The sequence below is a fragment of the Pyrus communis genome, chromosome 7, assembly GCF_963583255.1.
Source record: "Pyrus communis chromosome 7, drPyrComm1.1, whole genome shotgun sequence".
Classification (NCBI taxonomy): Eukaryota; Viridiplantae; Streptophyta; class Magnoliopsida; order Rosales; family Rosaceae; genus Pyrus; species Pyrus communis.
In genome coordinates, this window is record NC_084809.1 from 9,037,022 (window position 1) to 9,097,969 (window position 60,948).

At 38.3% G+C, this 60,948-nt stretch overlaps 7 protein-coding genes across 9 annotated transcripts; 5 read left to right on the forward strand and 2 right to left on the reverse strand.

Moving 5' to 3' along the window:
- Window positions 1-7,410: 7,410 nt before the first annotated feature.
- Window positions 7,411-8,951, forward strand: LOC137740834 (transcription factor PAR1-like). Its single transcript, XM_068480639.1, has one exon. The coding sequence runs from the start codon at window positions 8,225-8,227 to the stop codon at window positions 8,657-8,659; it is 435 nt and encodes a 144-aa protein (XP_068336740.1). The 5' UTR covers window positions 7,411-8,224; the 3' UTR covers window positions 8,660-8,951.
- Window positions 8,952-14,118: 5,167 nt separating this feature from the next.
- Window positions 14,119-15,683, forward strand: LOC137739514 (peroxisomal and mitochondrial division factor 2-like). Its single transcript, XM_068479108.1, has 2 exons — window positions 14,119-14,276; window positions 14,470-15,683. The coding sequence occupies exon 2, from the start codon at window positions 14,478-14,480 to the stop codon at window positions 15,429-15,431; it is 954 nt and encodes a 317-aa protein (XP_068335209.1). The 5' UTR covers window positions 14,119-14,276; window positions 14,470-14,477; the 3' UTR covers window positions 15,432-15,683.
- Window positions 15,684-17,704: 2,021 nt separating this feature from the next.
- On the reverse strand, window positions 17,705-20,485 carry LOC137739481 (probable GPI-anchored adhesin-like protein PGA55). 3 transcript variants are annotated; one of them, XM_068479059.1, is made up of 4 exons: window positions 20,328-20,485; window positions 19,085-19,989; window positions 18,892-18,993; window positions 17,705-18,075 (listed from the first exon to the last, which is right to left on the reverse strand). In XM_068479059.1, exons 1-3 carry the CDS (start codon window positions 20,437-20,439, stop codon window positions 18,898-18,900), a joined length of 1,113 nt encoding a protein of 370 aa, XP_068335160.1. In that variant the 5' UTR covers window positions 20,440-20,485; the 3' UTR covers window positions 17,705-18,075; window positions 18,892-18,897. The 3 variants fall into 3 exon arrangements, with proteins under 3 accessions (XP_068335160.1, XP_068335159.1, XP_068335161.1); XM_068479058.1 differs by having other exon boundaries at window positions 18,892-18,996; XM_068479060.1 differs by having other exon boundaries at window positions 18,892-18,996; window positions 20,296-20,452.
- A 4,545-nt stretch (window positions 20,486-25,030) lies between these two features.
- LOC137739893 (uncharacterized) lies at window positions 25,031-26,789 on the forward strand. The gene has a single exon (XM_068479631.1). The coding sequence runs from the start codon at window positions 25,142-25,144 to the stop codon at window positions 26,567-26,569; it is 1,428 nt and encodes a 475-aa protein (XP_068335732.1). The 5' UTR covers window positions 25,031-25,141; the 3' UTR covers window positions 26,570-26,789.
- Window positions 26,790-34,939: 8,150 nt separating this feature from the next.
- Window positions 34,940-36,734, reverse strand: LOC137740017 (xyloglucan endotransglucosylase protein 7-like). The gene is made up of 3 exons (XM_068479803.1): window positions 36,190-36,734; window positions 35,871-36,064; window positions 34,940-35,589 (listed from the first exon to the last, which is right to left on the reverse strand). Exons 1-3 carry the CDS (start codon window positions 36,466-36,468, stop codon window positions 35,184-35,186), a joined length of 879 nt encoding a protein of 292 aa, XP_068335904.1. The 5' UTR covers window positions 36,469-36,734; the 3' UTR covers window positions 34,940-35,183.
- Window positions 36,735-43,746: 7,012 nt separating this feature from the next.
- On the forward strand, window positions 43,747-49,254 carry LOC137740019 (xyloglucan endotransglucosylase protein 7-like). Its single transcript, XM_068479804.1, has 3 exons — window positions 43,747-44,028; window positions 48,527-48,720; window positions 48,846-49,254. The coding sequence occupies exons 1-3, from the start codon at window positions 43,747-43,749 to the stop codon at window positions 49,252-49,254; spliced, it is 885 nt and encodes a 294-aa protein (XP_068335905.1).
- Window positions 49,255-52,585: 3,331 nt separating this feature from the next.
- Window positions 52,586-60,443, forward strand: LOC137740510 (xyloglucan endotransglucosylase protein 7-like). The gene is made up of 4 exons (XM_068480363.1): window positions 52,586-52,843; window positions 59,365-59,520; window positions 59,710-59,903; window positions 60,001-60,443. Exons 1-4 carry the CDS (start codon window positions 52,586-52,588, stop codon window positions 60,407-60,409), a joined length of 1,017 nt encoding a protein of 338 aa, XP_068336464.1. The 3' UTR covers window positions 60,410-60,443.
- Window positions 60,444-60,948: the final 505 nt, after the last annotated feature.

A 60,948-nucleotide genomic window follows, 5' to 3' on the forward strand; every position in this document is an offset into this window, starting at 1 on the left:
TTGGACAAGTTTGGAGCAAAGAAAGGTGTGACGCGGCTTGTGCAGTGCTTTAGTAAGAACATCAGCTGGCTGATCGACGGATGGCACAAAAAATACACGATGACTCCCAACAGTAACCTTTTCACGGACGAAGTGGTAGTCAAGTTCAATGTGACGAGTGCGAGCATGGAAGACAGGGTTGGCAGCCATGTAGGTGGCGCTGAGATTGTCGCAGTAAAGGTGAACAGGAAACTGTATAGAGACACCTAGCTCATAGAGAAGATAGGATAACCAAGTTGTTTCTGCACAAGAGTGAGAGAGGGACCTGTATTCGGACTCGGCACTGGATCTAGCAATAGTGGGCTGTTTCTTTGAGCACCATGAGACAAGGTTCGAACCCAAGTAAATTAAGTAACCACTTGTTGAGCGGCGTGTATCAGGGCACCCCGCCCAGTCGGCATCGGAATAAGCACAAAGGCGAGCAGTTCGTAATTGAGGTGTAAAGATAAGACCATGATCGAGGGTCCCTTTGACGTATCGAAGAATACGCTTGGCGGCAACAAGATGAGGAGCACGAGGGGCACTCATAAACTGAGAAACTGTATTCACCGTATAAGTAATGTCAGGACGTGTCAAGGTAAGATATTGAAGGCAGCCAACAAGCTCACGAAACTCCGTGGGAGAAGAGAGGAGAGGACCATCAGTATTGGACAAAACAACCTTTGTAGCGATGGGTGTATTGACGGGCTTGCAATGTTCAAGATTGTGCTTTTGTAACAAATCATGAGCATATTTTAATTGACTGATGTGTAGGGAATCACCATGAGTAAGAACCTGCAATCCCAAAAAATATTGAAGTGGACCAAGATCTTTGATGTCGAAACCACTGCCCAATGCATCAATAAAACTTTGTAGCAAAACAGTATCACTACCAGTGAGAACAATGTCATCAACATATAAGAGCAAAAATATGGTGTGAGGACCAAACCGATAAATGAAGAGGGATGGATCAGCAACACTTTGTGTGAAACCGGCAGTGAGGAGGAAGGAGCTAATGCGATGGAACCATGCTCGGGGCGCTTGTTTGAGACCGTAGAGAGATTTGTATAACTTGCATACATAATGGAGACGATCAGGGTCAACGAAACCGAGAGGTTGAGTCATGTAAACATCTTCTTGGAGGTGCCCGTGAAGGAATGCGTTTTTGACATCGAGTTGGCGTAGTGACCAACCACGAGAAATGGCAACACTGAGAACCGTTCGAATGGTGGTAGGTTTTACGACGGGGCTAAAGGTCTCCCCATAATCAACTCCGGGCTGTTGATGAAAACCCTTGGCGACTAAACGAGCTTTATAACGCTCAATAGATCCATCAGGCTTTCGTTTTATCCGGAACACCCACTTAGAACCAACCGTGTTATGATGAGGTGAAGGAGGAACGAGAGACCATGTATTATTTTTAAGGAGAGCATTGATCTATTCGGACATTGCAGAGCGCCAAGCATGACTCTTGGAGGCTTGAGAAAAGCAGGTGGGCTCAAGATCAGAGAGTGTTATGAGAAGGGCTTTGGGCAGGGGATAGCGGACGGTGCCATCGGTGGAATGCTTGGGCTTGGTGATGCCAAGTCGGAGACGTGTGACCATGGGATGCATAGGTGGAGCAATGGTGACAGGTGGTTCGTGGTCCATAGGACTAGCATTGGAAGACACCATAGGATCTGCATGAGTTGCATACGGTGAGACAATGGGCTGTGCAGTCGGTGGTGGTGCAGTCGGTGCAGGCGGTGCTGTCTGTGCAGACGGTGCAGTCGGTGCAGTTGTGGCATCATCACATGATGCTTGCGGTGGAAGAGGTGTTGTCGGTGAAGGCTGTGAAGCTGCAATAGAGATAGCAGCTGGGGCCCGCGAGGTGGGGGGTGAGCTCGGCAGATCACTGGAGGGAGAAGTAATCTGCGGAGGAGGGGGAGACAATGGTAAATGAGGGCTCGGCAGCGGGGGCTGCGGAGGTGCGATAGGTTGAATGTCCAACAAAACGGTGGGAGAGTCATGAGTGACCTGTAATTTAGTAAAAGGAAAATAATCTTCTTGAAAAATTACATGACGGGAGATATAGACACGACCGGTGGAAGGGTGGAGACACCTATAACCTTTATGACTCGGACTGTAACCGATGAAGACACATTCTAAAGAGCGAGGAGAAAGTTTGTGGGATGTATAAGGACTGAGGTTAGGAAAGCATGAACAACCGAAGACACGGAGATGAGAATAAGAGGGAGATCGATGGAAGAGTTTGGCATATGGGGATTCCCAATTTAGGAGGGGTGTAGGAAGAAGATTAATGAGATGAACCGCGGTGAGAGCCGCTTCAGTCCAATAGGAAAGTGGTAAATGAGCAGTATGAAGAAGGGTGCGAATCATGTCTGCAATATGGCGATGTTTGCGTTCGGCGACGCCATTTTGTTGAGGGGTGTGAGGACATGAGAACCGTTGTTGGATACCCAAGGTGTTACAAAAATTGGCAAAAGCATTGTTCACATATTCGGTACCATTGTCACTTTGTAAGATTTTAATACTAGAGTTGAAGAGATTCTGTGCCATGGCAACAAATGTTTGAAAGTGTGTAAAGACTTCCGATTTACGGCGCATGGGATAAATCCAAGAGTAACGCGAAAAATCATCCGTAAAAAGAACATAATACCGAAAGCCACTAAGAGAGGGCACAGGAGACATCCAAACATCGGAGTGAATGAGGTGAAAAGAAAATGAGACTGAAATATTACGATTCGAAAACGGTAATTGAGTGGATTTGCTTATAGCACAATCCGTACAGAATGTCTTATTAAATTTTATTTCTTTTCCTAACAAAGGTCCGAGGTGGGAAAGAACAGAAGACGACGAGTGACCGAGACGACGATGCCAAGTAGAGGAGTGAAGAGTGGTAAGAGCATGAGGAGCAAGGGGTTGACGGGTGGAGGAAAGTTGAAGAGGATACAAGCCATCTTCACAAGGGCCCTGAAATAAGAGTGCACCGGTGAGCAAATCATAAATTTGATAGAAATCTGGAGCAAAAAGGAAAAAGACACGATTATCTTTAGTGAACTTAGCAACAGAAAGTAAATTTTTGCGAATGGCGGGAATGCGAAAAACATCACGAAGAGTGAATGTAGAAGAGCCTAAAGAAAAAGGGAGAGTACCGGTGTGGGTAACATGCATGTAATCTCAATTACCCATAAATACATTTTGATTACCATTGGAGGGATACGGGTTGTGAAGGGATGTGCTAGGACCCGTCATGTGATGAGTGGCGCCGGTATCAGGATACCAAACGGGATCGGCCGTAGCCGCGGCTTGAGCCATATGTGCACCAGCGAAAGGAGGGAACTGAGCAGGGCCGGTGTACCGGTGCGGGCAGTGAGCCTGGTTGTGTTGATTGGTGTTGCAATTGGGACACCAAGTGGGAGGAGGACCTAACAGTCCATTAGTGGAAGCAGACCAAGGAGGGGGGCGAGGAAGCCATAGGTGCTGACCTTGCGCCGGGGTAAGAGAGGAGCCATAATTATTGTTGTACCGGCGGTGAGAAAACCGGTTGTTACGGTAGTTACCACGGCCAGTATGGTTTCGATGGAAACCCTTGGGATTATGGGGTTTATGTCCCGGGGAAAGTTGAGGTGGGGCTGGGTTTTGAGAAGCCGATGGTGGAAGGTGGTTATTAAAGAGAGCATGGGAGGATGGAGATGATGCGTTGAAGTTGGGGTCTTGGGCTTCAAATGCGAGGATGCGAGAGCGAAGTTCAGTGAAGGTTGGAAGGGAAGAACCTTGAAGAATGGTGGTTCGAAGCATGAGATATTCTGGACCAAGGCCGCGAAGAGTGAGGGTGACTAAGTACTCAGGATCCACAGGTTTGTTTATGGCAGCCAAGGAGTCAGCAATGTGTTTGACTTGGAGCAAGTATTCATTAAGAGATTTGGTTCCTTTTGTGAGGTCGAGGAGTTGAAACTGAAGTGATGCGGAGCTAGCAATGGAGGTTTGGGAAAAATGATGATGAAGACATTCCCAGATAGCCTGGGCTGTCTCGCAACCAATGGTAAGTGAAATAATGGGCTTGGTCAGCGTAGTAGTGATGTAACTCACCACAAGTTGGTCTTGTTGAATCCATGGGAGCAAAGCCGGATTAGGGACAGTAGCAGCAGGAGCATCGGTGGGGGAAGGAGGGGTGGGGGGCATGGTAAGAATGGTAGCTGAAGGTTTTGGGTGAGAGCCATCAACAAACTTGTAGAGTCCTTGGCCAATAAGGAATGGTTTCATCTGGCGAAGCCATTCAGGATAATTGTCTTCATCTAATTTCAGGAAGCTAGCAATACTAGGGCCGGAGGTAGCCATGGGAGAAGAGGCAGAGATCGGCTAGGGTTTTTCGAGAAGAAGAAGGCAGGGATCGGCTAGGGTTTTTCGAGAAGAATGAGCCTAGACCTAGGTGATACCATGTAGAAAATGATTTTCCCTTGTTTATTCATTCACTGAATTACAAGATATATAGAACCTATTTGATACAATAATTAATTACAATTGAAATCACCAAGTCAACCCTATACAATCATTCTAAATATAACTCAATCAAGAGGATTGAGGAGAGATATGTGGAGATGATGGAATCTTGCTAACACATACGAAGAATATATTGTACTTTTTACACACAAATGAAATCAAGGAAATTCATTTCCACATGGTATCAGCTTTTTTAGATCTTAGAGTTTTAGTTTTCTTACCTGTGATGTGTCATTCTTCTTCTTCTTCTTTTGTCTATTTTCAGTTTTTCATGGTCTCTTCCTCCTTGTCCTCCATTCCGAATCCCAACATTACAAACTTCATTAAATTATCCTATTCTAACTATCTCATATGGCTCCGTCAAATTATCTTTTTTCTTTATGAAGATTAGAAGAAATTAGATGTTATATCTCGATCCAAGCCCCCACCACATCCCGGGCTCGACTCCACCGTTTCTAGGAACTCACACGAGAATTTCCCAGTAGGTCACCCATCCTGGGAATGCTCTCGTCCCTACTCGCTTAACTTCGGAGTTCCTACGGAATGAGAAGCCAGTGAGTTTCCAAAAGGCCTCGTGCTAGGTAAAGGATGATAATATGCATATAAGGCTTACAGGATCCACTCTCTTGGGTGATGTGGGATGTTACAATCCACCCACTTTAGGGGCCTAACGTCCTCGTCGACACATATCCGGCCAAGGATCGACTTTGATACCAAATTATCACATCTCGACCCAGGCCTTCATTACATCCTAGGCTCGACTCCACCGTAGCACGATATTATCCGCTTTGGGCCCCGACCACGCCCTTACGGTTTTGTTTTTGGGAACTCACACGAGAACTTCCCAGTGGGTCACCCATCCCGGAAATGCTCTTGCCCCTACTCACTTAACTTCGGAGTTCCTAAGGAACCCGAAGCCAATGAGCTCCCAAAAGGCCTCGTGCTAGGTAAAGATGAGAATATACATATAAAACTTACAGGATCCACTCCCCTGGGCGATGTGGGGTGTTACATTAGACATATAAGTAACTTCTTCTTTCTAATTTTACCATTTTTTGAGATGATTAATATGATAAACATTATGTTAAATAATATTTGATGTTCATAATTTTCTAGTCATTGAACCTAGTCATTTTATATATTTTTCTAACCATTGTACCCAGTTGTTGACCCTAAAAACTACCAATTCTACGTGGCGCGGGGGCCGAGCAACTAATAAGCTAACTACATCATTCGGTTGTGTGCGGGGCATGCTAACTCGTCGACCGAGTTCGGCCGGGGAGTAAAGTATATTGATGTCGCGTTGGGCGCACTGCTGACTTCTTAATCTTGCGACTACAACCGCGGAAGGAACATGCCTCGACCTTTGGGTTCTAGAGCCTGAAGACAAGGCTGATAGTTTCTTCGAAGTTCACGAATCGTCTGCGCCGGGTTCGGTCTCGGTAATTATATTTGTGAGAGTATAAGTACGCCGAACTGGTACCAGACTGTATGGACAAAAATACTTGAAAGAAATAAATGTCTTGATTGTAAATGTGGTTAGGCTATCGGAATGCCTAACTCTAAAATGTACTTGCGAATATTTGATCATAAAATAACACTCGGCTTTCAATGTGCCGAGCCTAGTAACCTGTAACACCTCACTTCGCCTAAAAGGCTGATGAGATGACCTTTACCAACAAAGACTCAGAAATCCTTGTTGATCGAGACTTGGATAAATAACCAGTCGGTCCCAAAGCAGTGTTATTTATCCAAACTGAAGATGCTCATTGGTCAGCTGATTCTACGGCTCCAATGATGTTTATCCAAACTAAAGATGTTGTCGGTTGCCTTCACAGTGTTGTTTATCCAAACTAAAGATGTGTTGGCAAGAAGAAAATGGGAGAGGAAAAAATCTCAGGGTTGTTGAAAAGTTTTGCACAGGGCAATTCTTGTGTTGATTTAAAGGGGCTTTGAATGATGCACTCCCTTCTTTATTTATAGCAGCAAACCCCTTCATAGTCAACCTAGAAATGTACTCGGATTAGAACTCCTTAACCCAATCTAATAAGGTTTCGGCCAATCCTAACCCTTATAGAACCTTGAACCAAGCTCATTAACGAACCAGATTCATCCCCTAATTCTAAGCATCTTCAGCTTTAAGATTCTTTGTTGCACTAGGGTTCGACTACCTCACTGATCTAAACCAATCCTTCTAGCAACATAATTCGTCCGACTTTAACTGGACAACCCATGACAAGATTCTAGATGAATGTTATTGGGCCGAGAACAACTCTAAGCTTTGCCCAAAATATTATTTTGGGCCCAAACACTAGCCCATTGTATATTCCTTTGTAGTTTCCAATGAGTCTTTATCCATACAAAGAATATATTGTACTCTTTACACACAAATAAAATAAAGGAAATTCATTTCTACATGGTATCAACTTTCTTGGATCCTAGAGTTTCGGTTTTCTTACCTATGATTGTGTCATTCTTCTTCTTCTTCTTTTGTTTATGTTCTGTTTGTCATGGCCTCTTCCTCCTTGTCCTCCATTCCGAATCCCAGCTACAAACTTCATTAAATTATCTTATTATAACTATCTCATATGGCTCTGTCAAATTATCTCTCTTCTTCATAAAGATTAGAAGAAATTAGAAATTTCAGTAACTTCTTCTTTCTAATTTTACCATTTTTTTTTAGAGGATTAAAATGGATAAACATTATGTTAAATAATATTAAATGTTCATAAGTTTCTAGTCATTGAACCTAGCCATTGTATATATTCCTTTTCTAACCATTGTACCTAGCCCATTGTATATTTCTTTGTAGTTTCCAATGAGTCTCTATCCATACGAAGAATATATTGTATTCTTTACACACGAATGACATCAAGGAAATTCATTTCTACATGGTATTAACTTTTTTAGATTCTAGGGTTTCGGTTTTCTTACCTGTTTGTCATGGCCTCTTTCTCCTCGTCCTCTATTCCAAATCCCACCTTCACAAACTTCATCAAACTATCTCATTCTAACTATCTCATATGGCTCCGTCAAATTACCTCTTTTCTTCATGGACATGGTTTGTGGTCTCATATTGATGGTCCGTCTTCCCCACCATCCATCCCCACACCCGATGCCAACCCCACAACCTTCAAGTAAGTCACAATTTATTCATTTCTTCCTTCAGCATATCTTGAAGATAGTAATCTATTTCAATCCAATCCATTGTATCAAACATTACTTAAAAGTCAAAAAAAGAGTTAAAAATCTTGACTCTAGTACCATGAACTTATATAAATTAGCAATTGGATTTACATAGCATTTGTCTTGATACCTTAATAACCAATCCAACGCGCTCGTTAGAGTCGTGAAGAGTGAAGCACAAGACTCCAAAGTCCAAAACAAGAGCTAGGGCTTGGGAAGCCAAAAACTCTGTGGGCCTAAAGCTTCGTTGGCTTTGACATTTCTAGCAGCTCAACAATAATTTAACGCCGACTCCTCCTTCACAAGGTCATCAGTTAAACACACACACCTCTCTCTCTCTCTCTCTCTCACAAAGTCATCAGTTAAACACAACAATAATTTAACGCCAACTCCTCCTTCACAAGGTCATCAGTTAATCACACACCCCCCTCTCTCTCTCTCTCTCTCTCTCACAAAGTCATCAGTTAAACACACACCCCTCTCTCTCTCTAAAACTCTTCTCTGTGTTTCTTCATCAATGGAGGAAGCTCAAACTCAAACCCTAACACAAACCCAGCTACCCAAATCCACATTCAAGAGGAAACACAGAAAAAACCAGCTAAAACCCCGCATGGGAAATGGGGTGCATGAATCTTTATCCAGCAAAAACTTCCTGCAGAGAGCTGCGGAGTCGACTCACGGAAGAAGCAGAAAACAGAGCATGAAGAGTGATATGGTCAACGATGTAAAGACTGCAAGTCGCGAGGAGGAGGACGGTGAGAAGGAGGAGGTGGAGAGGAAGATTGAGGCATTGCAGAGGATTGTTCCCGGCGGTGAGTCGCGCGGGGTGGACGAGCTTTTTGAAGAGACTGCTGGGTACATAATGGCGTTGCAGGGTCAGCTCAAAGCCATGAAAGAACTTGCCAGCTTTGTTGAAGGTTTGGAGAAGGAGAAGAGGAAGTTTGGTGGTTGATTTGATTAATTAGTTTTTAATTAATTAAATTATGGGATCTCTTGCTGATTGGGAGTTTGGAAGGTTATTAATCTGGTTCCATGACAGACCAATGAAATCCTTTTTTTCTCCTTAAAATTTTCGGTTTTATTTGCTGGGTTACTTGGGTAACTTCTTTTTTTTCTACTTTTTCTTTTTTACCTTTTCTTTCTTCTTTATAATGTTAATTTTTTGATATTTTTGTAATGGATAGGAAAAGATCAAGGTTCTCTAGTACTAAAGAAATGATATATAATGCCCTTTTCAACATGAATGTCGGAATTATCGAGCGCTAACCGGTTGGTAATGCAACATGACTCGATCATAATTTGCAGGAATTTCATGAGTGCTGCAACTGCAGAGATGTGAGTGTATTTGGGAGGGCAAGGAGTTTGTGATTAGATAATGATATAATTTTGCATCTGGTAGGCTGCATGTCCCTTGGTGTCTCATGTTTACTTGGTCTATTTTGTTTTATTTGGTTTGTTTGTTTACTGAGAAAACTAGTGGCAATTAGTGTCCTAAATACAGTAATTAGAAGATGGTTAGCATGTGGTTAGTGAGCTACTCCAAATGACTAAACTTTAATGCTACATATGGGTTTTGGCATCTCCTCGTATACATATATGAAACATTAATAAAATGAGGTCCAATTGGTGTCTTGGCTTTAATTAATTTGAACTAATGTTAATCAATTATTGTAACTAGCCTCCTTAGATTATATATCAAGTGCAACACTCAGGACAATGAGTTTAGTTTTGAATAGTTATAGATTATGAGAAGTAATCTCTTTCATGTGTGTATTACCATATGAGTTATAGGAGAAAGTGAGAAAGTGAATATCCTGGAATAAATACATAATTAATTATGAAATGTCATGTATCTTGAAGCGAAAAGAATCAAATTAAAGAACAACTATCGACAAGAGTGAACTAATAATGAGATTGTAAGCCTCATTCGAAAAGAGCCAAATTAGAGAGGAATCAAACAAGAAGAGACAATTTATAATGAGATCGTTACCTTAGTTGAAAAGAGCCAAATTAGAGAGGCGTAAACCTAAATTGTAGAGAGCCAAATTATAATGAAGATCATCAAAAACCTATGCTTGAATAGTATTTCTTGAGGTGACATACAATCATGTTTATATCTATATTATTAGATACTAAGTCACCATGCAATACTTTAATATGCGTGCGAGTACAACATTATCAAGTTAGTGATTTGGATTAATTTTGATATTTTTCGGTGAGAAGATCATGCTTGTCACCCACGATGTCGACTAATCTGATTCTTCTTTGAATTAGTTTTGATATTTTTCGGTGATTATTTAGTGATTTGGATTAATTTTGTATTAATACAACTTGATGATGTCATTACTTGTGACTTTGTGCACCTTTCAAGTTTCAAACGTTGATTTTGAACCTGACAAGTCTAATTAGACATGTTGTCAAACTATGTAAGTGGATTTGCCACTTTTTTCACATTCGATTACGGGCAACTTATGATCAAAATTAAACAGTTAGTTCTCATGAGTTTTTTAGTATGTGATCGATATTTCATTGTTACGTCGTTGATATTTAATTTTTAGAAAATTTCATTTTAATCCTTGGCAAAGAAGATTTTTAAGTTAAAATTATGAGTAAGATCAAAATCTAATTTTAGTCCATTTATACATTAATAATCTGATTTATTAATTATATTTTTATTTTTTTAATTATTTCTCTTTTTCTTCATAATTTTTAATGTATTAATTTTATTTCATTTTCATTTTATTTATTGTAATATATTTTGTTTAGATAAATTAATTTTTGTTATACAATATATTTCAATGTACTTTGTCTTCTTCATTTAGGTATATTAAATTCATTATAATACATTTCAGTGCATACATTTAGGTACACACATATCAGTGCATACATTTTGATACAAATATTTAGGTACATTAATTCATTATAATACATTTCAGTCCTAACATTTCGGTGCATACATTTCGGCACACACATTTATGTATAGTAATTTAATATAATACATTTCGGTGCATATATTTCAGTACTAACATTTAAATACATTAGTTCAATATAATATATTTCGGTACACATATTTAGGTAGATTAATTGAGTCTTTCAAGTTGAAGAATGTTAAATAAAATTAATAAATTAAAAAAACTCTTTTTTGTTCAAAAATAAATTAAAATTTGTATATTAATAAATTAAAATTTTTAATGGGAGACATTAAATCAAATGCACGTTAATTATTGTGAATTAATGACACATCAAGGGATTATAATCAATATGTAATCTAACACCACGTTTATTTTAAATTTCAATCTTCTTAAATGATTAAAGTTTAAAAAAAAAAAAACCCTTTAATTTTAATTAGTTTAACAATTAAAAATTTGATATTATCATTTTAGTTAATTATACTTTTTGTGTATAACTTGGAAAAATTTTAAATTTTTCCGTACAACACCACAAAAATCATTTATGAGTATTATGAACGCATTTTTAAACTATTTTAAAAGTATTATAAAAGAAAGTGAGATAATCGCGCATCGTTTGAAATACGAGTCAAATCTTGGAGACATATATACAGATACATTGGACGTAGATCTAACACATCATCTACATATGGTGGCCATGGTTTTCCAATTTCATGTTGCGCCAAACAAGCAAAAGCAAGTTGAGACTTTGAGACGCAAAACTTTATGGGTGCAGTTGGAAAACCACCATCCAGTTGCAAGGGGTGCACGCATGTATACATGCAGGGTTATGGATCGTTCGTTTGCTTGCACTAAGAGTGATGAATTAAGAAAGATAAGAAGAAACAAAGGAAAAGTGGTGGTGGAGGTGTTTGTCTTACAAGATATAAGGAAAAAAGAAAGAGCTCTCTCTCTCTCTCTCTCTCTCTCTCTCTCTCTCTCTCTCTCTCTCTCTCTCTCTGCAAATTGCAGGTGGTCCTCTCGTGGAACATTCATGGTTTATTAAACAACCTGCATGCGAAAGGAACAGCCCGCCCAGACATATATGTTGGACTTTGGACAACCTGTAACGATCTCTGTCTGTATCGCTGTAAATTTAACTTGTTTGTTGCCATTATTTTTCTTTAGGTTTACGGCAAACCAAATAAATACTGCAGGCTTTGCCCATTCTCTTGTGTTTGTCTTCTGCCTCCCCTCTTCTCCATGCTTTCTTTGATTCCAAAGCTTGCCAAAGCTTGCCAACCAACACAAGATTGGGCTTGGTTTTGGTGGTTGTGTTTCAACATGAATTACAATGGGCCTCTACGAAATGTGAGCCTTATTTAGATTGTAATGAATAGAGTTGTTTTACACGGAAAATGATTTTCATACCCAATTCTCTCATCCCACACACATTTCTTTATTTTCTAGCCGTTAGATTGAACAATGTGCGTTTATGAAATGTTAGCTCACGTTTATATTTTTCTATTAGAGCATGTCCACCAGTTTAGAGCTGTTCACTAGCTCTCTCACTTCCCCACCCACGTGGCTCGTTGTGAACCTTTGATTTCAATTTTTTTTATTTAATTCAACAACTAAGATTAATCAAACTCTAAACATTTAAAAAATCATAAAAAAATACAAAAAAAAAAAAAAAAAAAACACTTACAAAGTTCGCACTTTAAAAATCTTACCAAGTTCAATAGACTTGCAAATTAAACATTTACAATTACCCAAAAATCTATGGCAATAATGATATGTGGGGATAAGACGAAGAAACCATAAAAAAATATATGTTAGTGAATGGTAATCATTTTTGCTCTTGCCCTTGCCCTTCCTCCTTCCAAACTAGTGGACTTGCACAAAGCAATTACTGTTGAGAGTGAAAATTAAGGGCAATTTTATAGCCTTTGCCCTCGAATTGCCATTGTCCTCCACCGCTCCACCAGCCCTCCACCAACTGGTGGAGATGCTCTTAGTAGAAACATTGGTAGGTAGGGGATTGCCTTAATGGTTAGGTATTTCTCTTACATCTCGAATTCTACCATTCCCCCTCTGACTAGCTTGTTGTGCACCTCTACCAAGAAAAAACACATTCCCACAACCACTGTCGACCCATTGCATTGTTAATATTTATGTATACAAGTCACTTAATACTACGTTTTAGTAATAAAATATTTAGGCCAAATTTTTTTTGTGGTCCCTGTGGTGACACACCACTTTCAATGTCACCCTTATTGTGAAAAATAAAAACTGTTAATTAAACTCCCTTGGTGAGCCTTGTTAGCAATTGAGGTCCAAATCCAAACTTATATTAGTCTTTTGTTAAATAAACTCACGTGACTATCACATGGATCGGTCAAATACATCATTACAATCCAAATTACATCCTATTCCATGGACATCTAGTATGACTTAGGTATACGCTTGTTCTTTCTAGATGAGTTATGACATACACTTGTTTCTCTTGTGAGTTAAAAAGTTGGCATTTGATTCTAGTGCACAAAGCAAATTGAAACAAGTGAAAATGAGAGATAATTTACAAGAATAACTTAAAGAATTAAAGATAACGGGTGAGCGACATTGCAGTTTATGCATTCAGACGAGTGAAAGGCATTGCAAAATTAAAGAATTAAAGACAATGGGTGAAAGGCAGTGCAAAAAATTCAATTTTTGCATTTGCCCTCTGCATATGAACTTCAAGAGTGTAAGAAACTTAAATAATTAAAATTCAAAAAAGATCAAGAAAAAAATTGAAAGGTTGTGTACTGGGCAATTACGGCGTGCATCAAACCACACTATCAATTAAAGACAAAATTAAAGGCATATATGCATTCAAACTGGTACAAATTGATACAAGAATGAAAAGTCAAGTAAGATTAAGATTCTAACTGATGGTCAAAGACGTGTTGGCATTGAAAATAAAAACAATGGTTTATTAGAAGTATCATTATTTCAAAGCGAAATTAAATCGCACTTAAGAAATTATACACGACCTCACTTTCACCTCTTCTCCTAGCCATTGACATGGTTTTACATGTTTAGTTTCACTCTTTACATTCAAGTTTTTTTCTGTGAAATCTCATTTCCGTTAAACCCTAACTCATACTAGATGTCCATAGAATAGGATGTAATTTGAATTGAAATGACGAATTTGACCCTTCATATGATAGTCATGTGACTTTATTTAACGGAAGACTAACAAAATTTTGAATTTAGACCTTAATTACTAATAAGGCTCATCACGAAAGTTTAATTAAAAGTTTTTTTCACTACAAGAGTTGCATTAAAAATACCGTATTAACACAAGAATTACGAAAAAAAATTGGCCAAATATTTAATATACGTTGCAACTTGCAAGTTAGAAAGTGGAAATTGTGAAGCATCATATTTTGTCCCCACGCCTTTTAACACGTGCACCGAACCATCGACGACTCTCAGCCGTCCGTTTCGTCATCAGAGATAATTAGATTCGATGCCTAATTAGTTCTACAGAAAAAGAAGTAACGGAAAGTTGTCAGCAGCAGAAGAAGAAACCCTAAAACTCTATCGCCCCCTGTTTAATTGGAACATTCTCATCCCACGCAGACGCGCACGCACGCAGATCACTCTACCGCCATTGCTGATTGCTTTCGGTGTTGGGTTTGTTCTCTCTCTCTCTCTTACTGTCACTCTCGCTTTCGTTTTCTGGAATATCAAAAACTGCAAGAAAATTGGTTGGAGAAACTTGGTTGTGATTTTCTCGGTAGCCAAACAGGTATTCTGAAATTTTGTAGTTACGATTTCCAGATTGTGATTGGTTTTTGTTGTTTGTTTGTTTGTTTGTGTGTTTTAGGGTTAGAAATGGCAGAGAAGACGGTTGAAATCGTGGACGATCAGGCTGAGAATTTCTTCGATGCCGATCAGGCGGCGGAGTTGGGCCGCAAGGTCGAGGGTTTGGAGCAGGAGAAGCTCGAGCTCCAGCGCGAGAACAAGGAGACGAAAGAGAAAATTCAGGAACTGATGGCGGAGATCGAGAAATTAAAGAGCAGCGAGAAGGAGACGAAGGAGAGGCTCAGGGAGATGGAATTGGAGATTGAACGGACCGAGGAGGGGAAAGATGTGCTGGAATCGGTTGCGAATAGAGCGATGGAGCTTGAGACTGAGGTAGCGAGGCTCCAACACGATCTGATCTCCGCCATGGCAGAAGGGGAGGATGCAAATAACGAAGTGGCGGAGCTGAAGCGTGTGTTGGGCGAGAAGGGGGAGAAAATTGATAGCTTGGAGAAGGAGCTTGAGAGCCTGAAGAAGGCGAAGGCTGATAGCGAGAAGAGGGTTAGGGAATTGGAGAGGAAGATTGGGGTTTTGGAAGTGAAGGAGACTGAGGAGAAGAGCAAGAAAATTAGGGTTGAGGAGGAGATGAGAGAGAGACTTGATGAGAAAGAGAGTGAGCTTAGCTTGTTCAAGAAGAAAGTGGAGGATTTGGAGTCGGTGATTGTGAAGAACAATGCTGAATTGGGGAAGAGAGTGAGTGAGAAGCTCAATGTCGAGGCGGCGTTGAGGGAATCAGAGGATAAGTGCAGAGGCATGGAAATGAAGATGGGAAAATTGCAGAAGGATGTGCTGGATGCTGAAAAGGTTATTAATGGATTGAAGGAGAGGACTGTTGGGGAAATTAATGGGACTGTGAATGAAGTGAAGGAGATTTCTAGAGAGACAGAGTTGAAAGGATTGAGCTTGCCAGTTGTGGCAGGGTCCACTGGAGTCGTTGCCGCAGCAGCTGCTGTTGTCTATATGTTGTATGTAAGGCAGAGGTGATTGGACCGCAATGCGGCATAGAGGAAAAAATCTGGGCAGGCTTAAAGCTAGAGGTTAGGGTTTATTTGGTTAAGAGCATATGTCGCAGTTTTGTTAGAATTATGAATGCTTTTTTGTTGGCTTTTGGTTTTTTGCGAGCCTATCTTGTTAACTCTATCAGTTTGTGATGCTGTTTCGTTTAGCTTTTGCTTGCTTGGTTGGAAAAAAAAAAAAAAAAAACTCCATATATATATAGTTTCGAAGGATTTATCATACTTTGGCTATAACTATTCTGTATTCGTACCCTGTGTTCTCCAAGCCATATTTAATTGCTGGAATAAACAAATACTGCATGACGGTTTTTTGCTAATTATTTGATGGTTTGTAAGCACATTGTTAATCTGATATCTCGAACACGTAGGACTTTCACTGAATATGTTCAATTTCCTTGTTGGTGCTTTCCTTAAAGTTCCATTTAGTAGTTTTTGATGAAAAGCTGTCGTTTGATTAGAGTTGAACTAGTCATAAACCTGGTAGGTTGGGTTTGGTATGGTAACATGTTGCTCCCCCTTTATTCCCCCTCCCGGGGGGGGGTTGGGTTTGGTATGGTAAAAGGTTGCTCCCCCTTTTTTCCCCCTCCCGCCGGGGGGGGGGGGGGGTGGGGGTGGGGTTGTGCTAGGGCTTCTGAATTCTACTATTATTGTTTGCATTCAATTTTGGTTAATTGTAGTATACTCTCTTTCGAGGATCAGTAAATAGGCGAACATTCACGAAATCTTGTTTGTTCATGCTCATATTTATGCAAATTCGAACCCTTTTTCTGAGAAGTTGATCTTCTGTGTAGGTATAGACTCAAGCTGAGCAGTAATTCTTTGATTTTAATCGCTTATCAAGTCGTATCCATTTTAGTGCCTCATATTGTTTTGTTCCTGGACTTGCTTTTGCTATCAAATCGTTGATTCTTGTGTTCTAATAATCTACGAAAATTCTAGACTTCTAGCTGGAGTTTTTGATGGCCATCGGGATTTTGGATACGGTGCATCTGAAACAGCTCTCGATCTTACAGTTTTGATCTGGTCCTTTGTGAGATTGGCTTCACCGTGTGATTTGGGGCTAAAACTTACATGAAACCGGGCGCATAACCGCCCTCTGATCCAAGTTTCTCTCTTCCTTGAGTCCTTCAGACCTTCTTACTAACCAACTCATAAACTTGTGCAGAAAGCAAGTAGAACTGTTTTATCCTTTGCTTTGAGCACTCAATATTGCCTCTCGTTCTAACGGTTTTTTTAAGGCTTATTTTTTTAATGACCCCTTCAACTCAACTTCAATTTCATTTTGTCCCTTCAAACAAAAAGTTCTCCATTTTGCACTTAGGAACTCGATAGTCGTTTCACTTTGGCGGAATCCCGTCAATTCGGTTAAATTGGCATCAAATGTGCTGACGTGCAAGGGTAGTATAGTAATTACAGCTTAGTTGGTACTGTTGGACGAGAAATTGTCCAGGGCAGCCGAAACTGATACGTAGTTTGCTTTCCTCGTCATTAATACCCACGCGTCTCTGGCGACTCTGAAATCCGACGAATTGGAGTAAGCGCTTCCTCTCCCAGTTGTTAGTCCTCTTTCGGTGCTCGACCACCCAAATGATCGATTTGGCGATCGGCGCAGATGGAATCGACCCAAATTTCGATGCCGTGAAATGGCGCGGCTCAGGGAGAATATGGTGGAGGCGGCGTCCGATAAGTTTGTGGTGGTGGGGATAAGACGTAAATGGTTGCTGGTCTCGGAGGAAGCGGTGCCGTGCTCAAGATCCCATGTCTGCAGGCTGCGGCTAAGCAGGCAAGCGGCCCAGTTGTCTCCACTGTCAGACCTTCAAACAATCAGGTTTGTAAAATTCTTAACTATTTAGTCTTTGTTTATTAATCTTAATTTCCTTCGTTGATGATTGCTTTTGATTTGTTTAATTTGCGTAATGTTTTGATCAGAAGAACATGAAGATCTGAATCCAATCACAAAAACCCCGAATTTCAAATATTTTTGGTGCAGCATCCGGCGCCGAAGAGAGGTGCGATTGCTTTGGAAAGCCTTCACTTGACAATTTGACCAAATTACCCATTTCCCAAACTGCCACTTGGTGGCCACCTATGCACTTTTCAAGCCACATCATCAATTTTGACGGAATTGGCATAATTCGTTCAAAGCGGAACTAATATTGAGTTTCCCGGTGCGAAGTAGTGAAATTTTAGTTTTAAGGGGCAAAGTCAGATTGAAATTGAGTGTCAAGTAAATTATTATCGTATCATGGGCAGTAACATTTAAAAATTAACACTCAAGCATAAACCTTTCTTTAGCATCAACCATCAATCATCAATGTATAGATGATATACATCGGGTAACAGATTCTTTAGTTCTACATTTACCAAATCAAAAATTAAAAATTGAAATCCTTAGTACATACATGTCACTGAAAGGAATATAGAAGAACCGTTCACTAAATACGGAAAATATACCAGATGATGAAATTCACTCCACACAAAATCACGAATAACCAATCTCAAATCCTCAGCTGCCAACACAAAGTGAAGCTCTAAATCTCAAACACTAAATCGATTTAGGTAAAGCTGTGCGACCTTCATGGCTCAGTTGCACTAGCCGTAATGTTCTGTTTCTGAAGAATAGAGATCGAAAAAGAAAATACGGTCAGCCCAGAGTGTTTTGACAAACGATATAATATTCTAGTGTAAAATCATCTAAATTACGAGAAAGATGATTTAAACTTGGGGGTGCAGAAGGAGAGATACACTGTTACAATCAACTTGACTAAGCTCATGTCCGTAGTCAGCCCAAAGTTTAAGAAACAGAGAGTTTTGAAGAGAAATGCAGTTGGCAATCAAGGAGATGTGCGTGGATGACTATCAGCCGTTGCTGGGCAAAACCGTTTCTATCAATGGCTGACAGTTGCTCCCACGCATGGCCGACTATCTCTAAGACAACTCATATGTGCATGTGTGTGACCTTCTGATAGACCCATGCATTATAGGCCACCCACTAACTGTAAAGCCATGTTTATGATGCAACATTCCAATATACAAAAGTTTATATGCCAACACATGACAGCATATCCCAAAGCTTTATTAGGTCAGTTCACCTAAAAATACATAAACATTTTAAAGCAAAAAATAGCAGGAAAATTGATCAATTTCTTGATCCGTATAGATTTTGGTTCCTGCAGATTGAGAAAAATGTACAATCTCGTATAACATATGGCAGAAGGACAAGTTTTGACTGAAGAAAAAAAGCAGCAGGACAACTAACTTGAAACCGAACAGGTAGAACAACAAAGTACAGATAAACCCTAGCGAGTAGTAACTTAGCTACAAAGTATCCTCGGATCGAAACGAAACGAAACAAATCAAGGGCGTAGTTTGAACTTGTAATGCAACAGCTAACTATTTTCGGAAGAGTATTATCTTCAATTAATTACCTTAAATTATCTGTCAGATCTTCGGTGCAGAATTTCGAAAAGTCCACAGCAACTCATCCATGAAGTCGGATGCAGGGGGCGTCCGGCAACGGAGACAGTATACTGCTAACAGATAAACAAAGAAGTCGTCATTGATTTGAAAAGAATTTTATGTAAGCTACACAAGTTAGAACAACTTAAGCAAATCGGTTACCGGATTTCCCGTGCTTTCGGGGTTCACGGCCTTGCCATAATCTTGTCCGGCATCAGCTGATTCGACTACTCGAACCTCTTCCTTGTATGCAGTACCTGATGACTCCCTAGTTTGCTCTTCGGAAACCGGTAATTTTATTTCCTCGGTTCCCTTTGAGACAACATCTGCAACAGCAGCAGGAACCGGTTTCGACTCCACATCTGCTTCTTCAGTTCCTTTCGACTCCACATATGTTATGACTGGAGCACAATCGTCTTTCTTGCTCAACGGCAATGTTGATTCTTCAACCTCGTCGGACACCGAACCGGTTTCGACTGATGAAACCCCATTACTCTCTTCCACATATGACAATGTTTTTTCCTCAACCTGCTTCGACACCTCCTCCGTGATGGCCGGAGAAGATTCATCAGTCTCATCCAAAGACGTCACCACCTTCTCCTCCTCCACCACCTCCTCCGCTTTGGTTTCCTCCACAACACCACCTTGATCCAAATGGTTGGACACAGATTCAACCGTCTCAACAACCGAGACATCAACTTCTTCCGTCTTCTCCTCTACCACTTCCCCTGAATGATCCACTACTTGAGCACTTTCCGCCTCTTCATCCGAACTACAACTACTGGAACTCGAACTCGAACCATCAGCATCATCTTCACGGGTTTCCTTTGCCGGCTCGGAACCAGCATCGATGGTCACGTCCCTCACGGATTCAACCACAGGTTTTGAGTCCCCAACATCGCCCGGTTGAACATTTTCATCCCCCTCAAGCTTCCCATTTGAAGAATCCGCCATTTCGTTAAGATTTGCAGAAACTTTTTGCCTCTCTTCCTTCTCCGAATATTGATCACCGGCAGAATGATTTTGACAAGTTGCAGAGGCAGTCTGGCAACTCCTTAATTCTTTGTCTACCACAAAATATAGTCAAGTCAGAAACATTTCATACGTACTAGTTTAACAAAGTAGAAAGAGACGGAAAAAATTACAGAGGTATGAACGGGAAACAGTAAGTCAACCTATGTGGAAACCAATATCCAATAGCCAAATGGCAATTTAACAAATAATAAAGGGCTGTGCTGTCTATACACTCTTTATTACATCTCACACACTAGTTATTAATTTATGTTATTTAATCTTCTTCAATTCATTAGATTCGTTGGTTGAAAATTGAGAGGAATATATGAAAAATAAAAAAGAATGTGTAGATAACACACCCTATAATAAAATGGAACCCGAGAGAGAGAACCTTGGAGTGGGGGTTGTTGGGGTTGAAGGGTAGGTGGAGATTGACGGATTGTGTTTTTGGTTTTCTTCTTGGCAAGTAGTTTTGGTTTGATTTTCTTAGGACGTGGAGGCATGGTTTAGTGTTGTTGACTGGTTGCCAAGTATTTATAGAGAGAGAGGGAGCAGATATAGAATGTCGGGTAGGGAAGTTAAAGATGGTGGAATGGTATGCACGTATGTATACAACTACGAAGGAAAAGGATAGGAAAGAAAAAGAATACAATGAGTTTTTAACGTTTTTTGTTTTCTTCTTGGCAAGTAGTTTTGGTTTGATTTTCTTAGGACGTGGAGGCATGGTTTAGTGTTGTTGACTGGTTGCCAAGTATTTAGAGAGAGAGAGATTGAGAGAGAGGATATAGAATGTCGGGTAGGGAAGTTAAGGATGGTGGAATGGTATGCAGGTGTATACAACTACGAAGTAAAATGATAGGAAAGAAAAAGGATACAATGAGTTTTTAACGTTTTTTTGAAATTGAAAGGGTCAAGGAGGGAACTACGACGTCGATGGTGCCCTACCCTTTGAAACTTTGTAGGCAGGGTGGGGCCATTGAGATGATATGACCAAGACTCACACCGCCCAACACCAAGGGTGTAACATTACTTTGGCATTAAGACTGCTTCGTGTAACCAATTAGTATTACGGTTCAATGATATTTTCTTTATTTGTAAGTTAAAGGTTATAGAATCGATTCTCGTTAAAGGTGAATTTGAATCATATTATTATGGCTAGCCCTGTATGAGACTTAGACCATTCCCTCATCTTCTTAGTATAAATAATATCGTTTGTTAAGAAGAAAAACAAAATGCTTTGTCTTTATACAATGTTTGCGTGAGATATATAAAAGTACAAATAATTCTTTTGGAATAAATAATTGCTAGCTTTGAGTCAGTGGTTTGCTCCTTTGCGGTGATTTTGATATTATTCTGGATGCTGCTTTTTAATTTAAAGGATTGTAATGGGGTTCATGCAGCATCGTTGTTTTGTGGATTTTTTACACTGTTTTGAAATATCTGATATTCTAAGTTTTTAATTATTATTTGGGTCAAAAACACAAAGACGAGGAGTATAATGGGGTTCATGCAGCATCATTGTTTTGTGAATTTTGTATTTTGTTCTGAAATATATGATATTCTAAGTTTTTAACTATTATTTTGGTCAAAAACATAAAGATTTAACTGTTAAAAAATTGAAAGTGTTTTTTATTCCGAAGTAACATAGAATTTGTTTGCTTTGTTTGATCAGCAAAACTCTCCTTTGCATAGGCCATGTTTTAACTTTATTGTTTTCTTTCTTGGTAACAAAGGAACAATGGCCAAGCGCTGTCTCGTTTTGATTGAACGATGACTGTGTAGAAATGCAATACTGTGGCCCTCACAAGATGTACAAGATATTTCAAGCAGAGATTTTGAAATAAGCTCTCACTAAATTAAGTTTTTTTGAGAACTTAATTGCACATATGTTGCCATGCAGGCAAATTTTATTTATTATTTTTATTTTGCAAAAAATATTTAATTTTATTAATTGTTTCATATGTCCATGTGGGTTCTTAGTGCCACGTTTTTTGCATAGTTATCGTTCAATTAAGCGCAACGTCACACTTTAACGGAGTCCTTGATGCCAGGTTAACAGAAGTATGAATATGAGAGCAAAATATAATTTTAGTTATGAAAGTAATACGAAAGAAAGTTAAGAGTAGCAATGTGCAAATTTCACGATACATGAGAGTAGTAAAGTGAGAATTAGCGGGCCGAGATCCAGCCACATCATTAGGCCATCTCCAACCGAAGGGTCCAAAGGGCCAGAGGGCTGAAAATAGCTCGAAAACCGTCTCCAACCAACGGCTAGGCTAGAGGGCTATGGAATCTGAGAGGCCCCCATAGAATTGGAGAGGGCTAGAGGGCTGGTCAGAAAATATAGCATTCATGTCGATTATAACCGACATGAATATATTTATATTAAAAATTAAATGTATTCCTGTCAGTTATAACCGACAAAATTGCTTAAAAAAAGAAAAAATTGAATGCAACGGCTAGTCAGCTAGCCGTTGTATTCAAATTTATTTATTTATTTTAATGCAACGGGCATTTTTTTTTTAATTCTTAAAAATTCTAATTTTTTTTTCTTATAAATACCTAAACCATTCATTAAATTTAAATTCTAATTTTTTTGGTTTTTTGGGCCAGTTATCGTTGTAGTTTTTAAATTTAAGTTGTCGGATTTGAATTTAAGTTGTTATAGTTTTTAAATTTAAATAATAAATTATGTTTGGTTCTATGGCCCTTTGACCCTCGGTTGGAGACAATTTTTCGTGACAGGGCTAAAGCGAGCCCTATGGCCCTCGGTTGAAGACGGAGGCAAATATGACCCTATACTGTTCATTAAAATATTAATATCTTGGAGAATATTAGAGGGCCAGAGGGCTAAAACGAGCCCTCTGGCCATCCATTGGTTGGAGATGGCCTCAATTAATGGTTAGGCTAACATGAGTATTAAAATGGCAGAAAAATCAAACTTCACGTATAAAAGTGAGACAAAAAAAGTTTGTACAATAAAATCAGATTTTGGCGAAACTTGAGAGCAATAAAGTTAGAATTATCCCTTTTTTAATTTATGAAGAGTCAAATTTAAAGTTATGTGCGAGGGAGTAAGCACACTATCTTAACCAACTAATCAAACTAGTTTTTCTTTCCTTTTCTCATGGAAACTTGTATTAATTTTTTGAGATCTTTTGATATAGGCGCCTCAGTTTTGAATTTTCTAGATCAAACATCCATACATTTTAGTGATTTGATTAAACTTTTTTTTTTTGTCATAATTTTGGTGCTATATGCACATTATATTGTAATAAATTTACTATAATCTAGCATTTTGATTACACTCTCCTCCGTTAGAGATAATTGTAAAAAAAAAAAAAAATGTTGGTTAGATTCAATTTATTTTCACAATAATGCTACAATTTAGCAATAATTATCTACGATTTAAGATATTTTCTTTCCAAAATGTTTAAAATATTTTTAAATCCCCAAAAATCAAACGCACCAAAATAAGTTTTTCTTTTAGTACGTTAAGAGAAAATAGGTTTGAGAATAATATAAATGTACCAATACACAATGTGTACAAAATAAAATGTACCAAAATTAACAATATGTATTAAATCAAACGTACCAAAATTGCAAGTAAAGTACCAATTAATGATTTTTGTAAATTCAAACGTACTTGCAAATAATATATACATAATGTATCGTACCTAATAATAATTCGTCTACAACTTACTTAAAAAAACAGCCAAAAAAAAAAAATATCACAAAAAAATTGAAAAAATTACATAGAACTTTGATGTTGATCACCAACTATTTGAAAAAGAAAAAACTATTTGGAAAAACAAATAATATTAAACGTTTGCATAACAAAAAAAAATTGCCGTCGAAAAAACATATTTGGAAGAAGAGAAAATATAGTTTAATTACTAATATCTCTACTAAATAAGGAAAAGTGCATTATGTAGATAAAATGATAAATTCAAAAATGATTTTAATTTAAAAAAATATAGGTGACTATTGGTCAAAGCACTTTAATCAAATTTTAAAAAGGTATAGATGTTTAATCTAAATGATATAAAAAAACGGCAGGGAATTCTAATTTTTTTTTTCTTTTCAAATATTACCGAACGAAAAAGGAGAATTGAATTTGAGAACTCAGTGTGAGTGTTCGATTGACATACAAAGCTATTATGAGAGTAATAAACTTGTAAACATTGAGGGGGGTTGGTGGTTATAACTTGTATGTCAAAACAATCGACATTGCGGGGGGTTGGTGGCTATAACTTGTATGTCAAAACTATCGACATTGAGGGGTCATCTCAAGATAGATACTTGTGTCAATTACGAGGGACCATGTCCCAAATGTTAATGGAAACCAACTACCTCCAAAGTTTATTTTATTTTTTTATTTTTATTTTTATTTTTATATAATAATGTATATGTGATCGAAATGTCATATGTTTGAATTGTGGAAACAATCTCTTTGAAAAAGTAAGAATAAAGCTGTATACTATAGATATTCCATCCAATCCTCGCAAAAGTGGGAGTTTTGTTAGCTTAAGATCACCTTTTATACAACGATATATTTACACTAACTTACTAAGGAGTGGAGAAAATAATTATAAACAAATCTGTCACTCCAAACTTAAGATGTCTCCAACTAGTAAAGATGAATATCACTAAACATTATTACTAAGTGATACTCCAAGACTGTCTTAACTTCTTTTACTCTAGAACCCAACAGGATCATCTCTAGATACTCTTTGTGAGGATTCCAGAGATATGTGAATTGTGTTCGTTAATCGTATATCGTGCGGTCAGTTTTCGATAGTTACTATTTGTGTTCAATTAAAAAAAATTTAAAATGATTTCTAACCGCACAATGTACGATGAATGGATATCTGAAATCTTGACAAAGAGAATACGGATTTCTCCAGAACTATCATGATTGCTTTCTGTGTTGAAACCAAACAAGGCCTAAACTTAACCACTTATTTTCCCAGCCCAATTACTATGTGAGCCCAAGAATAACAGTTAAAAATAAAACCCTAGCGAGCCCAATTTTGCAGCCCAAATCACCACTACAATTCTCAATCCCTACTCTCTCTCCAAAAACCCTAAACCCTCAAAATGTCATATCTTTCCTGATTTTTGATTCCCTCTCCTTAAAACCCTAGCAAAACATCGTTACTTTCTCCCTTCCTTCTCCTCTGCTCACTCTCTCCCTCCGCCTCCATGGCCGCCACCACTATAGCGCCTCCACCTTCCGCCACAAAACCCACCAAATCGATCACCAAGACGGTGAGGAAAGCCGTAAACGCCCTCATCAAATGGCGGAACGACAAGCTGCAGACCCAGAACCCCGATCTCTTGGAATCTGACGAGTTCGCCTACCTGGTTCTTACCCTCAAGAAAATCCCCCCAAAGGGTCGCGTCAACGCCTACAAAATCCCCCTCCCAAATCCCCTCCATTCCCAACTCTCCGAGCTCTGCCTCATATACGACGACGGTCCCAAGTCCAACCTCACTAAGGACTTCATCGAGAAGAAAATCAAGGCCGAAAACATAACCGTGTCGAAAATCTTGAAGCTTTCGAAGCTCAAGAGCGATTACGTGCCCTTTGAGGCCAAGAGGAAGCTGATGTATTCATATGATATGTTTCTGGCTGATAAGCGGATTGTGCCGTTGCTGCCAAAGTTTTTGGGGAAGCATTTCTTTAAGAAGAAGAAGATTCCGGTGCCGGTGGACTTGGAGCACAAGAATTGGAAGGAGCAGGTGGATAAGATTTGTGGGTCGGCTTTGTTGTACTTGAGTACAGGGACGTGTAGCGTGGTGAGGGTAGCGAAGGTTTCGATGAGCGTTGATGAGATTGTGGCGAATGTGGTTGCGGCGATTGATGGGATTGTGGAGATTGTGCCTAAAAACTGGGGAGGTGTGAGGTCTTTTCATTTGAAGTTGTTGGAATCGCTTGCATTGCCAGTTTATCAGGCGGTTCCGGATGTGACATTGAAGATTGAGGAAGAGAAGGGTGTTGAGGAAGGTGCAGAGGAGGTGAAGGAGGTTGTTAAGAATGAGAGTAAGGATTTGAAGAGTGAGAAGAAGAGTAAGAAGAAGGGTAGGATTCATGAAGTGAGATATTTGGATAGCAATGTCAGCGAGGTGCTTGATGATGATGAATTGGGTATTGTTGGTGATGTGGATATTGGGGAAGGGAAGCAAAGCGAGAATGATGAACCGGGTAGTGGCGAATTGGGGAAGAAGAAGAGGAAGAAGGAAAAGGTTGGTGGTGAGTCTAAGGGTGAGAAAAGGTTGAAGAAGTCGGCTAAGGCGAAAGATGATGCTGAGTTAAATGGGGAAAAGGTTCTTGGTGAGAAAAACAGTGAGAAGAAGTTGAAAAGGTCGGCAAAGGCAGAAGAAGAGGACGGTGCCATTGTCAAGAATGAGAAAGATGGGTTGTCTTGGAAAGAGAAGAAAAAAGACGCTACAAAGAAGAAAGCAGATGATTTGTCGGCCAAAGGCGAAGAGTCCGTTGGAAAGAAGGAGAAGAGGAAGAGTGAAGAGTCTGCTGGAAAGAAGGAGAAGAGGAAGAGTGAAGATGAAAAGTTGAAGGGCACAGAAGCAAAGCTGAAGAAGTCTAAGAGAAGTAAGAAAGCAGCAGAGTAATTCGGGATAGCAAGCTGCAGGCGAATGACAGGCTTTGCGGTGGGATTCAATTCACCCAGGAGTATGCCTGTCCATATTGAGTCGTCTAGCAGAATTTTTGCTTGCTTTGTATTTTACTCTGGTATTGAAGTTATGATCATTTTTGTTAGTTTTTGAATTGACATTGCCTATTGAGTTTATATATCTTCGTTATGGAGGTCATAGAAAATGTTTAGTTTTCCATCGTGGTTTTGCTGCATTCGATTAACTCTGAATTTGAACTGAGATTGCGTCGCAGAGTGTATGACTTAAACTTGCATCGCCATCTCCAATTATAAATGACCAGCCACCTTGCAACTTCAAGCAGGACGGAACAGCCACCTTGTCCGGTTTCAGCATTTCAGGGATTCTCCGTCTTGGTTATGGATGCGATGAACCGACGCTTTCATTCCCGTCAAATATCAACACGGACTGTTTGCCATTGAAATGCGTAGATTGAATTCCAAATAAACTGCATGATGATTGAGATGTATGCATATACCTTGCTACTGTATGCTTTCAAATACCAGAATGTTGGTCAACATGTGATGTGAGTGAAATTCATTTGCAAAATCCTGTCTGAGATTATAATTTACAGCCCCAACTCACAATATCGAAATTATAACTACCAACAAGCCCCCAATGAAATATATTCTACAGCTTCCATAGATCCACATGTATCCCGAATCGAAGTAATAATAAACACAGATTGTAGGAACCTGCAATTTGATCTCCAATTATGTTCTATCGATGACAAATACGAAGTTCCAAGACTTAATCGAATGAAAGCACTTGAAGTCGGAACACCAAGGATACCTGAAAGAGGAGTGCCTCAGCCAACGGGGAATTTGGTTATTCTCAGTTTTTAAAGGGATGGAAATTTCCGTAGAGGGGGAAGAACTTAATAGCTTAGCCAACAAGAAAGAGTAAGGATTCTCAGATAACTGAAAGTGGAGTGCCTCATCCAACGGGGACCCAGAAAGTCCGATTCAGATGCATAAACCAAATTTCAAATTGCATATGCTAGGGCATATGGATAGAAAGCATATTAGTGCTCTATTCACTAATCCAACGAGATTTCCATACCCCAAACAAAACAGATTTCAAATTTCAATTTCAAATTCCGGTGGTTCCAGTGCAAGATTCCAATGATAGCATAGAATTTCCGACAAACTAACAGAAAATCCAGAGTTCTCTAATAGCTCGAGTGGTTACAAATCCAAGCATTTAAGTGATTGTCACAGAAAACTTCACAATAGGCAAACAATCCGTGTGGCTTAAAAAACTCAAAACCACCCAATTATTGTGATATAGTGTGTGAATGCCACACATATGAATGCATAGAGAAGCAAACCAACATACCACCGAAATGAGCTTTGGTGACAACAATTAAAAGCTTTAATGTGGAAAAGTCTTAGGGAGATGAAATTGTAAACATGGATGATGACTTTTCACTCATGCTATTGTTTCTTACGGGTGTAAGGCTTCCCTATATAAAGGGACCTTTGTATTTTGTAATGTAAAGATCATCCATCTTTCTATCTACCTATCTCTAAATAATTTGTGCCAATTTTATCTTTCCCTTACACAAAATCAAAAGTAGAAGTAGAAAGTGAATACTAATCTCCCTCCCCTCTTTACCTATATTTATTGTCTAATATAGTTTTGAAAATAAAATGTGATACATTGCTCTCATTCCACTTTGATCTCTAACACTCTCTCTCACTTTTGCCTTCATTACGTTGATAGTCCACCCTGCAATGCAAAGAGTCCGTTTTGCTCATCCCACACCGATAAACTTTTAGGTCAACATGGCTCACCATTGCAAATATCATCCTTAACTTATTCACTTATTATGCGTGGAGTTGTATAGTGATATTATGCGCCGAATCTTCCATTAAGTTGTATATCATTTTGTTATGTTTTCAATATAAAACTTTGTTATCTAACACTCACCGTCAGCCTAATATATAGACGTCATGCTGACGTTAGTCATATTGCCTCTGGGCTGAAGCTCGTGCAAGATGAACCTGGGCTCTTGCCTCGGGCCCAATGATCCTCTTTGTAATGTTAGTACAGTTTATTGATGTAAAAATTATTTTAATTTGAAAAATACAAAAGAAGCGAATGGGTTGGAGTGAAGTAACTGTAGATTGGACTGGACTAGTCCAAAGACCATCCGACAAGAAAATTTGGCGGGAGGGGGAGGAAGGCAAAGTTAAGAGAGGGAGAGAGGCAGAGTTAAAAGTTTAGGGTCTCATCGTGATTCGTGCAAATCCTAAAACCCTCCTTAAATCCCCAGAACACACCACTCACAACGCACAAACACAAAACACCTTGGTCCAATAAAAGTACTCTCTCTCTCTCTCTCTCTCTCTCTCGGGAAAATACTTTGGAGAGAGAGGGAGGAATCAAATCAAGGGAAAAGAAAGACAAAAGGACGCAATGATGGTCGTTGCTGCTGCAGCTCCAACCCAAGCAGCTCCTCATGGCTCTTGTTCCTCGTACCGGAGACACATCTCATCGGAGATTCGTTTCCACTCCTTAACAAGGTAAACTGCTTTCTTAGGTTTCTGTTTTTCAGTTATTGCACATATATATATATATGTATGTATGTATGTATGTATGTATGTATGTATATTCCGCCGTTTTGGGTTGCATTGAATCACCCGAGAGGCAAAGTTTCAAACGTTAATTCGGCGACATTGGTGCTGGTGGGTTGAATTGAGTAGAGGGTTTTATTATCTGGTCCCAAATGATGATTTGTTTTGTTTCCCTTTTTCTCATTGAATCTTATCATTTTATGAAAGAAAAGAATGAAAGATTGGATCTTTTGCTATTAGAAATTTTCATTTCAAGAAAGTTTCTCTCTTTTTCCATGTGTTGATTTGGGTGCTTAGGCGGAAAATGATTTCCGCACTCCCTTTTCCTCCCGTTGGATTGAATAAATCAAATGAAGATTAAGGGACAAAAACAATGACGAGTGCAGAAGGAGAAAACGGGAGTGCGGAAGTCATTTCCAAATCCTTGAATGCTGAAAAGGTTGCATTTTCTGAAATTCTTGGTGTTTGATACTTTTATTTGCAGCACCATTCCAAGTATTACAAATCGTTGTTGTATGAGTTTGCGTTAATTTCGCGTTATGATTGTTAATTTTCGTTTCATCTCTATTAAAATAAGAGTCGAATTCTCTATTGTTGGTCTCTGGAATGGTTTGAGAGAGAGAAGTTATACACTTTGTAAGGTACAAAAGCATGTATTGTTTAGGAAAAAGATAGAACCCTTTGCTTTCAATTCAAAACTCTACGACAACTACACTTATGAAGAACTTTAGGAAATGTAGAAGCTTTCTTAATGAATTCTACAACACTAGAGGACCATTTTCATCAGTTCGAGTCAAAGCATGGACCCTTTCTCAAACTTTGCCTCTAGTGAGTGTCCGAGTGATTTTCAAACACGGCGGGAAGGAGCAATGGAAATTAGTATCTGCACCGAGGACATTTGATGATACCAATAGTTCTGAAACATTGAAAGGGAAGAGAAAATCACTGGTAAGCCTAGAATTAATTGCCTTGGTAAATGCAAACAGTCTTGAATTTTATGTGATGGACTGTGGTGTGGTAGATAAATAATTGCATGAAGTGCTGTTGTTTAGTCTCTTTCCCCGACGTGGTTCTTGGTACTGGAAAAATGGCACAGGATCAGACATTAATCTTGGACTAAAAGGTCTGTCAGGGTTCAAGAGAAACAGAAGGTTGTGGCTGGCAATAAAGGATCGTTTCTGTGATGAGGTCTTTGATTAATCTTGACAAAGTTTGTCAGGCTTCAGTAATTGCTTCTCTGTTGGGACTATTATTTTACTATTCCGGATGCCCCAACACAGAAGCAGTTTTGCTCCATTTATGTTTTTGAAGTTATCCATAGGCTGATATAAATGAAGGAAAGGAAGATCAGGTAAAGTTTACAAGGGCCACACTTGAATTTCGAAAAGTTGGAGTGGGAATTTTAAGTCTTGGTTCTTATACCAGTCTCACTTCCTCTGTTCTCATTGCGTGATTATGTGGTTTGTACGGGAATGTGAAATGTTAGGCCTTAAGTCACGACTATTGAAACTTTGAAGAATTAAAAACAATGTTCCTCCAAGGTTACTTGTGAATACCGAGTTGTGAGTAAGAAACTAGACCGCCACAAATCTGAGATATGGATGTTTCAAACCTTAGAGTAATTTCATGAAACATGCGGTAGTTATGTTTTAAAGGAATAGTGCTTTGTGACCCTTTGTGATTTTGGTTTAGAATTTCAAATTATCTGCAAGGGATCATCGTTCCCCTCTAAAGTCTGGATGAAAAATTGGTTTTAAGGCATTTGCATTTTCAACCGTTGAAGGGCTGCAGATTGTGGTTTTGTTAAATTTGAGTAGTTACTACTATTTTGTTGATGATAACTGAAATTTTCCTCTTATTGAATCCTTTTGTCTTCAATGGCAGAGGGTGCAGTGATGCTTGCTTGATGGACTTCGCACTGTTCAAGTTTCACGCAGGAGTAAAATCGCCGTTCTGCACATTGCTGCTGGAGTACAATAGCCGCTAAGCAGTGTGTGGAGTAGGGAATGAAGCTGTTGGTCCGTTGAGCATTTAAAAAAATGTTACAACTTGATATCTCTTGCTCAAGAATTTGCAGATCTTGACATGTATTTTGGATTGTCGTCATTGTACTAGAACTCCATGGTCATTCTTTATGCTGATTCTGTAATTGTATCTGCTACGATTTATCTAATCTTTAATTTAATTTTCCCTTTCAGAGTTGTCATTTGCTAAGTTGGAATATACCAACCTGTTAATTTCGGTGATGACCAAGAAAGTTTTGCTTTGATTTCGTTTCGCGATGAGATGTCCTGTGTAAATCATGAAATAGGATTGTTGAACCCGGTTTTTCTTTTTTCCGAAAATAAAAAACCCTGGAGATGCCAAATCTAAAGTCGAAGACATGAGACAGTCTAGCAGATTAAGATGAAACAGAAGGGTGGAAGCAGGAGAAAGCAGAAAATATACACTGGTAACTGGCATTTATGGTAATGCTTATGTAAAGTCTGGTAGTGGAACAGTTAATCCTCTGAATGCAGAAGCAAAAGCACATATGGTCAAAGGATGACATCTTTTTTGTTTTCGTTACATAAATGAGCTTACAGACAGATTGAGTGTAGAATTTGAAGAGATCAGTAGAAGTTGAAGTTTGGAGCCTTTTTATGCAAAAGAAGAAGCCCCTTTGGAAATTTAGTCGTTGACTGTGCAGGTTTGCTGCTGGTGCTTGTGGTCCTCTCCCTGCTGCTTGCACTGGAAACTCGTGAATTTACTCAGAACTAGCCTGGTTTGGTCCTTAGGTATCAGACTCCCCCCAAATAGGTATCGGGTATTGCACTCCTTACAAATATGCATTGCACTTGTGGATCAGTGAGTCGAAACAAAGACCCCCAATCACGTGGATGCATCTAACCACATCGTTTGTGGATCATAAATGTCATTGAATGCATGGAATAGATACTTTGAAGTTTCAATGTCTATTTCTAAATTTTCACTAAAGTTTCAAATAAAGAATAGAAAAACAATGGAGAAGGAAGAAAATAAGAATTAATTTGATGTTAGAGAGATTACATAGTTAGCAAGCTGATATGAATTCATGATTATACCCATTTAGGTATGAAGAAGTTGGCTATTTATCCAACATCATACCTGCTTATGTTCGAGTTCGAAGCAGGTTGAATTCTTTTCAAGTGAGAATCTGATGTAAGACAAGATGGGGTAAAATATGGTGGAGAAAATTGAGAAAAAAAAAATAAAGATTTGTTCGTTAACGTTTTGCAAAACAGTTTTTGGTTTTGTAGGTACAAAAATGATGACAAATAGATTACTGTTTTGTGAAAATAAACTAATAAAACGAAAAATGTAGAAAACAATATTTAGCTTAAATTCAGTAGAACATTGCTGCCGCCACCACCATCGCTACATTCTCCACCCTATAACCCTCAAAATCGCCACCGCAACCACCATCATCCCCACCTCCCACCATCCCCACCACCATTTTACAACGTTAGAATTTTGTGATATACTAGTATGATTACCCAATTTAATATATAGAAATATGTTTAATATAAAAACAATGAGCAAAATATATCCAAAACCAGCAACAAAACATAAAAGTTGATAACAAATTACATACTTTGAGTAAATAAATTGGAAGTTTTTGGAAGTTTTTTTATTTTTATTCAGAATAAGTTCAGAACACTTGAAAAAATTTGGATTGAAAATTCGGGACTGCTAAATGCATTTCAATTTCTGTTCAAAAATTTCGAAAAATATTTGGAACTATTATTATCATTCCAAAAATTTCATTTTCACCTTCGTCATGACCATGCCAGCCTTCGCTACATCACCATCGTCTTCCACGTCCATTTCTACGGGACTCCCTCATCAGCGTTTATTATCTATCAAGCCTTCAATGTTTCTCTCAGCAACTACCATCTTCCTCCCTGATGGGTTGGGAATCTTGGGGTTCGGATTGGAGTAGTCGTGGATATGGTAGATATAACAAGGGCATGACTCGCTGCAAAAAGGGTGGGTTTAAGGATGTGTTTTGGAGTTTGGGAATTTGCCCACTGTAGAAATTAACTCACTTGTAGCAGATTACGTTGCATGTGCCACCATAACGAATGGGACCGGCTACAACGATCTAGGTATTGACCTCATCACAATATGTATTATATATCTTATTTACGTTCTTGTTTGTCTCCAACCCATTGGAGACAAGCTACCTCATTTGTGGATAATACTGTTGAAATATCTCATATCGACTGTATCAATAAGAAAAGAAGAGTTTAAATATCCTAACCCTACTCCAACTAAAATCGAGGCTTTTTGTGATAAAGCCTCACACCTGACGGATTTGTAGGTGGTAATTACTAAGTTGAGGACAATATCGATATTGTTGGAAGTGGGCCCTTAGCCCGTCTCTTCGCCAATATCGGTGTTGTTAGAAGAAGATAAATTTCCACTGCCATGAAGAAGAGAAAAAAGGAGGAAAAAAAAAGAGATATTTGGTGGTTGGGGCTTTCGAAAAGAGGCATTAGTTTCAGTTGGGCTTTCGAAAAGATTAGCATTTGTTCCAAATTGGATTTTCGAAAAGAGGCGTTGGTTTCAACATATCAAGAGATTTATTTATCGGGCTTTCGAAAACAGACGTTAGTTCTAATTAGGCTTTCGAAAATGGGATGTTGGAAAATAAAAAGGAAAGTATTTTAGGATTTGATTTAAGAGTAAATTGTAGTAATGGTTCTTTAACTTTAATCAAATTGGAGCAATAATCCCTCAACTAAAAATCCATTACCATTGGTTCCTCAATTCATCAAAATGTGTAGCTACGGTCATTTTCGTCAACTTTTGTCAAAATAAGTTATGTTGGAAGGACCATTGCTACAATTGGGGTTCCTCAAATAATCAAAACGTGTATCTATGTTCATTTTCGTCAACTTAATCAAAATTTTGTCAAAATGAGTTATGTTGGAAGGACCATACAATTGGGTTAAAGTTTGAGGGACCATTGCTCCTATTGAAGAATTATTTCTCTAGTTGAATTAAAGTTGAGAGACCAATGTAATTGATTTTTAGTTAAGGGACCATAGCTGCACGTTTTGATGAGTTGAAGGACCAATGGTAATGAATTTTTAGTTAAGGGACCATTGCTCCAATTGAGTTAAAGTTAAGGGATCATTGCTACAATTTACTCTTGATTTAATTAATGATTTTATATGATTTAATTAGGGTTTTGATGTGATTTAATTTGTTCTAGGTTTCCTTGTCTTGTAGACAAATGATTGTTTTGATTTATTTCCTAATAGTGCTCCTTTGTAATTTTATAAATACCCCCCTTATGGAGAAGAATAAATTATTGAAGTAGTATTTTGAGAAAAAAAAAAATGGTATTAAAGCCAGGGAGCGGGCTCGTACTGTATTGCCACATGATGGGTGGGTCCCCTTGGTCCCACGCGATGATGGTGGGTCCTTTGGTCCCGCTTGTAGGGTGAGTCCCCTTGACTCCACGTGGTTGTCGATGTGTGGATCTCCCACGTACGACCCACTAATTGGGTCCCATGTGAGGGGGCGTGTTGAAATGTCCTACATCGACTATATAAATGAGAAAAGAAGAGTTTAAATATTCTAACTCAACTCTAACTAACATTGAGGCTTTTGTGATAAAACCCCACACTTGACGGATTGTGCAGGTGATAATTATTAAGTTGGGGACAATATCGGTGTTGTTGGAAGTGGACCCTTGGCTCATCTCTTTGATAATTCTACAAATACATGTCAATGAATGCATGAGATAGCTATTTTCAAACTTCAAAGGCCAAAGCTTTCTTCATGCAACATTGTTACTATGTTGTCGTGACTAAATTTTTGTAATCCCATAGGAAGAATTAATTAGATGTTAGAGAGTTTTGTTTTTGTGGTCAAGTAGATATATTAGAAGGATTAGATAATTTGCACAAAGAAAGAAGGAACACGGAATGTGGGATCATTTGGCACTGCTTTCCCTAGAAGCCTTAGATTCTTGAATGCTTGCATTCACGAGGGAGACCTTTGTTGAACTTAATACGGTCAGTGCAGTAGTCATAGACCATGAACTTGCTCTGCACCCATCGAAGCCTGTTTCGCTCTGCAGCATTGAGCCCTTGGTTCTTCCATGAAGAGCCGACTGGTGATCTTTCCGTAGATGTGGAGGCACAAGATGGCCCTTGTGACCCAAGGCAAGCGTTGATTTTGAAGTTTCTGTAAGAGGCAGTGAAAGGAGCTAGGCTCCAGTCAGTCTTCACACGCCCACCTTGTGTTGCCCAGTCATCGGCATTCCAAAAGGTTGCATAAATCCCCATGGATTGGTTTTTAGGGAATGGAAGACCAATTGATTCCAAGTTGTTGAACACTCTAATTGGACTGTCATCTACCAAGAATCTGCATGACAGTTGCATATGAGTTCAAGGTGAGTGCAATAAAATTATGGGTAAAGACCCATACCGAGTATCAACCTACAATACTTGGTAATTAGTCGATATTCGTTTAATATTTTGTATATAACCTCAAGTTTATAAACTATTGTAGACTGGTATTTTGTACCACCAATTAAATTTTTTCTAAATTCTAGTAGAGATGGACTAATTCGGGCCGACCTTTGTTGGAGACGTGGTTTACAAATGTGGTCAGGATTATGATATGTGTCTTTGAGTGGTACTTACATAATGCGCTTGGTGTTCCAAACAATGGAGTAGGTGTGGAAGTCCTGAGTGGGATCGAACCACAGATGGAATTGTTGTTCCTTAAGCCCTTGTCCTTGGGCGTAGACATTAGTATGGATAGTGTAGGGTTCCCCAGTTGAGTTCCCCAGAAACTCAAAGTCAATCTCATCATGATTTGCACCTGAAGAAGATAACTGCATATGCATGCATGCATATGTTTCAACAATTAGCAATGCATAAGCAATATTTATGAAAATACCCATCAAATAAAACTAGGACCAAAAAAAAACTTTTAAAGCTAGGGATTGAGAGTTGTTACGTAAAATGTTGTCACGGTACCAGCTGAGTTCCCAGGTTGCAACTTGATTTGCATATCAAACCTTCCAAATAAGTACGCATTCTTTGATTTGAAACCTGCTCCAGAAGATTTGTCAAGGGCGAGTGTGATAATTTGTCCATTTTCGAGAACCTTAGCGTGTTGATCGCCGAACATAACCTCATAGTCTTGATAGAAATTACCGGCTAAGGCAACGACGGCCACCAGAGAAATTGTGATTGAACAAAGAAAAAACAACATTGAGACCTTAGAAGAAGACATATTTATTTGAAGAATTTTGTGTAGGACTCAAGACTCAAATTCACGTTGGTTAGGATAATTTGGAAAAAAACCAAGACTTTGAAAACTACTCAGAAACGGAAATTATCAGAAAATGAGGAAATAATGTTGTTACAAAGTTTCTCTTCAATGGACAACAATTTCCTATCAGAGAAAAAGCAATTTCTAAATGTATTCTAGATTTTCATTTAAAAAGTAAAACTAAGAATACAATCTAAATTAATCTTCAGATTGTATCTCAGTTCGTAAAAATTGTTTCCGAAACACAAAATGTTGCTTATAAATTGTAGGCAGAGTGGTATGCTGCGTTTGAATAGATCATGCTGTATTTAGAATATTGAGATTGAATGTCCAAATTAATGTGGTTTCCCATTGCAAATTGGGATTGTGGCCATGCGACAAACTAGCTCATATTTTTTGGATGATGCCGTTGTTATCAGTCTATCTGAATGAATGGGATTGTTATATCAAAAACTAAGACTTCCCCTGATCATCATAAATGTTGCCCTTATGACTATATTTAGGATACTAATTAGTAACTGTTAGGATCTTGACGAGATAATGCAAACACAGTTGACCGATTAATCAAAGAGGTCGATATAGAGTTAACTAGTTCTCGTAAAAAATTGGAATGACATGACACAACTCAATTACAACTCATAAACCTAACCATGGAACATGATAGGAGGGTTTTTGTATGTGCTTATAAGTAGTTGAGTTGCTCCTCATATTGTCAATTGGTTTTATGGTGGAACCTCAACTTTCATCATGATACAACCTCTCCACACATCATCAACTCTCAATACGTCCCCGCACATGTAGCCGATTTTCCAGCCTACACATGGATAACAACTGGGTGACGCATGGAACACGTGTGGCCTTTTGGGCTTTCACATAAGGGACAACTTGCCATGATATTATGATGAAATTGAGGTTCCATCATAAAATTAATTGATAATATGAAAAGTAGTCCAAGATTATATAAACCCTTAGCGAGACTTGTCCCTCATCAATGTGGGACACACTCTCCATATAACATCAAGTCTGACACAGGTATGTCTTGGCCTAGATTTATTATTGCTTGATTTTGTTTGGGCTGTTAGCCTCGTTTTCCAATTGCTTCAGAGTTCAGAAGTTGTACTCGACCCATCGTATAATTTTAGGGAGCTTTAATGAAAAATGCTTGGACCAACAAATATTTAACCAAAAATCATCCCAAAATGTTATTTAACCGAAAGGGCTCAAAGTTTAATAAAAAAACTATCCAAAACTATTGTCCACAGTCCAAACTTACAAGCCCAACCCACTATAAATATACACTTCCATAAATACCCCTAAAAGATTCGATATTGTCCTGACTCTTCACCAACCTCAAACCAGCACGAAACTGCCATAATAACTCCCTGTCTTCCTATCAAATCGAATTCCCCCATTTCAAAAACCACTAAATCAAAGTTGAAAAAGGAAGCATTCATCCGAACAAAGTTGCTGAAACAAGTTCAATGGCATAAACTCTGTTGAAACAAATCGGCGAAAAAGCGGTGCAAAACGTACCAGAACCTCCGTCGGAACAAATCGGCGAAAAAGATTTGGAAAACGTACTAGAACCTCCATGTGAACAAATTGGAGAAAAAGAAGTGCAAAACGCACCAAAACCATTGTCGAAACAAATCAAAGAAAAACTAACACTGTCTCTGAAAAAAAAAAAAAAAAAAAAACCAAAACATAAAACTGTTTTTGGAAAAACATAATACTATTTTTGGAAAAATCAAAACATAACACTGTTTCTGGAAACAAAAAAAACAAATAATACTGTTTCAGGAAAAAAAATTAGATATAATGTTTGTGTAAAAACTAACACTGTTTCTAGAAACCCAAAAATATTTATGGAAAAAATCAGAACCACCGTTGCAACAAATCGACGAAAAACTAACATTGTTTATGGAAAAAAAACTAACTCTGTCTTTGGAAAAAAAAAAACCAAAATTAAAACTGTTTCTGGAAAAACAAAAAAAATAACACTGTCTCTAAAAAAAAAAAACCAAAACATAAAACTGTTTCTGGAAAAACAAAAAATAACACTGTTTCTAGAAAAAAAAAAACCAAAACATTAAACTGTTTCTGGAAAAACCAAAACATAACACTGTTTCAGAAAAAATAATCTGATACAGTGTTTGTTTTGTTTGTGTACAAACAAACACGTTTTGTTGGTGTACAAACAAACACTGTATCTGAAAAAAAAAACCAAAATAACACTGTTTTTGGAAAACAAAAAAATAACATTGCTTCTGGAAAAAAAATGTTGGCAAAACTGTATATGGAAAAAAAAAATACATTGTATTTGGAAAAAAAAATTGAACAAAAAGCTAACAAATCTCAAATTTATTTTCTGAAGAAACAAACGATGAACTCCACTGAAGAAGAAAAATTGAAAAACAATACCTCGAATACACTATGAAAAATTGAAAAACACTACCTTGAATTCTTCTTTTCTTCTTCATCAAATTGAAAGGTTAATAATCAGCTGAATGAGGAGAGAAGGGCAGAAATTCACCTTTGGCTTTTTTGCCGATGTTGGTGAAAGTGCAGATCCCTTGCTCATCTTTACAAAGAAGAGAGAGAGAGAGAGAGAGAGAGTGAGAAATTTTGGGAGGGAGAGAGAGAGAGAGTGACAAAATCATACCGTTTTGCTTGTAAGAGATCGTTTCCAATTTTCACAGAGATGGAGACGACTCAAAATTAGGTTTGGGATTGAGGCTGTGGTTTTTACATAGTGATAGAAAAATGGAAGGTTTTGAATGTCAAGAAAAAATGGGGGAGAGAATATGAGAGAGATCCATAGTGAAGAGAGATTAACGGACAAAAGCTTGCCGTTAGGGATAAAATCGTAAACTCAATATTTCGGCCATTTTAATTAGAATGATTTAGTATTGGGCTTTGTCATAATCATTAAATAAAGTTATTACATGGTTTTTGGTTAAACTCAAAATTTTCAAACTATTTTCATTAGTTTTCTTATAATTTTATGAAATAAACTTGAGAGTTCTCTTTTTTTTTCCTTTTTTTTTCTTTTTTTTTTCTTTTTAGGGTTTAACCATGGCTTTGCTCCGGGTTATATTATCATTTGTTAATTAAGTAATCGATTATAAATTCCATCAAGCAAGAATAAAAAATCCATGGACAAAAAGAAAATTAATTGTTACATGAACTTGATATTTGCAAGGCTCTTTAGCCAAAATGGTCCCTGAGATTTGCATAACTTCTCACTTTAGTCCCTAAGATTTCAAATCAATAGAAGTGGTCCCTGAGATTGTCCACCATCCATCATTTTGGTCATTCCGTTAAAAACTCTATTAAGTGTCCCGAAGCTCTTGGTGGGAAGTTTGGGCAATTTTCAAAGCTTCGTAACTCAATCGTTTCTTAACCAAATTCGACCCATAATATATCAAAATGAAGATAGGAAAGTGTAGAATAAGATTATATCTATTTGAGAGCCTAATGGTTGCTGTAGATGGTCGGAAAATAGCCTCAAAGTTAATTGGTCCGAGGGAAATTTGGAAAACTTGCCGAAAACTGGGTAAATTTTAAATGTTCATAACTTCTTCAATACTCAACGCAATCAAGTGATTAAAAAAGAAAATCATACTTTTCAACGAGACGAAGAGAATGGTACATTTCTCAATGGCTAACTCGCTGTGATTTGGCTGGAAAACGGCTCGAAAGTGGCTGTCTTGGTCTCGAGTTAGCCACTTTCGAGCTGTTTTTCGGCCAAACCATGGCGAGCTAGCTATCAAAAAGGTACCATTCTCTTCTTCTCGTTGAGAAGTATGATTTTAGTTTTTGAATCACTTAATTTCGTTGAGTATTAAAGAAATTATGAACGTTTAAAGTTTACCCGGTTTCTGGCGAGTTTTCCAGTTTTCTCTCGGACCAGTCAACTTTGAGGCTATTTTCCGACCATCTACGGAAACCATTGGGCTTCCAAATGGTATACTCTTATTCTACACTTTCCTATCTTCATTTTGATATATTATGGGTCGAATTTGGTTAAGAAACGATTGAGTTACGAAGCTTTGAAAATTGCCTAAACTTCCGGCCAAGAGCTCCGGGACACTTAACGGAGTTTTTAACTGAGGGACCAAGATGATGGATGGTGAACAATCTCAGGGACCACTTCTATTGATTTGAAATCTCAGGGACCAAAGTAAGGAGTTATGCAAATCTCAGGGACCATTTTGGCTAAAAAGCCTATTTGCAAAAGGAAATAGAGTGTGAGGAAGTGAAGGTAAAAGAGTCTTATATCGATAAAAGAGAAACCAAACAAGAGTTTATAAGGAGTTGAGTTACTACCTCATATTGCCAATAATTTTAGGGTAACGCTAGAGAAATTAAAAATTTTAAACTAAGTTTGCAAATCAAATGATATGGTTGTGGATGATTGAATTATTAACTAAGTGTCAATTAACGTACTTATTTATTATTGGTGACACATCATTTGGTTTAAAAATTTGGTCTTAACTTTCTTCAGAAAGAATATATATTACATGAATTGGCAATGCAAGCAGTGGCAGATGCATTGAGGGGCAGGGGGTCAATTGATCCCCCAAACTTTGGTGAACGTCTGTGGATACTTGGGTGCTGACCTTCCGAACTTCGGTGAATGTTCATGGATACCTTGGGTGCTGCCCTTTTGAAGATTAGAGTTGGTTTCATACATGCCCTCCAACTGTTTGATAAAATGTCTAAAAGAAGAGTGAATGAAATGGTAATCTCAGTGAATAACAAAGCATCATCATTCTTGGACAAACATATTAATGAGATGCAATGATATCAAACATTGTTAGTGTGTTCAAGATAAGTATATTTCTTTGTTAAGCATTCATATAGGAGCAACCTTGGAACATATTAGTTACCATCGTAAATGAGGCATTAACAGGTGTGCAGTATGCTATTCCAAATGACTTCAGGCCTACCAAGATTCGATGAAATGGCGATATGCATGCTATTTCTGGTAAAAAAAAATTGTGCATTGTGCGTGCTTTTCTTACTGACCTCCATAATATTATTTCCTGGATTTGCCACTGAATGCAAGAAAATGAATTCTGTACATGAGAACATGGGATACATGATCATCGGGGTTCTGGTCTCGCTTTCAAACTAGAACCTTGGTTGCTTGCTTCCAGTTAGTCTTGACAAGGCCGCCTCTTGTTGCCCAGTCATCTGCATTCCCCAAACTCGAGTAAATCCTCATGGGTTGGTTTTTAGGGAATGGGACTCCAGCTGATTCCAAATTGCGGAACACTCAGATTGGAATCTTGTCCACCAAGAATCTAAGTAACATTTGCACAATTATTAGAAAGTTGTTTATCCATACGTAACACCCCCCTTCACGTATGGCATCTGACTTAAAAGAAATTAATTAAAGGTTAGTGCATGTAGTACTAATTACATAATGCGTTGACTGTTCCAGACAATCGAATAGGTGTGGAAGGCTTTTGTGGGATCGAACCAAAGGTGGAACTGGGGAGGTGGGTGACCACCCCTAATGCCAAACAATATGTAATAACATAAACTAGGTATATATAGAGGTAATTTAAGTAAAGGGATATTCATTTTTTTTTGAAAAAAAAAAATGAGGATTAATCGTGGAACTCATTTCACATTAAATTTTAATAATCTGAACCGTTTATTAGGTAAGTCACGATTTATAGATCATTATTACAAAAATTCAATAAAATATGAAACCCTTTGCCCCTTAAATTATCACGATGAAATTCCAATGCTTTTTAGAACATAGTGTTCATCAATTTATTTGAATTCAATTAGTGCCTCAAGTATTTCTAATTTGACTATATTTTGCAAGGATGATTTATGAAGTGTAACTTGAAAATAGACGGTTTGGACCGTTGAAGTTTGATAGGATGTGAAATCCCCCTTTTTTTCAATCCCTTTTCTTATAGAGTGGTATACATATAAATATTGTGGCTAGCTGGAGACAGATTTGGAATTTAAGAATAGAAGCTTAAAAGAGAAGCAGGAAGCAGCATAGGAAGGCAGATACTACTTTAAGTATGGCATATTGTGAAGGAAGAGTTGATCAGCTTGTTAATAATTTGCTGATTTTGGAACTAATACAATTTGGCTGGTGCAGTTGACTGCATTATTATATAATTTAGTTGAGAGTAAAAACACAATAAATCTTTACACGCAGTTTCTCTTCTGCTCGCAGAGTGCAACGCGACATGTAGCTATAAAACCTGAACCATTTTAGCAGGGTTGACCAAAAAACCAAGATTTTGGATGGAGTTTTCTACTGTACGTATCTACACGGGTTGCAGTACTCGAACTGATCCCGAGTTACTTAGGAAATGTTTGGTATTGTATTAAAATTTTTTTATAATGAGAGAGAAACAGGAGAGAGAAAGAGAGATGACATGTGACTAGTCCTTCCGAGTTGATCTCAAACTATGTTCTCCATTCATATGCCATGCATGGGAAATGTAGATCATTGCCCTACGTTCTTTATACTTCCCTTATCATTTTTTATTTAAACTTATTCATATATATATATATATATATATATATATATATATATATATTCTAGCCTACTATTAGCAATTTAGCAAATATTTATCTTATTCACTTATACTTGTACGTGACAATCATATGAAAAGCAAAAAAAAAAAAAAAAAAAAAATAATAATTATCAAAAGTAGCTTTCTATCTTTTGTTTTCAAATTTCAAAAAACTGAAAATTGAAAAAGAAAAAATTATCAAACGACCTTAATTAACAAGTAAAAGTATGCATGTTAAGCGCCACAACCAAAATGTACGTTGTAGCTCCAAAATCAAGACATTGCACATGTCATAACCAGCATCTGGCTTCTTGTGCTGCTTCCTGCTTCTCTTTTAAGCCTCTATTCTCAAATTGCAAATCTGTCTCCAGCCAGCCAGCCAGCGATCTAGTTTGTATTATATTGTACAATATAATACAGTATTGCATCAACTTTGGCAGTGCAAATAAGTCAAAACCCCAGGCACACCTCCCCCAGTTTTGCAAAGGGAGCTTAAGATTAGGGTTTTAATTTTTTAAGTACTGCCAGCTCTATTCAACGCGTCATACTAGTTATATAAAGGGCTTCACAACTCAAATTATAGCATCAAAACCCAAACAGCCTTACCACTCATCATATTTCCCTTCAAACCAGCTGCTTAAACTTCTCTTGCTACCTCTCTTGGTCTTTTGTTCTACTACTAGAAATGTCTTATTCGTCTAAGGTTTCGATGATACTTTTTCTTTCTTTGTTCATAAATTCTTTGATGGCCATGGCTGCCCAAGCTGGAAATTTCTATCAAGACTTTGACATTACATTTGGCGATGGACGCGCTAAGATACTCGACAGAGGAAAGCTTCTCACACTCAACCTTGATCAGGTTTCTGGGTCTGGTTTCAAATCTAAGAATGAGTACTTATTCGGAAGAATTGATATGCAAATCAAGTTGGTGCCTGGGAACTCAGCTGGAACTGTCACTACCTACTATGTAAGTGTTGTGCGGAAGCGTCAACCAAGTGTGAGTGAAAAATAAACCACAATAACTGACAAAAGATAAATGGAACAATACCAACAAGAACACCAAGATTTATACTGGTTCGGCAATGCCTACATCCAGTTTGGAGACGACGGAGTATTCCACTATAATCAATGAGAACATACAATAGTGTTTATCACTCAATTTCCCAAAGACCCGAATAACCCAAACTCTCACACTTACAATAGGAATAGAAAACCAAAAATACAAAGCAAGACAATTTGAGAAAATTCTTCTCTATGCCAAATGGCTTCTTGCTATTTTTCTCTCTTCCTTTCTCCTTGATGTTGTGTTTGAGTTATGCCTACACCTCCTTTTATAGGCCAAAGGCCTCTCATCAAGTCAAAAGAATTAGGCATAAATGCATCCATTCTTTGACCACAAATTAGGCATAAGAGCATCCATTTTATTTCCCACATGTAGCATGCCAACCTTCAATTTTGACCACAAAAGTAGCCAACATTATTTGTTGGTTTTAGACTACCTTGTTTGAGCCAATAATCAACAATCTCCACCTTGGCGCAAACCCTCTAAGTAGAACTTCCAATAGTCGTCTCCCACTCCCCCATGGGGCAATCAACAAATTTTACAAATGCCAATCAAGTCTAAGCAGTGCTTAAACTTGAGCAACTTAAGCCCGATCGTAAATCGATCAAATCGCTTGTACCATTGTCTTGGAGACTGCTTCAAGCCATACAATGATTTTTCCAATTTGCAAACCCAATTTTCCTTTCCAGCAACCTTAAAACCTTCTGGCTGAGACATATAAATCTCTTCCTCCAAATCACCATGTAAGAACGCAGTCTTGACATCAAGTTGGGCCAACTCAAGATCAAACTGCACAACCAAAGCCAACAGAATACGAATAGAAGAATGTTTTACTACAGGAGAAAATACCTCATTGTAGTCAATGCCTTCTTTCTGAGTATAGCCTTTAGCTACCAATCTGGCTTTGAATCTTACATTGTCTTTTCCCAAAGATTCCATCTTTTTGGCATACACCCATTTACAACCAATTTCTTTCTTCCCCTTTGGTAACTGAACCAGCTTCCAAGTCTTATTTTTATGAAGAGATTTCATCTCCTCATCCATAGATTTCTTCCACAACTCGTACTCTGAACTCATGACAGCTTCTTTGTAGGTGGATGGAATATCATCTTCAATAACGGGAAGTGCATATGCCACAATATCAGTAAATCGAGCAGGCTTTCGAATTTCCCTTCTCGATCTTCTGGTTGCAATATAGTCTTGTTGCTGTGGAGGCTCTTGGGTAGGTGCCTCCTCTTCATCATCCTCGTCCTCATCATCATGATTAACTGTAGGACTAGTGTCTGTAACATCAGACCTTACTGGAACAACTGGAGTCTTCAGTAACTCCACCTGCTTTGAGCTACTCATGGTCTCGGTCGTTTCAGTTTCACCTTCATGCTTGTTCTGATTAACCATAGCAGCCTCATCAAAGGTCACATCTCTGCTTACAACAAATTTCTTCTCATCTGGACACCAGAGTCGGTATCCCTTCACGCCAGTGCTAAAGCCCATAAATAGAGCTTTCTTTGCTCTTGGATCCAACTTGCTTTCTCTGACATGATAGTAAGCAGGACAACCAAATATGTGTAAGAACTTGTAATCAGTACAAGGTTTACCAGACCATACCTCCATGGGCGTTTTGCCCTCATTCGCAACAGCTGGCAATCGATTAATGAGATGGCTTGCATAAGTAATTGCCTCAGCCCAAAACGCCTTGCCTAATCCAGCATTAGACAACATACACCGAACTTTCTCAAGCAAAGTACGGTTCATGCGCTCCGCCACCCCATTCTGTTGCGGTGTCTCCCTAACCGTGAAGTGCCTCACAATACCCTCATCTTGACAAACTTTCAAGAAAGGATCAGACTTATATTCACCCCCATTGTCTGATCTGAGAGTCTTGATCTTTCGACCGCTTTGCGTTTCAATCATCTTTTTCCACTTCAGGAATATCTTCAAGACTTCATCTTTACGCTTCATGGTGTACACCCATATTCTTCTAGAGAAGTCATCAACAAAGGAGACAAAATAATGGCTACCTCCCCAAGATGCATTCTTGGAAGGTCCCCAAACATCAGTGTGAACATAATCAAGAATGCCTTTAGTGTGGTGAATAGCAGTGCCAAATTTTACTCTAGTTTGCTTACCCAACACACAATGCTCACAGAATTCCAATTTGCATGCCTTTGCACCTTTCAATAAGCCTTGCTTCACCAATCCTTGCAACGCTTTTTCACCAGCATGCCCAAGACGCATATGCCATAACCTCGTGGTGTCTGTGCTATCTGCGTCAGCAGCTTCGGTGACAGCTGCTTCACCAATAACTGTACTCCCCTTCAAGAAATACAAGTTATTTCGTCTTGTACCTTTCATCACCACCAGTGCCCCGTAAACAGCTTTAAGAAATCCACCCTTCATGGTGATCTTGAGACCCTTGGATTCCAATGCACCCAGTGAGATAAGATTTTTCTTCATATCCGGTACATACCGAACATCACTTAATTCTTTGACTGTTCCATCATGCATCTTCAAACAGATTTTGCCTATCCCTTGTGTTTTGCAGGCATTATCATTACCCATCAAAACAACTCCACCATCCAGCTCCTCGAAGCTAGAAAACCATTCTCGAATGGGACACATATGATAGGAGCAACCTGAATCCAAAATCCACTCCTTGGAGTGACCATCAGCAGATGAACTAGCCAAAACAAACTCGAAATCATCATCTCCAGATTTTGCAATATTTGCTTCAGAACCCGCTTTCTCCTTCTCTTTGTTCTTCAATTTGGGGCAGTCTCTCTTCCAATGACCCTTTTGGCGGCAAAAGGCACATTCATCTTTAGCAGGAAACTTCCCTCGTGACTTTGAACGAGATTTTCCCCACTTCACATATTTTCTTTCCACTGTTCGACCCCTTGCAACAAGTGCCTCGGTTTGTGAATTGTGAGTCTTTAGTTCCTTCTTTCGACACTCATGATTCACCAATGCCGCAGACACCTCATCAAGTTTCACCTCGGATTTTCCATACAACAAAGTAGTTGTCAAATGATCATAATCATCAGGCAATGAATTTAACAAACATAGTGCCTTGTCCTCGTCAGGAATTTTCACATCAAGGTTTGCTAAATCAGCAAGTATTTTATTATAATCATTGAGGTGTTCATGCATAGAAATACCTGGACTATACTGAAAACGGAAGAGTCGCTTCTTCAAGAAGAGCCGATTTTCTGCGCTCTTGGTCATATACTTCTCCTCCAATTTTGTCCATAACTCCTTAGCAGAAGTTTCCTTCATATACGGGTATTTCAACTCCTTATCAAGGAACGATCGAATAGCAGCACAAGCATGAAGATTAATTCGTGTCCACTGCTTGTCATCAATATCTTCTGGTTTATCTTCCAGAACCATATCCAACTCTTGTTGATACAACACATCCATAACTTCACATTGCCACATACCAAAATTATTAGAGCCATTGAATTTATCAACCTCTAACCTTGTAGTAGCAATTTGATGTCTATTGGATGTAGACGCCGACGAAGACGATGCCGACTCCTTCCCCTTCACAGATTCATCTTTATCTCCAGCCATCTACTCAGCACTATTCACGGGACTGTAGCGCCAACAAATTTTTCACTCCCACGAGAACGCCTAGTCGAAACACTAGGCTCTGATACCACTTGTTGTGCGGAAGCGTCAACCAAGTGTGAGTGAAAAATAAACCACAATAACTGACAAAAGATAAATGGAACAATACCAACAAGAACACCAAGATTTATACTGGTTCGGCAATGCCTACATCCAGTTTGGAGACGACGGAGTATTCCACTATAATCAATGAGAACATACAATAGTGTTTATCACTCAATTTCCCAAAGACCCGAATAACCCAAACTCTCACACTTACAATAGGAATAGAAAACCAAAAATACAAAGCAAGACAATTTGAGAAAATTCTTCTCTATGCCAAATGGCTTCTTGCTATTTTTCTCTCTTCCTTTCTCCTTGATGTTGTGTTTGAGTTATGCCTACACCTCCTTTTATAGGCCAAAGGCCTCTCATCAAGTCAAAAGAATTAGGCATAAATGCATCCATTCTTTGACCACAAATTAGGCATAAGAGCATCCATTTTATTTCCCACATGTAGCATGCCAACCTTCAATTTTGACCACAAAAGTAGCCAACATTATTTGTTGGTTTTAGACTACCTTGTTTGAGCCAATAATCAACAGTAAGTACTCTCAATCCTTACTATGAAGATTTTAGAGAGACGGACTAATTGGCCACTGCTAACCAACGCAGATATTGGCCCTAACTTAAACTCTTCCATTATTGATGTAGTCTCAATTTTGTTGTTCCATTTTTGTTATATATGCAATCGCATTGGTAGTTTTTGAAACAAAAATGTATATATATGCAGTTATCTTCGGAAGGTTTGACTCATGACGAGATTGACTTTGAGTTTTTGGGTAATTCAACTGGTGAACCCTACACTCTCCATACAAATGTGTTCAGCCAAGGAAAAGGAGGCAGAGAACAACAGTTCCATCTTTGGTTTGATCCCACAAAGACCTTCCACACCTACTCAATTGTTTGGAACAGACAAAACATTATGTAAGGGCATACACCCACAACTAACCAGTTTTTTTAGGTCAGATGTCACACGCGAGCGGACGTGTTGACAGTATCACAAATTATATAAACCACTTTCTAATGCATGCATATGAAACGTTATGCAGATTCTTGGTGGACAGCATTCCGATCAGAGTGTTCAACAATTTGGAATCAGCTGGAGTCCCATTCCCTAAAACCCAGCCCATGAGGGTTTACTCAAGTCTTTGGAATGCCGACGAATGGGCAACAAGAGGTGGCCTTGTCAAAACTAATTGGACTCTAGCTCCTTTCACTGCCACTTACAGAAATTTTAAGGCCAATGCTTGTATTGCTGGATCATCATCCTCATGTGCCTCAACCATACCTACTAATCCATTGACAGAGAAGAGTGCATGGGAAACTCAAGGGATTGATGCCGCAGGCCGAAAAAGACTTCGTTGGGTGCAACAAAAGTTCATGATCTACAACTACTGCTCTGATTTTAAACGCTTCCCGGAAGGCCTTCCAGCTGAATGCAAGCAATCCAGGTTCTAATTTGAAAGCGAGACCAGAAATCCAGATGATCATATAGCCTCTCTTCTCATGTGCAGCATTCATTTTCTTGTATCACCAATTCCTTTATTATATATATGTATTCTTTTATTCGTTTTTTTATTCCCCCATGGTCTGTGTATTCTTGAACTGAATTGGGTTTTAGAATCAAAGCCTTATGATTATCAAATGATTAGTCCATTTTGTTCAACATTATCAGCACTCCAAATGTTTGAAAACAGCATCAATGTGGAAAACTTGTGCTTGTTTAGTTTTCTGATTCACAGCTAAATTTGTTACGACTAGCACTCCAAGATTTTGATATCAATAGACTCTAATAGACACATAATCAACAACCACAAAGAAAACAATCAATCAAACATAAAACAAATGAAAGTTTTGATCTGGGTTTCAATAAATAAACAGGAGCAACTCAGAAGATAGCATGTTGAAGAAAATAGAACCCTTTTGTAGTTCTCAGACATTTGCAGGGCTATTGTTTAATTTATATTTAAGTTTATAGGAAGATAAGGCTGGTCTAAATCAGTTGACTAGTCCTTCCTAGTTGATCCTAGGCTGTGCACTTCATCACGGTGTCAAATGACATACGCCGTGTGAAATGTAAAAGAATTGCGGTTCTCCGCATTTTCTCATATTTATTATTTAAAACTCTTCTTATCTTATTCTTGACTATAATTAGCTAGAACAACTTCAAAAATTATTATATTTTAATTCGACTATACATGTACGTAAAAATTAAATGAAAAAAATATTCGATGGAAAGAAAGGTTTGTTGACTTGTGAGGAAAAACTAGCTAATAAGCAAACAAACAAGAGCTCGGAGCTCCTAAGTAAGAACTCCAACGAGAAAATGGGACTCTTTAAGAAATCGCTCCCCGGTCACGAGCAGCCAGTGCGTAGTTGAAATCCCGCTCGAGTGACTCCCGAAGTGCACGAGCAGACGATGATAAATTTAGATTCCTGGTGCAGAAAGTAAAATGGGTTTTGGGTGGGGTTTCAAGATTTTCTTACTGTTTTGGGATTCTATTGTAATCTAAAGCCTATCTACTACAAATATAACTTAGAATGGTTATTTATTTATTTTTTCCTAAAAGGGGGGACAACTAGTGCCAAACCACGGTTGTCCACTCCTTCGGGGTCCGGAGAGATTATGAGAAATTTCACCTTGCCCATTACTAACTGTGGATGCAAATTTTTTCCTCCTTGTTATTGGACAAAATTGCACCTACAAAATAAATAACATCTTAGGTCAAGGTCAAGAGCCTCACACGCCCACAATGAATTGGGTTGGGGGGGGGGCTTTGGCCGAATAACCTTCGATGCCAAAGTTAGAATTTTGAAAGATAAGTGTTTGGAGAATTTAGAGAGTTTAGTATGAGAATTGGAATTGAGTTTTAGAGAGAATGATGGTGTTTATATAGGGGTGTGGCCGGCCCCCTTGGGAGGAGATGGACTGGCCACTTGGATGGCTTTTTGAGTTAGATTCTTGATTTGTACCTAATTAGTAAATTAATTGAATAATAAATCAATTAATTAACTAATTAATATAATTAAAAAGGAATGATTTGGGGGTTACCTTATGGAGAGGATTTGATGAGGATGGATGAAATAGGTTTTGAATTAATACCTATTTTGGGAACTTTTAACTTGGTTGAGGGATGATTGCCCACTACTCGCGTGTAGAAATCTCAGTGTGCCTCGAGGGTAATTTGTCCTTTTTACACAAAAATCCACGTGTCGCCTCTTGATTATTTTTGGCTCCACAAATGCCCCCACACCTGTTGGGCTGCTCGCAGAAAAGGGCAACAGGTGTAGAGATTTCCTTGCTTTAGGAAACTTAGGTTGTTTCCTATTTTGATGTAGATTCCCTCTTTAATAGGAAATTACATCCTTCTAGGAAAGGGAAATAAATTTCTCTCAAAGCCTATTTAAGTCCACCTTAAGCGGGTTATTAAATCAACTTTGGAGAGCTATTTATTCTACCTTACAAGAGAGAGAGAGCTTGGAGGATATTTGTTCCCCCTCCTCCAGCAATCTTCTACATCTTGCTCGTGCAAATGATTGTCTTTCGTTGCTTGCTTCGTCTTCTGGTTGCTTGTAGGTAAGAAAAAATTAATTTTCTTGTCTTCTTAATTTTTGGAAGCCTTGAGGCTTGAAATTGGCTCGACAGGGGTCGAAGAAGTGTGAAAAAGTGGCTTGAAAAGCCACGGTTTCAAAGGCTGCCGTGGGGTAGCCTTGGCATGAGGGTAACTTAGCTCGGGCCGAAAATTGGTGGCGCATGGCTGGCTCGGGCTAGGTAGTAAGGCGTAGGATTAGGCCTGGCGCTCGAGCCGTTGGTGACGGGCCAAGAGGTGAGGCGCGGGCATCCCTTATTTTTTTTTTTTTGAAGCTGGGCTAGGGCCCATGCTTGAGGGAGGAGAGGAATAGGCTGTGGCTTACGGGTTGTTTTTTTTTTATTTTTTTATTTGAAGGCTAGGCTAGGGCCCGTGCCTGGGGGAAATGTGATAATGGCCAAGAGGCCTTTTGGGCGAGGGGCTTGCTGTGTCATGCCCTCCTTTTTTATTTTTTTTAAGCAGTCGTCTAACGAGTCTTCTTCATGTCTTTGTAGAACTTCTTCAAGCATGTCTTCCTCGAACCACAAGAATGATGATGGTGTGCCGTCATTGTACCTTCAAGGCGGGTCTTTGAGCAAGGTTGGTTACTTCAAGGTTGCTCACTTCAAGATTAGCTTCGATGAATTGTTTAGAGACTTCCTTGAGGCATATTAGCATGCCATTCCATCGGGAGTGTGCGTGAAGCATGTTAAAGATGGTAGTATCGTGAGCCATGTGATAGATCTCTGAGAGCCATCAAGTTCCACCTCTATTATTTTGTGTTGGGGTTTACTTTTCCTATACCGCATTTCTTCCAAGAAGTGCTTTGCTCCATAAAATGTGCCCCTACTCAATGTTCTCTGAATGCGGTTTGTGTGATGGTGGGATTCCACAATCTAAGCCAATTCTTTGACTTAGATCTAAACGTCAATGAATTTTGGTACTTCTTTGACATAGGATATATGAAGGGAGTTAGGTATTTATGCTAAGCTGTTCTTCAATTTTCTGATTGTCTCCTGCTACTTTTTTTAGATTCAGATTTTGACTCAACTCCTAAGACTTCTCCAGACATGAAGAAAGTGCATGTCGTTTTAGGTATCCCCTCCGAGTACTGTGAGTGTCGTTGGCTGCTTAGTCTTCTTCGTAGGGAGAAATGTGAGCTGCCCTTGAGAGAAGAGATAAAATGAATCAAGGCTGAGGCGTTGGCTCATCCTATTACTATGGTGGAGCCTGCTGCAAATGAAGGTGGGAAAAAGAGACCTTCTTCACCTACTCAAGAGACCCCTGCTGAGAAGAAGCCTAAGACTTTTTCCGCTGCTTGCGAGGGTTCACCAGCTGTGCTTGTGATTGACTTGACTTCCTCCAAGGGCAAGAAAGATGAGGCTACTAGATTTATGCCGGTGGCGCCTGCCATTCTGAAGGCTGTTAGTTTGATTGCTGATAGGATTACCCATCGTAGAAGTTCATATGTGCCTCTGGTACTAAAATTCGCATCAAAACATTCATTTGGGGTTAAGTCTGGTTCACATTTGGAGAGACTTGCTACTATGAAGAATGACAAGGTGCCCCTGCTTGCTAAAGTGGTGCCAAAACCCGTTTCCTCTACTGCTGAGATCGATTGACTTGCTGAGAAGAAAAAAGCAGCTCATGCAAGCAGTCATGAGAAATCCACCAAGTTTGTTTCTGGGGAAGTTGCTGAGATTGTGCGCTTTTGAAACCAGATATGCTTGAGGACATGGATGTATGTGCCAAGTTTGTTGATGGCATCAAAGGAGTTGTTGGCCCAAGTTCTTTTATGAAGCACACGACCGAATATAGGAGAATTGCTATGCTGGCCATGATGCAGAAAACGATGATTCTGGCAGCTGAGTTTATGCTTCTTGATTGAGAGGATACCAAGGCTGCCAATGAGGTAGCAAGAACTGTGGTATTTAAAGCTTACTTCTCGGCTAAAAAAGTCAAGAAGTTGCAATCTGAGCTTGTTGCTTTGAAAAAGGTCTAATATCTTTGCCCCTACTTCTCTGTAGCTTGAGACCGCTCGCCAATAGATCATGGATTTAAAGACTAGGCTTGGCGTGGTCCAAGTAAGGTATAAAAGTACAGAGATGGAGATCGGGTGTTGCATACATCAGATTCAAGACCTTGAGCGTGCTGTCGTTGAGCTCCACTCCGCTGCTTATGCAAAGGATGAAGAATTGATCGCTGCTTACAACTAAGTGATCCACTTCAAGAAGATTGTTGATAAGCTTGAGCCTCAAGTGTTGGAACTCTTCGAGAGTGGAAGATTGGATTACTGCTTAAGGCAAATGCAGAAAGATTGTCACAATGTAGTGATGGAGGAATACTAAGAAATTCATGAATATCTTTCAATATGAGTTTAATCTAACACACACTTGCAGTACAATTTGCTAAGGTCTTGTATTCTGCCTCAGTTGAACTGCTAGAAACAGAAGTTTGTTTCTTTGACTACCATGAAATAGGGTTGTTTCCAAAAAATACCACATAGTCAGTTATAGATCGTCTGATATTAATGTCTGTAGCTCAATTTGCATCAGAGTATGCATGTATTTGTGTATCAGAAGGAGTATAAGTGAGACCACAGCCTATAGTTCCTTGCAAATACTTCAAGATTCGTTTAACCAGAAATAAATGTTCATCAGTGGGGTTATTCATGAATTGACAGACCATATATACAAAGTATGCAATATCCGGTCTAGTGAAGGTTAGATATTGCAATGTCCTTACTATACTCCTATAAGAACTTAGATATGCAAGAGGAGTGCCTTGGGAAACTAACAACTGAGTATGAGGCTTTGATGGAGTTGGTGATGGCTTGCAATTCTTCATTCCTGACTTTTTGAGTAATTCCTTTGCATACTTGGGTTGAGATATAAAAAGCTCACCATTTGATCTATATTGAATATGCAATCCAAAACATATGTTAGTCTTCCTATGTCTTTCAATTCAAAATTTTCACTGAGCTTAGTAATAACATCCTGAATTTTCACTGAGTTTGATCCCGTGAGTATGATGTCATCCACATATAGAAGAAGAATGAATATATCAGTGCCATCATGCTTTATAAAGGGACTAGTATCAGATTGTGAAGCCTCAAAACCAAGTGAGGTAATACCCCAGTAAATTTCAAATTCTAGGCTCTTGGAGCCTGTTTCAGGCTATACAAAGACTTGATTAACCAACAAACATAACTAGGGCATATATAATCCACAGATCCCTGAGGTTGCTTTATATATATATATATATATATATATATATATATATATATCTTTATGCAAAAAATGCATTCTTTATATCCAATTGTCTTAGTTCCCATTTGTGACAAGTAGCAAGAGCTAGTATCAATCTTACTATTGTGTGTATAACAACAGGATTGAATGTCTCAAAATAGTCAATACCATGTTCCTGAGTGTAGCATTCAGCTACAAGCTTTGCTTTATACCTAGCAATATTGCCATCAGGTTTTTTCTTCACTTTGTACACCTATTTACTCCCAATCATTGTTCTGTTAGTAGGTTGAGGCACTAATTCCCAAGTACTCTGTGACTTAAGTGCATTAAATTCATCTTGCATAACATGTTGCCAATTAGAATGCATTGATGCCACTTTGAAGTTCTTTGGTTTTTCAGTCAATGATATCAGCCAAGAATGAAAAACCGCAAAATAGTTCATCATTTTGTAGTTGTAACGACTGTAGTTCAGGTAATGATGCTATATATGCAGTGTAAGACTTCTTATTGATTGCTTCTGATTGTAGTCTATTTTGCATATTATGAGTTCTAGACATGTTAGGCATAACAACACTTGTATCATCATGAGTAAGAGATGTTGAGACATGGAGCATTACCTGGAGTTGTGCTGAATCTAGGATAGGTAACAAGGAATGATATTGATCTTGTATTTGAGTAGGGGTGACATTGTTTTAGATTCATATGAAGAACTTGTTTCATGTTGTGAAGTACTAGAAGACAAACCCTGTGTATTGCTTCTTCTATGTTGAGATGAACAATGAGATGCTCATTGTGACATAGATGTATTTGAAGTCTGACTTTGTAAAAAATTTAACTGAGATGTAGAACTTGATATCACAGAATGTTCGTTTGCAAGATTTACCATTGTTGTAGGAGAATGCTGCTGAATATTGACTATAATTGGGACATTAGATACTAGTATTACACACTGATCATAAACTGAACTTTGGGAAAATACTAACTTAGATGGGAAAACAAACTCATCATGTAGCACATGTCTTGATAAAACCAGTTTCTTGGATGTCAAGTTATAACAGATTGCTCCTTTATAGTCTGCAGCATATCCCAGAACAATATACTTTGTTGACCTAGATTGAAGTTTATTATCATTGTAATGTCTGAAATATGGGAATATTGCAGAACCACATATTCTCATAGGGGTGTGCTTTCCACACAACCCATTTTACTTATCACACACCCCTTTGATAATTTATGTCCGTTGATCTTCTTCAATTCATTCGATTCGACGGTCGAAAATTAAAAAAGTGTGTGAGAAGTAAAATGAGGTGTGTGGATATCACACCCCATTCTCATATCATTCAACACAGGGTTCTTGTCATACAGAGCAAAGAAATGAGAGTTCATATATAATGCCTTACATGGCATCCTGTTAATTAAAAACACAACATGTGCACAGGCATGATACCAGTAATATTGAGACAAACCTGCAGCACTTAACAATGTAATTGCTGTTTCAACTATATGTCTATGCCTTCTCTTTGCAAAACCATTTTGTTGTGGTGTATAAGGACAAGAAATCATATGTACCATCCCATTCAGTTCTAAGAATTCTTATAAAACTTTGCTTGTAAACTCACCACCACTATTTGATTGCAAACTTTTAATCTTGACACCAAATTGAACTTCAATAAACTAGTAAAATTTCACAAAGATATTGAAAACTTTTGATTTATTGAATAAAGGGAAGATCCATACAAATCGAGTACAATCATCAACAAATACTACATAGTACCTATATCCTTCAATTGACTTTACAGGTGATGGTCCCCAAACATTTTTATGAATTCTATCAAATGAAACTATACATCCAGTAACCTTTACGAAAAATGGTTTTCTAGACATCTTTCCATGATTACAACTAGTACATAGACTCTGAAAATCATCTAGAGTATGAGATACTTGAGACTTAGCTAGCATGACTGATAAAACTTCATTGGTTGGATGCCCCAATCTTTGATGCCACACAGAAGGCTTCACTAGCTGTCCAAGAAAAGCAATTGCATCATGAAATGTAGTAACCAGAATCTGAAACAATGTACCAGGCCTACTCCTTCCTTTGTACAAGATCTCCCTGGTCACCTTGTCCTGCACAAAAAACCAAGTATCATCATATATCAACCAGCATTTGTTATCCTTCCATAGTTGAGTAACAGAAAACAAATTTACTGCAATTGAAGGTACATGAACAACATTCTTTAGTATGAGATAATGAGAGGGTGTTTCGATTAGTGTAGAGCCCACACTCATGATATTCAGACTTTGACCATTTCTAATCTTGATCTTTTTTGAACCATCAAAAGGAGTAACTTGATTAAGACTTGAGATATCAGTAATGATATGGTGTGATGCTCATGTGTCCATAATCTAAGTAGTAGGATTGAAATTGGATGAAGATACTTGAGCATTCATGGCATTTATAGAAGAAGATGGATATTGTATATCTAAACCATGTTGTTGTACATGAAACATTTATGCAGGAATTTGATATGAACAATTTGCTGCAAATGGAACAGTTAGTAATGGAGGTGGTTATGACTAAAGATTGTATGTTGGTACCATTGATGTAGGTGGTGCAGAAGCTTGATAAGCATAATTGCCTCTGTGATAACAATAAAGAGCAATATGTCTTTTTTTTCCCTACATATCTGACAGTCTGAAACAACACAAGAAGATTGATGACCATTTGAACCTCTGTGATAACAATTAGGAGCAGTATGTAATCTCCTTTGACAAATCTAACATTTAGGTTGTGGTGGACCCCTGAATCTATATTTCTAGACTAACCATTATTAGATATACAGCTATTTGAGTTCCTACCTTTGTAATTTGACTTGAATGAGCCATTTCCCTTTTGCTGACCTCCATTATAAAATCTTTGTTGACTTCCATTGAAATTTCGTGAAGGCATTTGTTTGCAGAAATTCTAAGAAGATGGATCCATATTTCCCACAAAACCTGAACCAAACTCACTTCCAGGATAAAAACCAGGAGGTTGTTGAAAATTAGTAGACTGCATAAAACCAAAAGGTTGTTGAAATCCAGGAAACTGTTGAAATCTAGAAGGTTGCATAAATCCAGGGGATGTTGAAAACCAAGACTTTGTTGAGACTGTTGTAAACCATTGGCAAGTAATGGAACACCTATGATTCTTCTGCCAGTGCAGGAAGATTCAATTCTAGAGGAATTAGAACTAGAGGCCTCATTCTGAAATTGAGATCCTATAGAAGTAGAACCTCCTTACATATACAAAGCAGCTATATTATGAGATAAAGAATTTATCAGTGTCTCATTCTCTCTTTCAGCACCAAGTAGTAAAGCTCTAAATTCCTTCATTATAATAGAGTTTTCCCTAGTCCGAATTATAGTCCTAATTGTAGCATAGCATACTTCTTAGGCAAACTAGCAAGAGCTGCAATCATCACATCATATCTGCAACAGTGTTCTAAAAAACGCCCTAGGCGGCCGCCTAGGTGCTGGGCGGACACCATTTGAGGCGTTTTATTGCAAATTAGCCGAGCTCTAGGCGATGCTAGGCGGCTGGGTGTTTTTTTTTTTTTTTTTTTTTTTTTTTTTTCTATTTTGAGTTTCTAACTTCTAATTCATAATTTCAGATTCTATGAAGATGAGGGAAGAGAGAGAGAGAGAGACAACCAGTGAATTTTTGCAGCTTGTCTCTGTGAAGACGAGGGAAGAAAAAATGCATTTGCAGCTCGTCTGTGAAGAGTGCAAGAAGAGAGAGAGAGAGGGTTAAGCTTCATAAGGAGGGCGAGGGGTTGGCCGATGCTGCCGACGGTACCGAGAACGGCGACTTCCCTTTCGAGGATGGAGGTGGAGGAGTAGCTGCGGCGAGCGACTCGGTGTACGGATCTAGCGATGAAGATTGAAGGCCTCATTTTTTTTTTTTTTTTTTTACTTTAGGAGTGTCGAAAGCTTGCTGCTTCTAATTGCTAACACTGAAACAACAACAACAACGACTAATTTACAGAGTGAGAGATTGCGTACTGTATATATTTATGGTTGGCTCCTGGGAATCCAAGGTCAAAAGCATGGTTTTAATTATGAAAACCTTGGACTCTGACATGGTTTTAAACTTTTAATTATGAAAACCACCCATGGACGGGTGATGCGAAAGAGTAGAGGTGAGGTGGACGGTTTGATGGTTTTAATAATGAAAACCACCCATGGGCTTTTTATATTTTTTAAAGTTTATATTTTTTAAAGTTTGGTGTATATATATATATATATATATATATATATATATATATATATATATATATATTGTGTATATATATTATATACACACACGTATATAAATCTTATATAAATTATAAATTATTTAGATAATATTTTGTTTTTTTTTTCCTAGGCAAGCATATGTACAAAAAACATTCACATATGTATGTTCTTTTATAAGAAATAACATATTAGTAAATAATTATTTACATTTGATATAATAAATTTAATTAATTCATAAAATATATAAGAAATTTACCTAAATTTGCCTAGGCCGCCTAGACCCCTGCCTAGCCACCTAGGTGCTAGGCGCTAGCTCGTTGCCCGACTAGCGCCTAATATTTTTTAGAACCTGGGTCTGCAATAAACTTACCAGCAGTAGCAAACTGATCTCGAATGGATTTTAACCTCATAAGTATCTGTATCTCCCATTTTCTGGATAGTGTGCAATTCAGTCTTCAGATGATTAACTCCAGTCTTGGATACTTGACGGAGGAAAGTTTCTCACACTCAACCTTGATCAGGTTTCTGGGTCTGGTTTCAGATCTAAGAATGAGTATTTATTTGGAAGAATTGACATGCAAATCAAGTTGGTGTCTGGAAACTCAGCTGGAACTGTCACTACCTACTATGTAAGTACTCTCAATCCTTACTGTAAAGATTTTAGAGAGACAGACTAATTGGCCACTGCTAACGAACACGGATATTGGCCCTAATTTAAACTCTTCCATTGTTGATGTAGTCTCAATTTTGTTGTTCCATTTTTGTTATATATGCAATTGCATTGCTAATTTTTGAAACAAAAATGCATATATATGCAGTTATCTTCTGAAGGTTTGACTCATGACGAGATTGACTTTGAGTTTTTGGGTAATTCAACTGGTGAACCCTACACTCTCCATACAAATGTGTTCAGCCAAGGAAAAGGGAACAGAGAACAACAGTTCCATCTTTGGTTTGATCCAACAAAGACCTTCCACACCTATTCAATTGTCTGGAACAGCCAAAACATTATGTAAGTGCATACACCCACAACTAACTAATTTTTTTAGGTCAGATGTCACCAATTATATAAACCACTTTCTAATGCATGCATGTGAAATGTTATGCAGATTCTTGGTGGACAGCATTCCAATCAGAGTGTTCAACAATTTGGAATCAGCCGGAGTCCCATTCCCTAAAACCCAGCCCATGAGGGTTTACTCAAGTCTTTGGAATGCCGACAACTGGGCAACAAGAGGTGGCCTTGTCAAGACTAACTGGACTCTAGCTCCTTTCACTGCCTCTTACAGAAATTTTCAGGCCGATGCTTGTATAGCTGGATCATCATCCTCATGTGCCTCAACCATACCTACTAATCCATTGACAGAGCAGAGTGCATGGAAAAGTCAAGGGATTGATGCCGCAGGCCGAAAAAGACTTCGTTGGGTGCAACAAAAGTTCATGATCTACAACTACTGCTCTGATCTTAAACGCTTCCCAGAAGGCCTTCCAGCTGAATGCAAGCGATCCAGATTCTAATTTGGAAGCAAGACTATAAATCCAGATGATCATATATCCTCTCTTCTCATGTGCAGCATTCATTTTCTTGTATCACCAATTCCTTTATTATATATATGTATTCTTTTATTCGTTTTTTTATTCCCCCATGGTCCGTGTATTCTTGAACTGAATTGAGTTTTAGAATCATAGCCTTTATGATTACCAAATGATTAGTCCAATTTGTTCAACATCACCAGCACTCCATATGTTTGAAAGCAGCATCAATGTGGAAAACTTGTGCTTGTTTAGCTCTCTAATTCATAGCTAATTTTGATACGACTAGCACTCCGAGATTTTGATATCAATAGACTATGGTGAACACATAAATACCATAACGAAAACAATCAACCAAACACAAAGCAAATAAAATTTTGATCTGTGTTACAATAAAGAAACGGGAGCAACTCAGAAGATAGCATGTTGAAGAAAATAGATCCCTTGTGTAGTTCTCACACACCTGCAGGGCTACTATATAATTTTTATTGAAGTTTATATAGAGTAGGAAGATAAGGTTGATC

Excerpts from the sequence above, each read along its gene's own strand:
- LOC137740834 (XM_068480639.1), top strand. The coding sequence starts at position 8,225 with ATGGAGGAAGCTCAAACTCAAACCCTAACACAAACCCAGCTACCCAAA.
- LOC137739514 (XM_068479108.1), top strand. The coding sequence starts at position 14,478 with ATGGCAGAGAAGACGGTTGAAATCGTGGACGATCAGGCTGAGAATTTC.
- LOC137739481 (XM_068479058.1), bottom strand. The coding sequence starts at position 20,439 with ATGCCTCCACGTCCTAAGAAAATCAAACCAAAACTACTTGCCAAGAAG. Across the intron at positions 19,990-20,327 it reads CCAACAACCCCCACTCCAAG|ACAAAGAATTAAGGAGTTGC; the intron begins GTTCTCTCTCTC and ends ATTTTGTGGTAG. Across the intron at positions 18,997-19,084 it reads CCGAAAGCACGGGAAATCCG|CAGTATACTGTCTCCGTTGC; the intron begins GTAACCGATTTG and ends TTTATCTGTTAG.
- LOC137739893 (XM_068479631.1), top strand. The coding sequence starts at position 25,142 with ATGGCCGCCACCACTATAGCGCCTCCACCTTCCGCCACAAAACCCACC.
- LOC137740017 (XM_068479803.1), bottom strand. The coding sequence starts at position 36,468 with ATGTCTTCTTCTAAGGTCTCAATGTTGTTTTTTCTTTGTTCAATCACA. Across the intron at positions 36,065-36,189 it reads GTACCGTGACAACATTTTAC|TTATCTTCTTCAGGTGCAAA; the intron begins GTAACAACTCTC and ends ATGCATATGCAG. Across the intron at positions 35,590-35,870 it reads TGGAACACCAAGCGCATTAT|ATTCTTGGTAGATGACAGTC; the intron begins GTAAGTACCACT and ends ACTGTCATGCAG.
- LOC137740019 (XM_068479804.1), top strand. The coding sequence starts at position 43,747 with ATGTCTTATTCGTCTAAGGTTTCGATGATACTTTTTCTTTCTTTGTTC. Across the intron at positions 44,029-48,526 it reads GAACTGTCACTACCTACTAT|TTATCTTCGGAAGGTTTGAC; the intron begins GTAAGTGTTGTG and ends ATATATATGCAG. Across the intron at positions 48,721-48,845 it reads TGGAACAGACAAAACATTAT|ATTCTTGGTGGACAGCATTC; the intron begins GTAAGGGCATAC and ends AACGTTATGCAG.
- LOC137740510 (XM_068480363.1), top strand. The coding sequence starts at position 52,586 with ATGGTGGAGCCTGCTGCAAATGAAGGTGGGAAAAAGAGACCTTCTTCA. Across the intron at positions 52,844-59,364 it reads GAAGTTCATATGTGCCTCTG|TCTTGGATACTTGACGGAGG; the intron begins GTACTAAAATTC and ends GATTAACTCCAG. Across the intron at positions 59,521-59,709 it reads GAACTGTCACTACCTACTAT|TTATCTTCTGAAGGTTTGAC; the intron begins GTAAGTACTCTC and ends ATATATATGCAG.